The sequence below is a fragment of the Lissotriton vulgaris genome, chromosome 2_1 (assembly GCF_964263255.1).
Source record: "Lissotriton vulgaris chromosome 2_1, aLisVul1.2, whole genome shotgun sequence".
NCBI classification, from domain to species: domain Eukaryota; kingdom Metazoa; phylum Chordata; class Amphibia; order Caudata; family Salamandridae; genus Lissotriton; species Lissotriton vulgaris.
In genome coordinates, this window is record NC_141687.1 from 1,135,286,781 (window position 1) to 1,135,358,869 (window position 72,089).

The 72,089-nt window shown below is 42.8% G+C and overlaps 1 protein-coding gene across 1 annotated transcript; it reads left to right on the top strand.

Annotated features, from left to right (window-relative positions):
- Positions 1-7,557: 7,557 nt before the first annotated feature.
- LOC147731703 (uncharacterized) lies at positions 7,558-46,223 on the top strand. The gene is made up of 4 exons (XM_086958792.1): positions 7,558-7,699; positions 35,796-35,912; positions 42,215-42,331; positions 44,292-46,223. The coding sequence occupies exons 1-4, from the start codon at positions 7,690-7,692 to the stop codon at positions 44,525-44,527; spliced, it is 480 nt and encodes a 159-aa protein (XP_086814918.1). The 5' UTR covers positions 7,558-7,689; the 3' UTR covers positions 44,528-46,223.
- Positions 46,224-72,089: the final 25,866 nt, after the last annotated feature.

The following is a 72,089-nucleotide window of genomic DNA, read 5'->3' on the forward strand; positions in this document are numbered from 1 at the left end:
ATATCTCAAGTTCTACTAACTGGATTTTTGTTATGTTGGTCTTGTTTCATTTATTAAACATTTCTCTATTTGTAAAAATCCTTTGTGGCCTCCTTTTGTGGTGTGTTGTCACTGTTTTACTCTTTGATGTGAGTCACAAATACTTTACACGTTGCCTCTAAGTTAAGCCTGAGTGCTCTGTTACAAGCTACCAAGGAGGTGAGCACAGGTTAAGCTAGTGTTTGCTTGTGCCTTACCTTGACAAGGATTGTAATTGCTGCTAGATTAGGGTTAACACCCCAATTTCTTACAAGTGCCCAGAAGCCTCACAATAAATAGAGTTTTTGTAAAAACCAAGGCAATACGAAACAAGAATTGCGAAAGCCAAAATAACTGTTGCCAGTGCCAGACCTACTGGCTTTGCCAATGCTTGTTGTCTTTCTGTCTTTCAAATGCATGAGAGCACGCGCACACACACCAACTTACTCTCTCTCACACACACAGACATAGGCGCACACACACACATTACATCTCTCTCCATCATCTTTATTGTTTCAGCAATTTTTCCATACAGTTAAAAACACAAACAATACATTTGCAATGTTCGATTAAAATCCCACAATAAAAGATATTTGAATGCCAAGACAAGACTCACATTATTCATGCTATATGTAATAGACCGTAAATTTGTAGCAAAGGAGGTAAAGCACCTGCCGGTGCTAGTCCACAAGTGCAATCACAATAAAGTACTGATGCTTGTGCAAAACGACAAGATGTGAAATGTGTCATCGTTTAAGACATTAGGCAAGTACTTGCCAGTATTAATATGAGAATGAGGTTTTATTTGTAGTGCAAAGTAGCAAAATCTATCAATTTCATGATGTCCAAGGCGGTTTTAATTGGATTACAGCAGCCCGGCAAGATTATAAAATGGCGTTGTCTCATCATGTTTTATTAGGATAGATAAAATATGGCAGCAATAGATCCTACTTGCTGTACCTAACAGTACATTCCCGTACAGCATACACATAAAATCAAGAATTGCTGACAACATTTGCGCAAATAAAGCAGTAAAGAGCAATTACTTAATCAGATTCAAAAAGCATAATAAGGTTATATCCAGGAAGGATTTCAATAAACTGTAGAAACTATTAATCTATGATCTAACAGTTTATTATGCACTATAATGATTATTCCTAGCCTCCTGTATATCCCTGACTCGTTGTAATACCGCCCTCTCAAATCACACACATACGTTTCACTGGCAGTCTCTCTGTCATTCTCTGTCTCCTTTTCTTTATCTCTCTCTCTTCTCGTACTCACACACATCTCTGTGTCTCTCTTATGTCTTCGTCTGTGTATCTCTCACACACACAAGCCCACAGAGATACACACACTTTCTCTACCTGCAACCCGCATACACATCTCCCTTTGACTATCTCCACCTCACACACAGACCCTCGCACGCAGTCTCTCCCTCTCTCCCTTCTCGCATTCTCCCCTTCATTCTTTCTTTCTCTCCTCTCTATGCCCTGGTTTGTGGTGCATTAAACCTCAGTCCTGGCTAGCTCCTTCTTGTTTCTAGGCAGCTGTCATTAATCAGAGTGAGAATGACTTGCCCTAAAAAGTGTAAGTCCCAGTGTAAACCTCTCTGGATGCAGAATCATTCAGGTAAGTTAAACATTTACTTAGCCCGGCCTCTGTTCTTTGTTTTTCTTTCGGTATTTGCTTCTCTGCAAATGTTTCGACCAATATCTGAAAATACGCCAGGTCGTTATGCACAGATGACTTTGTAACTCAATGAAAAGGCTATTAACCCCTCAACATTGTGCCCGTTCTACACCACTCTGCTAATATGTCTGTCACAACGTTACTTATTGCCACAAGCGAACAACAACATTTGAAAGTGTTAGATTTAATCAAAGGAAAATTATATTATATATATATATATATATATATATATATATATATATATATATATATATATCACCTACTGGCGGTCGCCAGTAGGTAGTTATAGTTAGGATAATTTTCAATGTTAAATCTCAACATTCTATTTTGAATAACTTTGGCGCCGGTTGACGAATCTGCCTGAAATTTTCAGGAAAATGGTCTCATGGCGGTCCGGTCCTTCCCTGAAAGTTTGGGGGGGATTCGTCAAGCGGGGGCCGAGATAAAAGGGGGGTCCCAAAACGCGTTTTCCCCATGTTAATTTCCATAGGGCGGTCGATTTCACTTTTAGCCCGAACGGCTGAATGGATTTCCACCAAACTTGGCAAAATTGTAGGGACTGGTAGCCCGATGTGCCTTTGCTATGTCTCAAGATATGTGCTCCAGTGGATTTTGAGTAATTTAGGTTCAAAAAAATATATATATCTATAGCCGCGCTCCCGTGCGCGCACGGGAGTGCGCTCCAGGCGCGACACGCGACTTGCGCGCAGGAAGCTGATTGGATCTCAGTTGTCTGTAAACATTCTAAACAGTGTGGAGCGGCCGCCATCTTGTGTCTCGGTAAAATCGAGACACAAGGAGTTTGAAAAAAAAAGGGGCAAATGACCATAAGGGGGAAGAGTAGACCCCCTCTGACCCCCTAGGTTTGATGTAGGGACTAAAATAGGGTCCTGCAGGGCATTAAAATTTTTTTTTCGTTTTGCGCGGGGATAGCCGCGCTCCCGTGCGCGCACGGGAGTGCGCTCCAGGCGCGACACGCGACTTGCGCGCAGGAAGCTGATTGGATCATAAGGGGGAAGAGTAGACCCCCTCTGACCCCCTAAATCCAGGACTATATTTATGAAGGCCTTGCGCTGTTAGTTTTGCGCTTCCTGTGCGTCAATTTTTGTGACGCACCAGCGGTGTAAAAAAATGCGCATTGTTATGCAATATTTAAAAAGTGACGCATCTATCTAGATGCGTCACTTTTTAAATATAGTGCAACGAGGTACATTTTATTACACTGCTGGTGTTATGCGTCACTTTTCTGTGCGCACTCCTTATGACGTTCCAGATGTGTCATATTTAATGTATGACGAATCATGTTGCAGATACAATATGGCGCAGAGTTTTAAAAAGTGACCCATGTACCTAGATGCGTCACTTTTTAAAAATAGCGTCAGGTATAATGTATGCAGAGGGGGTGTTCTCTCGCAAAAAGCTTTGTAATAGCGACGCAGTGAAATCTTTGAGATTTCACTGCGTCAGTTTTAGGATGCTGTTGCGTCAAAATCTTGTGTCTGCTTTACAGCAGGTGTTAGACTGAGGCAAGACCTTTCATATGCTGCTTTCCCCATTTGAAAGGACACATTACTGGAGTTGCGTCACTTTTGTGACGCACTCCAGCAATGCGTTACTTGGAATGTCATAAGGAGTGCGCACAGAAAAGTGACGCATTGCACCAGTAGTGTAAAAAATGTGTTGCGTTGCGTTATATTTAAAAAGTGAGGTATCTAGGTAGATGGGTCACTTTTTAAAATCAAGCGCCACATTATATCTGCGTGAGGTATAATGCATGCAGAGGGGGTGTTCCCCCACAAAAAGCTTTGTAATAGCGACGCAGTGAAATGTTTGAGATTTCACTGCGTCACTTTTAGGATGCTGTTGCATCCTTTAAATATAGTGCAACGAGGCACATTTTATTACACTGCTGGTGTGATGCGTCACTTTTCTGTACACAGTCCTTATGACATTCCAGATGTGTCATATTTAATGTATGACGAATCATATTGCAAGGAGTTACAGATACGTCAGTATTTCTGACATATGAGTAAACATAAAAGTGATGCGAGGCCGGCGCAAAATTTTGACGCAATAGCATCCTAAAAGTGACGCAGGGAAATCTCATAGATTTCAGTACGTTGTTATTACCAAGCTTTTTGCGAGGGATTGCCCCCTCTGCATACATTATACCTGATGCAGATACAATATGGCGCAGAGTTTTAAAAAGTGACCCATGTACCTACATGCGTCACTTTTTAAAAAATAGTGTCAGGTATAATGCATGCAGAGGGGGTGTTCCTTGCAAAAAGCTTGGTAATAATGACGCAGTGCGTCACTTTTAGGATGCAGTTGCGCCAAAATCTTGCGCCTGCTTCACAGCAAACCTTTCACATGGTGCTTTTTCCATGTGAAAGGACACATTACTGGAGTTGCGTCACTTTTGTGACGCACTCCTGCAATGCGTTACTTTTGTGTTTAGAGATATGTCAGAAATACTGACATATCTGTAACTCCTTGCGAATTGATTAGTCATATATTAAATATGACATATGTGGAATGTCATAAGGAGTGCGTCCAGATAAGTGACGCATCGCTATTTTCACGTAGCGATGCGTCACTTTTCAGAAATGAGGCCTCCAGTTTATTCACTGTGTCATAAATTTCTTTTCTAACACTCACCTTCTTTCAGTCCTCCTACTTCACTTCCTTTCACCTCTCATACCTTTCTGTTCTTTCTTACTCATTCTCCTTTCAATTATCAATGCACTATATTTCACTTACTCTTCATTTTTTAAGATTATAGCTCTTTGATGAGAATTGGAGGTAGTTCTGAAAAGAACTTTTGGTTTTCTTCTTTTAACTGAAGAGGAACAAAAACAGGGAATAGAAACTGCTCAACAGGAGCAAAAAGAAAAGAAAAAAATTAGGGGTGGGAAGGGCAGTGATGGTTCTCTAATGCCCGAACCATGAGCAGGACACTTTGCTCCCCATAGGTGAGGAGTTGATTGCAGTATCTGCATCTGACGACCCCATGGTTGAATGCAGGTTGGATGTTTGCTACCTGCCCCTGAGATTGATCTCTTCCGGAAGAAGTTGCTCCTCCTGTAGATGTAGAGGCCCCATCTCTAGGAACCTCCTGTGCCAGAGCCCTGACACTTTCCCGGGCAAAATTCTGGGGGTGCCTGGTCTCCACATGTCGGATCATCGTAAAGTTCCCAAAAGAGTACTTTTTTTGGGGGTTACCCCGTGACAGGACCTTTTTGCAGATCCTGCACTCTACTTTTGGTGCATTCACCTTCTTCTGGTCTGCTGGGAATTTAAAGAATTTCCAAATGAAATGTCCCTTCACCTTTGGGGTAGGTGGCTCTTCATCAATGAAGTCATCTTCACTGCTGGATGATCTGGCAGCCATGATGAATCCAGGAATATGGAGCAGCAAAAAATGCAGGTCTTTCAGTCACAAAAGTGAAAGAAGAAGTGAAGGAAATGGGTGGGGATTTCATTCATTGTAACAAAAAACTGTTAGCAACCAATGAAAAGTGTTATTTTAGGGTCACATGACCTGACGCGCTTACGATGCGCGCTCGGGTGCACTTCCGGGTGCGTTTACGCAGCGCGATCGTAGGCGCTTCCGGGGCGCACACGTGGCGCGATCGTAGGCGCTTTTGCGTGCGTTTAGGCGCCGCGCACGTATGCGCTTCCGAGGGCACGTACGTTGCGCGCCGAAGTGACGTCATCAATCTTTAATAGAAATGCATAATCATTTTCCATATTAAAAAAAACAAATTTTATTTGTATGGTACGAAATGTTTTGCATTATTATTAACTTTTCATTCATATTTTTTTTTCACGAACGACAGTTGCGCTCTGGGTGCGCTTTCAGATGAGCGCACGGAGAAGCTTACAGGAGAGCTTAGCTGAAAGCTTCCCCGTGCGCGCACCCAGAGCGCAAAAAAAAAAAATTATAAAAAAAATGAATACTTAAAAAAAACAGCAAATTGTAAAAAAAAAAAAGGTTAGAAACTCGATATACAAAGGAATTAGCATTTAAAAAACCTATGAAATACACTGAAAAAACCATAGGTTTCACACCAGTTATAGTTAGGAATTAGCATTTAAAAAACCTTTGAAATTCACTGAAAAAACCATAGGTTTCACACCAGTTATAGTTAGGAATTAGCATTTAAAAAACCTATTAAATTCACTGAAAAAACCATAGGTTTCACACCAGTTATAGTTAGCTGGAAATTTTACTGATATAAAACCATTGAAATTCCCACGTTATAGTTAGTCGGACTCACTATAACTTGCGCGTGCAATGCACTGCTGATGACGTCACATATTACATCACTCATGACATGGTCAGTGACATCACTCATGACATCACTGATGACACCATCCTTGTGACATAGTGACAGACCTCCTCTCAGTGTAAAGTAACCCTTGAGACACATATTCAAAAATAGAAACTGAAATTTTTAAAAAATGGACATACCTATATCAGTTACAACAAGCAATTCTGTACTTCCACTATCTATATACTCATCCACTCATTCACCAACAGTTCTATATAGTCACTCATACATATACTCACTCATCATATGAAGAGATACACCTATACATTCTGTTACACACCGACATTCATCCAAAAGTTACTCACACACATATTCACACGTGCAAATAAACTATTGAACAACCATTTATTTGAAAATAGAGTTATACACACACTTCCACCTTACTTCTATTGAAAATTACACATATTTATTCTCTTAAACAATCACTTATAGAAACACATACTTATTTAAACAGGAAATCTTACAATCTCTTACTCTCACATATACTCAGTTATATACATCAATATTCATATATACTAGATTAAAACATATGTAGTTACTGATAAAGACACTAGTGAGACAGTCATTCACTCACTAACAAACACATATAGACACTCATCCACCCATACAGTCCTGTACATATGCTGTCTTCAAAACACATACAAACAAAGAGTCAGTCACTCATGCATCTATGTGCTAAGTAATACCTCCACCAAACCATATAGACACTCATACTAATACTAATAAAAATATCAAATAACCCATATACATACGCATGTAGCTACTTATCAACACATGTAGCCACTTATACACAAAGTGAAACACTAATATATGTATTTAAATATTTAAACATAACTCACTAATATTTATTTTTCAGAAAGACACATATTCACTGGATGGTGTCATCAGTGATGTCATGAGTGATGTCACTGACCATGTCATGAGTGATGTAATATGTGACGTCATCAGCAGTGCATTGCACGCGCAAGTTATAGTGAGTCCGACTAACTATAACGTGGGAATTTCAATGGTTTTATATCAGTAAAATTTCCAGCTAACTATAACTGGTGTGAAACCTATGGTTTTTTCAGTGAATTTAATAGGTTTTTTAAATGCTAATTCCTAACTATAACTGGTGTGAAACCTATGGTTTTTTCAGTGAATATATATATATATATATATATATATATATATATATATATATATATATATATATATACGTGAAACTCCACAAACGCCACCTCCAATCCCCAATCGGACCGGCGAATATATATATATATATTTTTTTATTTCGCAATCAAGCTCCCCAATTATATGCACCTTCCTTGGTCGTAAAGGGAATCGCACCACGCAACAAGCAAAAGAGTTAGAAAGCCCTGAACAACTGCTGGCTGATTTGAGAATGACAGAAATCATTAACTCATTTGAGCAACTAATGCCCAGTGTACTTTCCCCAAAGTGGTCAACGTAACATGCGCCAAACAGACCAGCGTCAGTCTTATAAACCCTCTAGAGGAGTACTGCAGTGGCCATAACCTAACCATTCAAATGAATATGCCTGATTGTGTGGACAGCAAGAAGGGCCACGGAGGAGACTTCACGAGCGCAAGAATCTATACCCCAAAATTAGGAGCGGGGGCTTCTGGAAAGAACACAGACTTAAATGAGCATTGGTAAATGCATTAAGCTTCGCCTATGTGATTACAAATAATAAGCTCTTTTTTGTTGTAAGTGTAGTTTGCTGAGTAGTTTTACAATATAAGTTAAAGAAAGTCTGTTTAAGTGTTATTAGTGGTATATTGCAGGTATGTAATAGCAACATTTCAAAAAATAAAAGAGCAAAATAATAGAAATATTTGATGTAATAGCAATGTTACGTGTTTAGAGGAGTTCTGACAACTTTTCAGCCTGGTGCCAGTGCACCTGCTGCACCATTTAAATCATGAGCCCACTGTCTGTAAGGTAACTGCACTTGTGGCTGCTTGTTTAGTAGTAAAGAAAAATGCAATATTTGGTGATTACAGGGGTTCCGAGAGCTTTTAGACCCGGTGTCACTGCACCTGCTGCACCATTGAATTCATGATCCTAGTACCTGCAAAGTAACTACACTTGTGACTGCCTGTTTAGTAGTTAAATATAGCAATAGTTGGTGTTTAGAGGACGTCTGATAACATTTGACCCGGTGCCACTGAACCTGCAGCACCATTCCAATCATGGCCCTCGTGCCTGTCTCTTAGATAACTGTACTTGGGACTGCCTGTTTAGTAGTAAAGTTTAGCAATATTTTGTGTTTTGTGAGATCCCTAGAGCGTTGGCCCTGTTACCACTTAACCTGCTGCACCACTCAATTCAAGCCCCTTTAAACTGCAAGATAACTCCAATTGTGACTGTCTGTTTAGTAGTAAAATATAGCAATATTATGTATTTAGAGGAGATCTGACAAATGTTGGGCTCAGTGCCACTGCACCTGATGCACAATTCAAATTATAACCTTGTTGTCTGCAAGGTAACTGTACTTGTGGTTGCTTGTTTAGTAGTAAAATACAGCATAGCTCTTGTACATTATCTTAATTTTTAACGTGCAATGCTTATGGCAACATTTAGAATATGATCATGATGACCAAATAGATTCAATTGAAAAAATCTGTATGATAATGCGTACAACGTGCACAGAAAGCTATTGAGGCATGAATAGGAAATGCCACAAACATTCTAAGTCTAAAGCATCTTCTTTGCATAAATAAGTAATTAAAAGTAAGCATTCCTGCATACTGCCTTTGCCGTGGGAAGAGATCTTATTTTGAGAGTGAATGGGGCTTAAACAGTGTGCACTGCTTTAGCAGACGTATTGTAAATGCATGCACCCAGGGGAAGTAAACAAAAAATGTTCCACACAAAAGCGAATAAATACAGTAATTCAACTATGGGAACTGAAAAGAGCCCCCTTTCAAGATAGATTTAATACAATAGATTTCACAAGCACAGCACAAGTGCTGTGCAGGTGAAACCTAAACATGGATCCTACCTGGTTGACTTCCAGTTATTTTTGGGTAGGACAAGTTGAAGTATCGCTATAATTAATCCACCACTGTAAAGCTCTTTCTGGCCTGTGGTGACCACAAAACAGTGAGTACAACAATATAGCATTTTTAGGCACATTTGCCAATGGTAGTCACAAAGCTGAGACTGCATGCAACTTTGCCCCAAAAAAGATGAAGGAATGTGCTTGCATCTGGGAAAGAACAGAGAAGTTTTCTACTGCATCAATCCTGATCATTTAGTCTGCAACACTCTGATTCTGATGCAATCCTTCAACATAAAGCACTCTTATCTGAGTAATGTCAAACAGCAGCTACTTACTAGGTAAATAAGCGCTTGGATGTCTTTTGTATCCGTGCCATCTAAACGTAACTTGCATAAAATGTCACTTGGTGAAAGGTAAGTTCACTGAACATCACATGCCACAGCACCAAGACTTCCAAAGCATACACCTTGACCAGGCCCAGTCCAGGTTGGCGCGACCAGTGCTTCCTCACCAAGTGCTGACTTTGGGAGCCATAGTGGTTACAAATAAGTAACACAAGTTTAAAAGCCCAGGCTGCAGAGTTCTTTGTGCTTCACAGATGTTGAAAAACAGGACCTGTTTGCAGTGTCCCCCCACATTTGAGACCACTAGATGCTCTGTTTCTTACTCTCAGGCACAGGCACAGGACCAGTGATGCGTTGAACACACAGTCAAAACTCTTACATGAGGGAATACTATATATTAGGGTACACTCATAATTGGCATGACCTACCCTATAAACCCCTAATACATAATACGGCAGGGGGATTAAAACTACCTTTAAGTCCCCAATATATAAAAGGGCATTTTAATTAAGAGGCTAGCAGCCCTTTCTATACTTGCATGTGCGCACTACTGACAACCTGAGGTCATTTTCAAAGCAGCCCTGTGTTGCAGCACTGCCTGAAAAATGTAAATTGTTCCCTAACTCGACTTTGGTCGGAGGAGCAATTTACAAAGTGACAAACTGCAATATGTTGGTATATTACGTACCCCAAAGGTCTCCCCCAGGTGTCCCAAGAATGGGGGGGTCCGTTCATTATAAGGAGTTTTATTTGCCCTGGGGATAGAGAATTTGCACATTTCACTTTCCCCATTGTAGTAAATTGCTTCTCAAAATCGATTTTTGCACTGGAGCAGTGTGGAGTGTGAATCTACACTATGTTAGCATATTCAGGACACCCTAACCTGCTATGTGCTCCAGGGGTGGAGGGTCATGTAGCTATAAGCAGATTCTTATAAAATATGTTTTATATGCCCTTGTGTTGGAGAAATTACACATTTCATTTTCCCCATTGTAGTTCCCCAGCCACATGGGATAACTTTGCAATAGTTTAGGAATGCATAACTATTAGTAGCAATCAAATAAAATATAAATCAAGGACTTAGGAGAAAGGTGTTGATAAATACAACAATATTATATTGTTAAATGTATCCTAAAGTATACAGATAAGAAATTATAAGCCTTTCTTGTCTGTAACCCATAATTCAGCCTTCCTATGGTCTTCTGGATTGGTTAGAATTAAAAGGATAAGTGTCTCACCCAGTGAGAGGCTATCTCTTGGATAGAGCTCTGATACTCAGGAATGCCAGAGCAGGGTGGAGGAGTCGTAAACCATGGAGGACCGAGCCAGATGGAAGGCTTAAGGCAAGAATTTGCAGATGGTAGGGGGAGGTGAGCAATAGAAATTAGCCATATTGGAATATGGTTTAACAAGTTCTTGCTCATCTGCTGCAAGTTCAGCCATACAGAATTTGGGAAAAATAGTTATTTCTAAGAGAAGGTTATGCCACACGGAGGAAGTGGTCAGCCTCTAGGGTATTGCACGGCACCATATTGGACCAGAGTGCTCTACTGCTTGACCCCAGAGAACACTGGATAAATATGTGAGAGGTGCAGAGCCTCTCAGATCTGCTGCTTGAAACTTCAAGAAGAAGGCTTGCCAAGCTGGAAACTTGATTTCACAGCCGAACCCTGCATTCTGACTGACTGTGCCTGCTACCTTATCTGGAACTACAGTCCTTTGGATGTACCTTGCTTCAAGAGAAATAGAGTGAACTCCCTGCAAGCTAAAGGTTAACAGAGTTCACCTGGACTGTTACCAGTAAGAATCCCCAGCTTGGAGTGAGTCCAGCTGATTTGTAAGGGTTTTGTCCAAGTGCATTGTAGGAACTGAAGTCCCAAACTTTCTAGGAACATCTTGGAGATTCCAGACCCTTGGATTATGTTTTGGACACTTTGGACCCCCAAGGGTAAAATCAGGAACAAGTTCCAGAAGTTTGGAGCAACTTTGGAAAACATCTACATTAAGGGACCGACTCAAGCTCGAGAGCCAAGCTGGTGACCTTCAACCGTGAGACGGCCTGCCCTGCTGGGTCATCCCACTGAATAACTCCGTAAGTCTGAATTCTAGAGTTTGACCGGAATCTCCCTAGGAAGTAATCTGCCAACCCTCACTGAACCCAGACTGGTGAAGAGCATGGAGGGACCCCAGTAGAAAAAGCTCCAGCAAAGTTTCTAAATCCGAAAGTAAAATCTTGACCGAGGTTTACTATGAATTGAATCCAAGCACGGCTCCATTGCGTTCAGCCTGAAACTTTGACTTTGTCCAGGTTAAGCCCAACCAGGTGTCCCTATGTGGCACTATAGGTTTCTAACTGCTATACAGTGCTAGATCTTTAGAAACATTATAACTCGAGTTCACAAAATTGGATTATTGTTGCCTTGGTGTCATTTTAAAGATACCAACATTTCCTATTTTTATGAATTATTGTTGTATTTCTATTTGCATCTTTATTATTTACTGAATTGGTCTTTTTAAATGCTTTACATACCTGTCTCGTAAGTTAAGCCTGCCTGCTGGCAGGGGCGGCTCTAGGCTAATGGTGACCCTGTGCAGGGAACGTAGGTAGGGGTCCCCGGAAGAGGGGTTCCGGGCGGGGCGGAGCACGGAGGCCATTGAAGAGGGGGGTCAGGGTGTTTGGAAGAGGATCAGAGCCAGAGGCCACCAAATCCCTGTCAGGGGCCGCCACACAAATATGTATCAATCTTCAGAGGATTATTATATTAGGGATATATATTGGCGTGGTGGCCCCTGGGATTTGGTGGCCCTGTGCAGGTGCACAGCTTGCACATGCCTAAGGCCACCCCTGCTGCTGGCAGCCAAGCTACCAAGGGTTGAGCATGGGAATAATGTATTGAGACATGTACTGAGACCTAGACTGTGTTAGTTGCCTTATTGCCAGTGGTAGATGTATATTTACCACAACTAATAACCCACTTTCTAACAACAGCTGTTTTCAGACACAATAAAAATGTCAAGATAACTCGAGTGACTAAAGAACCCCCTTGAAAGGGATCAGAGTTGTATCTAGTTGCAGTTTCCACTCATGTTCAAGTAGTGGTTAGAGGTTAATGTGCTTGAACATGTGCCATGCAAATTGCTGAACTTTATTTTAGGAGGTTAGCTCAGTATATTACTGCTTTTGCCACAGTGCTCTTTTTACTATTAGCAGTTCATAAGTTACAACCATGATGTAGTACAGTGAGCTATGAAATGTCATCAAAGATCTCCATGGTATAGGTTACCACACTGCCAAAGACTTCAATACTTTTCCCCTTTCTTTAATTATCCTGATGTTGCTAAAAGTGTTCATTTGGATAGAAGTTCATTCTTATTAGTATAGGCCACCACTGTGGTACATTTTAATTCCCGAGCTTGTGCTTTTGTCAGACAAAACACTTTTAAAATATACTGCCTACTAGTATCGGTGATATGTGAATCCTACACCTTGAAATCCTCATTTTATTATGTAACATTTTCTATGGACTGATTTACACACTTATGAATCATTGGCTTTGTATAATGTGTGTGACGTATAGTGCTCTGACACCCTACCGTGGCATGAGTAGCACTATAAACAAATGTCATGCATGGAGAAAAGGAGCTACGGAGAGAAGAGGGGCACTGGTGGCATATTGTAATGAGGGAATTTGTGGAGAAGGAGGTTTTGGAGTGTTATTCTAGCACTTGGTGCCACCAGCTCTAAAGCTGGCCTTGCATGTATCATCACCTGGTTCATACAACATCTCTTGGTTGGTGAAGAGTTGTGCTTAAACAAGTTGTGCTTAAACCTAGATATAATATTTCCAAGCTGTGGCATAATCCTCAAACTAATTGTTATTTTAGTCATGTATGTATGTATTTATCCAGGAGATAAGTAAGTGAATCTTGCTGATTGATATCCATTGACCACATGGGCTCCATTTATGTATACTGCAATATCTAAAATGTCTTATATGCCAATGTGGCTATGTACTTTATAAACTGCCTGGCTTAGTTTGAAGTGCTAACTACTTGATTATACCAGCCCTTATGGCGCAAAATTGGAAGGCATGACAATACTCACGGGTAAGCCTGAGCAGAGTTCATGGAGTGCCACGTAGCAGGACTCAGCGAAGTGCCAAAGAAAAGTCCACTGTGCTATGCTGAGTTACACTACCAACAGAGTACGTTAGGGTCATGCTGTTCACGCAGATTTTGAACACCAGTATTTTTGCCACACTGTAAAATCATTGTGAATGGCACCTTGTGCAGCGCATGAGGGTGCAGCTTCCTTTCTGCTACTCGAGTAGATATTCTACTCAAGCGACAGCATTCTCCATGCAAAAGGAAGGTTTCTCAATGTAAGTGGTCGAAACCTGCAGTGACCACTCGCATTGAGAAATCCGACCACCCGCGTTGGGAAATCTTGCCAGGAGGTTGATTTTGCTCATTCGTGCTTGGCAAGCGCGAGCAAGGAAAAATCTTGCTGGAAGGTGGATTTTCGTAGCTCGCGCTCACCAACTTGATGTTGATGAGCACGAACGAGGAATATTACTCCGGTCCGCAGAGCAGAGTTTTTGGGTAAAACTACACAAACTCAGTGAACAGAACAGAATTCAGCACCCAGGGTTACTCACATGTTATGTTATGTTATGTTATGTTAAACTTAATTTGTAGAGCGCATGTACACCGGAATGGTTTCTTGGCACTACTCTGAAGGAATTATACTAAGGTGTTACTAGTATGCCTGTTTGAATAGACATGTTTTCAGGAGTTTGTGGAAGCTCATGAGATCAGTGCAGGATCTGATCTCCAATAGTAGGGAGTTCCAATATTTGGAGCCTACGGTAGCGAATCTTGACCCCCCTGCCCATTTTAGTCTGAAAGGAGGTGTGGTCAGGAGATGCATGTGGACAGATCGCAGGTTGCGGGCGGGGGAGTAGCTATTGCTCAAGCTGTTGATGAATTTGGGGTTTTTGCTATTCAGGGATTTGAAGATGATGCATCCCACCTTGAAGGCGCAAATCTGGGTTATTGGGAGCCAGTGTAACTTTTTCAGCAGAGGGTGATATGTTGGTGCCTGTTGCCCTGAAGGATCAGCCTGGCAGCCTGGTTTTGAACCATTTGAAGGCGGTTGGTGAGGTAGGCCGGAATGGCAAAGTAAAGGGAGTTGGCATATGTGGGATATTACCATAGCGAGGACTGCCTGTATCTTTGCTTCCTGGTTAGGGAACCTGCTGATTTTCCTTATTTTTCCTAGCTGGAAACAGCATGTTGAGATCACAGATCCAATTTGATTTTTCATGGTCAGGTCATTGTTGATTATGACCCCCAAGGTTTTTGTTGATGTAGAGGGGATGGGGGATTGTCCCAGTTCTTTAGGCCAGAAGTGGGAGTTCCAGGGATTTAATGGGCCACCTGTGAGGATGACTTCCGTTTTATCCGGATTCAATTTGAAGTGGTTGCTGTTCATCCAGTCACGGATGAACAGCATTGTCGACTGGAATTTGCGAATAGTGGTAGGGGAGTTATTGATCGGAAATATTAATTGAAAATCGTCTGCGTAATTGAAGGTTTTGACTTTTCTTTCTTTTAGTGCATGGATCAGTGGGAGGAGGTATAGATTGAATAAGTGAGGGGAGAGTGAGGAGCCCTGGGGGACACCGCAAGTGTTTTTAATCTTGGGGGTTGTGAAGTTTCCAAGGCAGACTGCTTGATAGAGGTTTGTTAAGAAGGAGCTTATCCATTTGAGGGCTGGTCCTTGTATTCCTGCATCCATGACACGGTCGATCAGGGTGTTGTGGTCGACCATGTCGAAAGCAGCAGACAGATCCAGTAGCACAAGTGCTTGGGGGATCCTCCGTCTGCCTTCTCTCGCAGGGAATCCAGGACTGACAGTATCACTGATTCTGTGGAGTGGGTTGGTCGGAACCCTGCTTAATGAGAGTCCAGGTAGTCTGACTGCTCCAGAAAGGCAGATAAGCTTTTAGCTAGGTGGGTTTTGAGTAGTTTGGCCAGATATGGAAGCAGTGAGATGGGTCCGTAATTGGTGAGAGTTCTGGGGTCAGCTCCTGTTTTTTTCAAGAGAGGGATGACAGATGCCTCTTTGAAGGTATCAGGTACATGGCCCTGGGATAGTGAATTGTTTAAGAGGGCCATGGCTGGCCTCCTTTAGGATCCATGGGGGCAGCAGTCTCTAGGGGAGCCAGATTTTACTTTGGTCATAAGGTCAGTGAAAACTTCTTGGCTTATCATAGGGAACGGTCCTAACCTTTGTGTGTTTTTTGGTTTAGTTTGGCAAGTGGGCTTTGTGCATATGCGGATGCTTGCTTTGATAATTTTGATAATGTTCAAGTAATGGTTAATGTACTGTGCTGTGATATAGGTTATCCAGGTTTGATTCCCCAACCATACATGAGCCAGAAATGTTAAGATTCATAAATTCAGTGATTGCTCAGCAGCTTTGGCATTAATGGCAGTGGAGACCTCTCTTTGAGCTGCAGAGTGGCCGGAGTCTTCCAGTGTGGGACTTGATGCAGAGGATACTCTGGTGGTAGGGAACAAATAATGCACATGCTTCGTTCAAAGGACTTAACTGTCTCGACAGAGAAGACAGTCACAGTCAATGCACGTATTGACATCAGAGAATTACCTGTCCCGTCATAAATTAGTGACAAAGATTTGATGTCCTGTGTTGAGGATGAGGTGCATGCTGTAAATGGTAGTGCCAATAATGTTGAGGCAAATTTGTTATTTGAGAAAATGGTGAATTGCACTACTCCCTTGATTCTCGAGCTGGGGTAGGATCAACCTTGCTAAATGTAGTTGACCTCATGTTTCCCCACTCTTTGGAGTTTATATTGCCCATCGATTTCGCTCCGAGCCGTCTAAGTGCGGCAACTATGTGCAGTCCAACAGGGGATGGGAATGCCAGCGCCTTGAGACCCTCCGGGTAAGTAGTGCGCTATATAAATGCCTGTGATTGATTGATTGATTAATTGAAAGCACTGTAGGAGCTGGCAGAGGGAACAAAGAGGGGGCCCTGGAGGATGGAGCTAAGCATACCCTAATTTCTGTTGTTATAGAGAGCAGCTCCCACCCTATGCAATCCAGGCAGTATTCAGTGCTTCATGGGACTTTGTTCTGCCCTAGGACCTTGCTGTATACTACATGACAATGGTGAGACATTTTTTCACTGAGTGACTACTCGAATGAGGATTCTTTGGTGTCAGGGCCAGGCAGGAACAGAGGAGGACTTGGGGAAGGGGGAATTATTTCAAAGAAGTTCAGGAAACAAATGTCTAAAATGGGTCAGGCCTCCCGGGTCTCTAACGACTGAGCAGAGAGCGAAAGTGCTGAAGATGAACTAAGGGGAAAATTGCACTGGGATTTCTCAGCTAATGATTTGGTTGAGGATACCATCCTGCAGCATCACCCAGGGTCTTGAGTGGAATCATTGACTGAAGAAGGGGAGAGCCAAACCCAGGAGCAGTTTCAACACACTCTTCCAAACTTAACCTTGATTTACAAATCTCTGAGTGCTTATAGGGATTAGTATAGGAAAGACTTTAAAGTTGTTGCTCGAATATTAATTTTCCTTGACAAAAAAAAAGTCAAGAGGTGTTTTGCAAAACAGGAACAGTTGGTATAATCCAACACTGTGGCCGGGAGTGCAGCATACTGAAACAGGTCTGACAACTGACTCAATGTACAATTGTTTTGAATGGCTTTTTATATATTTATTGAAGCTTCATAAAACATTTCATAGATCAGGTTTCGGGAGTGGAATGGCAATACATTACTCAAACATGATGACAAATGCAGATGGGTTTCAACCTTGTGTGTACACAACGAGGGCCTGTGAGTAACATGTCCAGATGTCTGGCATGGGGTACATGTGTAGTGTGTGCTGTGTCCTGATTGGCTGAGTGTTACTAACTTCATTTGGCATCTGCCATTATGGTGTTTTGGGAATCCACACCCTTGTGGTCATGTGCATTTTATTGGGTCCGATCTCCCAGTACCATTGTGGTATTGCTGCCTATCTGTAAAACGAATATGGTTTTTTCCTGTTTGCGCGTTTGTCCTGCTTGTTACGTATCACCCCACCTATGATCTGCAAATCAGTTGCCTCAGGCCTAGGGTGCAGGGTCTGCCTGACCATGTATTTCTAACTTGGAGTTGATGGAGAGGTCATTTGCAGGGATTACAACAATAGTGATTTGATTTGATTTTTGCACATACACGTATCATTGCGTACATTGACATCAATATTAACACAGTCCTTAAGACATTGCGTTTGAAGGTGCAAGTCACATTACATAGATTGTCTAAACCGCTGAACTCAATGCGTACCACAGAGAGTGACTGAAGCTGAACAAAGGGTTTCTAAGCTTGTGGATAAAGTGAATGCAGTGACGCAACAATTCCATGATCAAGAAGTAGCTATGAAAGAGCTTTCATGCAAGGTGGAAGATTGGAGAATAGAATGCACCGGAGTACCTTGTGGGTGCTTGGAATTCCGTAAAGTGTAGAGGATGATGACCAGAGTAGTTTTAGGGTACAGCTGATTCTACAGGCTTTTGTTTTTTTGGCTGACTGGAACATTGATTTTCAGGTTCAAAGGGTCCATCATTTTCCCTTCTTCAGTCCTAAGCAGGCCGAAGTAGGCTCTAAGCCTGGGTAACTCTTTTCTATATTGTCAATTTCATTTTTCATCACCTTCTCTATCATACATATTATCTGAACAGTTCAGGTGTGGTGGGGAGTAAACATCATTTTCTTTGTTAGGTCCAATTTGTGTCACACTACTCCAAATCAGCATTGGCAGCTTCCATATTTGACTCCACAGTTTCAGGCCTTGGGTGCACAAGTATTTCTGCAAGAGCCTCATAAGCTCAAGGTTATTTACAAGGAGCATTTTTTCCAAAATCACTCAATCACTGAATCCCAGGCCACAGATTGGGAATGATTATCTAAGCCTTCTCATATTAATAAAGAAAAGGACAAAGATTGAGGACTGAGTTAGAGGTCATGGTTGTGCTAAGGTTGACAGGATCAGGCATGAGTTATGATTGATTAATTCAGCGCTAGTTTGTTTGCAGGAAACCAATCCATCAAGGACAGAGTCGAGTTGTTTGGAGGACTTAGGTGTTATGGTGATGAGGGGATCGGGCCTATTAAAGGGGGTGTCTTGATAAAATAAATATGAAAAAGACTACTTTTCAAAATAGTTAGGGCATGGGTCATATTACCATTACAGATTAGTGAAAGGGTTAATAAGAATGTCACCCATTCCATTAGAGATACTAAAAATAAGCTCCAGAAGGCTCCCATTAAATTGATGCATGTTTTCCAGGAATATTATGATGTGTCATATGACTAAACAATTGTAGCCCCTCAAGGGTCTATTAATCACTATATAGCTGCTGCTTTACCTGTGTGAGTATCAGGTAACTATAAATTCTTCAGTCTCTGGAATGAAAGTTCTTAGGGTCATTCAAACACTCACAATAGGGAAGAAGGATGTGCCTGATGCGATACCCTCAGACATTTATAAAGATATCTCAAGTACTCTTCTGAATTACTTTCACAACTTATAAAATATATAGAGGAAGTGGGTAAAGTGCCCCAGTCTTGTTTTGAAACTGTTATCACTTGCAGGAAATTGCCTATTTTTTGCATGGTTAGACCCCATTTTATTCTGATGCAAGATGTAATTTTGAACTGTAAGTGCACTGGGTCCCTGCTAACCAGGTACCCAGTTATAGTACCCTTTCCCAAACACTGTACAATGATTGACACCTCTTCAACTGCCCCTGTAAGTCCCTAGAAAATAGTACACATGTTACCTAGGGCATGGGTACTGAAGAGCGTCCTCTGGGGCTGCAGCACTTGTTATGCCACCCCAGGAAGCAGTCACCATGGCTCTTCACTCTACCATTTCAGGCTGCGTCTTAATGCAGAGAAATACAAAGAGTCGATATTGCACACAGCCCTGTGTGCCATCCCACCATACACTGCAAAAAATATAGGTAATTCCCCCTTACTACAGATCTTTAGCCATAATGCAGGGTGCACTAAATCCTATGTGACTACATAGCAATGTGAGCAGATATGCCCTGAAATTTCCAGTCTATTCTGAGATTTTGTAAATGCACAGGATGTCTTACCCAGTACATGGGCATGATACTTGTCAGAACGAGTTTCCTAGCTCCATGATGGTTTCACTGATTTGTAAGATGTTTAGTATGGTGAACAGACATAATATTGAGTTGCAAATGTACACTTGCACAAATATCGAGTGCAAAATATCGTAGTACAAAAATATTGACTGTCAGAATATTGTTGTCAAGAATATCGAGTTGAAGGTAATTAATATCGTTTTTCAAAATATACAAGTAATTAATATTGTTTGCAAAAATATTGTTGTTAAAAATATTGTTGTTTTATTTAGTGTTATGTATTTTAGTGTGTATTTTAAATGCATGTGTTCTATTTTTTGTGTAAGTATTGCATTTGTTTTTTAATATATGTTCTTACATTTTTAGAAGTTATGAATTTTATTTTAAGTACATTTTGCGTTTTAGTTCCGTAGCGGGTTGTGGGTTTATAGGGGAATAGGGTGGGAAGAAATTTAATTATAATACATTTCATAATAATTTTTAGAAGTTATTATGTTTTTTTAATTACATTTTGCGTTTTAGTTCCGTAGCAGGGTGTGGGTTTATAGAGGTATAGGCTGGGAAGTAATTTAATTATATTTGATTCATTAATATTTTTAAAATATTTAATATTTTTGTATTTAATTTTTATTTTGTTAATTGTGGTAATTAATGTATTATAATTAGTTATTAATTTGTGGTTAATTAATATTAATTATTTGGTAAATATCTGAATTGGGTTATCTTCTTAGGAGTGGGTTGTGTGTTTATAAGGGAATAGGGTGGGAAGTAATTTAATTATAATTAAATAATTATTATTTTTATTAATTAATATTTAAGTATTTAAGATTGAGATTGTATGTTGTTAATTGTGGTTATTAATTTATTATTAATTAGATGTTAATTGTTTGTTAATTATTAATAATTAATTGGTAAATATGTTATTTTTTTCATTTTTTTAGGAGTGGGTTGTGGGTTTATAGGGGAGCAGGGTGTAAATGTGATAATAATTAATTATTTATAATGTTTATTATTTAATATTTATGTATTTAACATTTTATATTGTTAGTTGTGGTAAATAATGTATTGTTAATGATTTATTATTTGGCCATTAATAATTATTAATTAATTATTTTATTTGTGTTATTGTTTTAAGAGCGGGTTGTGGGTTGATAGGGGAGTAGGCTGGTAAGTAATTTAATTTTAATATATTTCATAAAATCTTTATTACAACATTTATTTTAAGTTGTTGTATAGTGTTAACATTGGTCGTGGTATTTATAGGGGAATATATGGTGGGAGGTAAATTATTTTAATAAAAAAATTATTTTTTAATAATTAATTGTTTTTTAATGAATGTTAATTATTTTGCTGGAGTGGGAATAGTAAAGTATTCCCCTCTACTATATTCAACACTTTCCCTACTGTTGCACTTGCTAGAGTAGAAATAGTAATTTTATCTCCTCCGCTATCCAAAACTTTCCCCTACTGTTGCACTCCCTGGAGTGGGAATAGTAAATTATTCTCGTACGCTATACAAAACTTTCCCTACTCTTGCACTTCCTGGAGTGGGAATAGTATATTATTCCCCTGCGCTATCCAAAACGTTCCCTACTGTTGCACTCCCTAGAGTCGGAATGGTAAATTATTCCCCTACGCTATCCAAAACTTTCCCTACTGTGTCACTCCGTGGAGTGGGAATAATAATTTTATCCCCTCTGCTATTCAACATTTTCCCTACTGTTGCAATTAATGTAGTGTCAAATGTAATTGTAAATATTTTGATTTATTATATATATATTTTATTTGTATTTGTATTTTTACCGGTTTATGTGTACATATATGTATTTGTAATGTTTAATATGTTTCTAACTATTATAATTTAATAAAATAAATATTTATTAATACTATTGAGTACATTTATATATTATATTTTATATATGTATGTTTAATTTATTTTTACATTATATTTATTAGTTATAATTTTAAAATATTTCTAATAATTCTATCTTTTTTTAATTATATGTATTATTTACTTTATTTTACATTATTTTTTAAACATTTAAACTATATTTTTAACAACGATATTGTTGTACTTATCATTATGAAGCTAGGACTTCGACATTTTTAAAAACAATATTTTTGTCACAATATTTTTGTATGTCGACATTTTTGTTGTAGATATTCTGTCAGTGAGCCGTTTGGTACCAAACATTTTTTCTTAATAAATCCTCACTGTTGCCAGCAGTGGATTTATTATTAAATTCACACAGGAGACCGAAATCAAATCAAAATCACTTTATTCGGTTTTCATTTTAGAATAAAAAAAACATAAAAGCATGATTCACAGATATACAATACACAGGAGACCCTTTTAGAGGGTCTCCTAAAACCTATCAAGCACTGGTATGGCCTCTGATTTTTTTTCCCCAGTCTGCCACCACCAGTCATGCTTTTGACCTCATGGGGTGAGAGCCAGCGCTGTCAGAGGACAAAGACAAAGCCTGCTCTGGGCACCTCCTTCATGACAGGATGGCCTGGGTAGGAAGCTTGAAATGCGATGCTGCCTTTAAAATCCAACCCAGGAACCTCCAGCTAGTGAGATAAGCCCCCACACCTGCTCCACTTTTGACAGGATGAAAGGCAGGAAAATAATATGTTAAATTAGTAGGAGGGTCCTCAGTTAGCCTGCACCGTCCCTAGGGCACAGCCGTCAATATGAACTCCTCTCCTGGAACTCCACCATCTTGTAATGGTGGAAAGATAACCTATCAGGGCTAGAGCAATTCCCCTTCCAACAGGAAGTGGTCACTACACAGTCTAGACACTCTAAAGGTAGGTGGCCCATTTGCTACTACCTGTCTCCACTTATAACACCCCTAAATTTAGTGTTTAGGTGGTACCCCAAGATCTGACCATCAAAATCGATGAACAAGAGAAGACCAGGACAAATCATATCCACTGTATGAGAACTGAAGCCTTGCTGCAAAAGAAAAAGACACCAAACCCTGCCTGCTCCCTCAAGCACTCAACAGTCGATGCTTGCTGTGTTGTCCTGAACCTGAAAGGACTCCAAGCACCCTGGAGCCACCAATTTTCAAGAAATTGCCAAGAAGCTTACTTGGGGTGCAGGTATCACTCCACTGCACACCACAGGCATGGATCCCATAAAGTCTGGTTTGTCAACTTGCTGATCACCAATGACCTCAATGTAGTACAAAAACAAGAAGAGATTCAGCAGCTCTGGATTGTCAGATCTGTCTCTTCACTGATTTTGGAGACACCATGACCTATTGGAGCCACAGCGTACCAATACCTGAGGTACCGGATCCCAGATGGAAAACACCAAGAAGAATAGTCTACATCAGACTCCCAAAACACCACAAGCAAGCACCCCTCGAGGGATGTAGAGACACCTGAGACCCTCTTCCTGAATGGCCCAGCTGTCCCGTGATCGCTTCTCCAATTTGCCTGCTCCGACTGCACAATGCCCAGCTGACCAGCTTGCTCTGCAGCCGGCCCCACCAGCTCCGGAACGACAAACCAGCTGTGCTCCCATGGTCCCCAAGCCCTAACAACCTCCTCCTATGAAGGAGCCACATCACACTTACCTGTAAATCTTCCTGTGCAGGGTTCTTTCAAGTGGCCCCTTTCGTCTTTTACACCAGCTTCCAAGACCCTCAGCATTCTGCTCTCGGCCGATCAGGGACTCTACCAATCTTCTCCTGCTGGAACTTTGGACCTGGTCTAGTCATCAACCTAAAACGAGAAGGTAACTTCATGAAATCATTGATTGATTTAATATGCATTTCTTTTTTTTCCCCATTGTTTCCAATGGTGTGTAATTGTGCACAAAAGTGATATGTTTTCCAAAATTTGGAAAATCGTAACACAAAAGCACTTACCGTAGAAGTCTATTGTTGCTCTTAAAAATGGCATAAAAATCAATATTATTTTTATAAATTGGTCTCGGATTTATTCTGAGTGTGTGTCTCATTTATTCTTTCTCTGAGTAGAACACATGTTTAGCACTACCCTCTGATAAGCCTAATTGCTCACCCACAAAACCACAGAAAGATCATTAGATTTATCTGTTTTTACCTCTGTTTACCACTTGGGGATTCATGGGGACTCTGCAGAGTGTACTTCATTTAGTACACTATAGAGAGCCATCTTCTTACATCACTGTATTGCTTAAAAAGGGAGAATCTCCCCAGAATTGTTCTTCATGTCACTAGATGTCTTTAAAAAATTGTGACACTAAGATCTATGGAAACATTTTGGCAAATCAGATTGCCCCTAGAATCGTTGGTTGAGTAGACAGTATAATGACAGTTACGGGTTGTGAAACCTAAATGTTGTCTAGAATTCAGGCATTTTATTCCAATCAATCAGCTCGTATAACGAGAAAGTTGCTGGGTTCCATAACTGAGAAAGTTGCTCTAAAAAGAGGAATTTACAAGTGTGTCCTCTCTCTCCATTACTATTTGCACATTTTCTGGAGCCATTTGCATGTCCTAACATCAATGCAGCTAACTGATTGTCTAGACTTTTTTGTGAATGATGTAGGAGTAATTTCATTTGATCCATCAATGCCTATCCTCACAATTAAAAAGGAAGCTACATCATTTGCAGCTTTGTCTAGTTATAAGCTTTATGCCTCAAAAATACAACATTTTTATAATCATGCTAAACCTGAGGAAGATAAGCGCAATGCAGACTCTGCCTTATATTTGGAAGTTCAGCTTTTTCCATTCATTAAAGACATTGTATCATTGAATTATGATCTATTGATTGATAAATCTAAGCATGTCTTCGAACAATGGAATAGACTTTTCTTTGGTCTTATTGGGTATTGGAAGCTATTCATAATGTGTAATGATGGATCTCTTCACACAAACTTTTAACAGGGATACTCCACCGATTTCTTCGACGGAAGCAAACATTATTGTTTTTCTCAAAAAAAATAAACCAGTTCTGAGGAAAAAGCTCTGATGTGACCGGCTTCCCTGACAATTAGTGCTCACTTTGATACACTTTCCAAAACCATTAGTAACCGTATGGCGCTCAAACGAGACCCAAAAGTAATAGTTTCCTTAATTCAAAACAATTTCCAGCACTGTTTAAACTCTGGTCTCAAGCCCAGAATGGTACTTTTTCCTTCTCATTACAGGGGTGTTTTTACAGAAAATTACGCATTTGTTCACTTTGAAGCAAGAATATTAGACTCACTCGCAGTCTAAAGTGTGTGGTATGGAAATATCACCACATGGAAAGTAGGTGGTGATTTGTCGGGGTGGGCTGCAAATTCCATTCCGTTCTGGGAACGTGCAAAATTTTGGCATTTTCGCGTTCTGTGTGGAACGTGAAAATGTCAAAACTTCCGCGATCCGCAGCGGAACAGAATATTATTGCACAAACGGTGGCATCTTGGTGGATAAATATGCAGGGCAAGATTCTTTCTGGCACAGTGCTCCTGTCATAAAAATTGCACCTCAACAGGAAGCACTTACAGATATAAATAAAGCAGGTGCCCGAGTTTAAGCTCAAATTCAGTAACTCATTAATCAGCCCAAAAAAATTGTGAGCTTTGTCGAGGCTGGGCAGGTGTGCTTTCTCCCCATATCAACCCTCGAAAATTAGCTGTGATGCTTGATGGAGGCATTTGTATCCTTGACTTTCACGAGCGCAATCCTTGTGCAATTCTTGTGACCAGGAGCTTTTTTCTCCTCATCTGCTGCTCTGATTGGTCTCTGACCTTGTATAAACACAAGAGGCATGTGAACTCGCATAGAAGCCCCGCCTGTTTGGTCCCGCCACACACACTAGCAGTGTGCACCGTGTTCCCGCCCTTTACCCACTATGATGGACAGCTCACTCAAGGGACCCTGACGACCTTCGGTGCGATGGCAAAGTTACACACACATGGTCACTGGAGACAACTCTTCTGGCCCTTTATGCAGCTGTAGTGTATAAAAGCACTATACATATACCCAACGAGGTAGCACTTACTGATTAGCCAGTAGAAAGTACTCCAGTTGAGTAGAGGTATCGCACAAAACGGTAGCGTCTTTTTGGATAAATGCAGGGCAGGATTTATTCTGGCACGATGCTCCTGTCACAAAAACATAAACCTGAACAGGAAGCACTTACAGATATAAATAAAGTTTAAGCTCAAATTCAGTAACTCATTATTAATCAGCCCCAAAAAAATATGAGCTTTTTCGAGGCTGGGCAGGTGTGCTTTCTCCCCATATCTACCCTCAAAAATTAACTGTGATGCTTGATGGAGGCCTTTGCATCCTTGACTTTCACGAGCGCAATCCCCGTGCAGTTCTTGTGACCATGAGCTAGTTCTTTCTCCTCATCTGCTGCTCTGATCAGTCTCTGACCTTTTATAAACACAAGCGAGGCATGTGAACTTGCAAAGAATCCCTGCCCCCGAAATCTCTGCGAGCATGCGAAATTCTGCGTGTTCGCATAGATTTTTTGCCATTTTGCGATATTTTGCGATATTTTGCAAAAGGCAATTTCGCAAATTACGCCCAGCCCTAGTGATTTGATACATTAGGCTATTTTGGGAATATATTTGATCAAGAGGATCAATTTTTACAGGCTCTTAATTGTACTATTTTGTTTACTTCTGCATAGGTTGCTACCAATGACATTGAAGGTACACCCCCTTTAGAAAAAATATCACAATGGTGATTCATGTAGTTGGCAAGATGGGTGAGATAGTAGTCACCCCTTTTGGTCTTTGACGATTTTATTTATGTACTGATGACAATGAGAGAAGGGTTTGACTTACACGGCTCAGGTGTTTCTTTATGGTTTCGATTTTGTGCCTTTATGGCTTGGTTTAAATGCCCTTATACAGTTTTGGGCTTTGGGAGCATTTTAATGATTAGGTTTTTCTCCATCACCTTGATTTAGAGTTTTTAATATGAAATATTCTTGCACAATAAGTTTGTTTTATCTTCACAAATCGATGCTCACGAAGTCACTATCATTGACTATAGGTCCACCATGTGCATGTCTTTGCACTTGCACATGATGTCACATTTATATCTGAATTGATCTTGTGCACAACAGTTTTATGTATGGTGTCACAATGGCCATTGTTTATTTTTTGTTTACTCAGCCTTGAGAAAGTCGTGGGATGATTTCGAAGTTTGTGCGACAAAATACATGTTGGCTGATCAGAAAGAAAAGAAAAAAGAAAGAGAAGATTTCTGAAACTGTTTATTATTTGTGTATACTTGCATTGGTATTTAATAATACTCTACAAATGTGTGCTGAGGATTTTGTGAATTTCTATGTTGGCTTTGGCCACAACTTTGGGTAAGGTTGATGGTTCTCCTCTCCTTACAGCACCGTAACTCAATACTATCCTGAAATCATATACGTGCGATTGTTTGTAAGGTGCCATATAACCTATAACTAACCCACTTTCTATTAAACAAAAGAGCTCAGTTTTGCCCCCTCGTGGGCTGTTATTGAATGAGAGCTCTACAGACAATATTAATGAAGCGGAAAGGAAGGTGCCTGAAAAACGAAGAATCCCTATATTTGGAAACTCGTTTAAATGAAAGAAAACAACCATTTGATGAAACCTGTGGAGAGTGGGCTATCTGTTGTAATTTCTCCTTTATCTGATGATGCACGTAAAGAATGTAAGTGCATCATCAGAACTCTCTTGGAGATGTTCCAAGAAGTTCCTGTTAAGAAGTCACGGTTGTCACTACCTCCACTTGTGGGTGCTAATAAATTGATGTTAAAGTTATCTTCTGGACGTTTTCCTTACTTACAATACTGGCGACGAGTAAAGAAAAGTACCCACCTATATACCCTGCGTGCCAAAGCAGCTTATTTTATCATCGTGTTTCAAGGTCAGTGCCAGCACAGTCTTTGTGTAATAACTTTTTTTTAAAACTGAATTTCTTGTTATACTATTCAACTTTAAGTCAAATAACCTAAGGATTTAAGGCAAATGTTGCTTCTACCAAAATTTAATAGTACCTCTTTAGGATGTTTCTGCCATTACGAGTATCGGCATCGTTTGAATATACGTCGCCTGTGCTGCCCAGGAGTGAGTCGCGTGGAACCATGATTGTTGTGGCTGCAGTTCTTGGAAGCGTGAGGAGAACGTCAATGATCTTGCCACGTTGGCATCCTCTTACAATTCACGGCCTTACGTGACCCATCACATGACCCACCTCAGTTCGTGTTGACATTGGGTATCCTGACAATAATCTGTGCACATCGCTGGAAATGAGGCGGAACATCTCACCAGCAACATCCTTTCTTTTTACTGAACCGAAAAGATTTCTTCACCATTCACAGATATTATTTATTTCTTGATGATTTACAAGCGCTACTATTTGAAACAAAAAGCAAGGAAAAAATGAAGAATAAGGAAAAGATACTTTTTTTATTGTTGAAATTCAATTTTCATGAGAGACTTTCGTCATCCATTCCTTATTCTACATTTTATGGATTTTACTCAAGCCTATATAAGAAACCAACTCAAGCTTGAGGAATCAGGAACAGATTACCATTTAAAGATATATTGTTTTAGTGTTAACTCGTTATTTTAACTCATTGTGTCAGGTTATTACCTTAGATTGTTTTCTTAATTTCTTTTGTTAGTTTTTTACTTTACCTTGCTTTTCTGCATGTCTATAGCCAGCGGAGAGCCACCGCACTGTTGTTCTGCCACGAACTGAGAGGACCAGAGCGAACTGTGGAGGGAATCCAGGTCCCAGGGGGCATCGGGACACGCCACACCTGCCGCATATCGCTCACAGTAGCTACTTAACATCTTGCCGCTCCCACTTCGCAGGAGCCACCGCGCTGTTGTTATGCAACGAACTGAGAGGACCTGAGCGAACTGTGGAGGGACTCCAGGCCCAAGGGGGCAACAGGATACGCCACACCTGCCGCATATCGCCCACAGCAGCTACTTAACATCTTGCCGCTCCCGATTCGCGGGAGCCGCCGGGCTGTTGTTTTGCCACGAACTGAGAGGACTAGAGCGAACTTTGGAGGGACTCCCGGTCCCAGGGGGAACAGGACACGCCACACCTGCCGCATATCGCCCACAGCAGCTACTTAACATCTTGCACTCCACCTTCGTGGGAGCCGCCGTGCTATTGTTTTGCCACAAACTGAGAGGACCAGAGTGAACTGTGGAGGAACTCCAGGTCCAAAGGGGCAACAGGACACGCCACACCTGCCGCATATCGCCCACAGCAGCTACTTAACATCTTGCCGCTCCCGCTTCGTGGGAGCCGCCGCGCTGTTGTTTTGCCACGAACTGAGAGGACCAGAGCGAACTGTGGAGGGACTCCAGGTCCCAGGGGGCAACAGGACATGCTACACCTGCTGCATATCGCCTGTTGGCTACTAAAGAACATCTTCACTTACGCTGCGTGAAACGCATGCGGGCGCACGCCGGGGGAAACCCGGGACAAAGGCGGGGCTGTCTGCGGCCATCCGAGGCCGGAGGAGGCTGGGCTGGGCCACCCCTCGAATGTTCAAGGAACTGTAAGCATATATATAATCTGGACTTAGTTTCACAAAATTGGCTCAAAATGTATACATTGGTTTGCGAATATAATAGTAAAAAATGACAGCACGTTTTGGAAAAAGGAGAAAGGCGGGGGTGGGAGGGAGTGTTACGGGAACATTGGACAACATTTTAACCAGAGCCACTACTGTTTTAGAGCATGAAATAGCCCTAACAGAGCAACGTCTCCCATTAGAACCACTTTATCTTAGACGATCATCACTGGGGGGAATAACGAAAGAAGTCACACCAGAGCAAACAAGAAAAAATGCCAGTGATAACACCGTGAGACACAGCAATGGCTACCAGCTATTAGAAAAGATTAACTTACCCACGACAAATGACTGCAGTCCCGTTGAGGTGATGAATGATTCTAGTGAGTTAAGCTCAGTAAACATATCTACTGAAACCATACCACATTCTCTGACGAGATCCAAGTCTAGAAATATTGCCAATCCCCAAAATATAAATGTAAAACAGTTGTTAGTTGCGGGTTCAAATGCAAAAGGGAAACAGGGAGGGAAGTTACAGAAGGTAAAGAGTGTGAAACTGAATATTGAGCAAAAAATAATTAAAAGCACTGCAACACAGACCTCAACTTTATTAGAATCTATACCTTCAATGATTCGTAATCCTTCACCAAAAATAGTGTCTGTGAATTTGGTAGAACCCTCCGGGCCCCCCCCCCCCACACAATTTGCAGAGGAGTTTATGGGAAAGATGGAGCATCTGCTCAAATCACTAATGTTGCCCCTCCTCGAGAGAATGAAAATGATAGGTGACAGGTTAGCAAACCTTGAACAAACAACTCTAGCTAACAATGAGATAGTGAGGAAATATGCTGAGTCCATTCCTACACAAGGTCTGGGGAACTTAATTGAGGATTCAGTAAAAAACCCAGCCCCATTGCCCAACCCAATTGCGGTAAACACACCACCGCAACTAATGAATGGAACCAGCCAGGATTCCATAGTTTTAGAAAACAGGACTCCAAGCACGCAAGGAGGGGAGATACAAGGGAAAGGGGATTGGGAGCTTGCAAAGGTATCTTTTTTGGACAGCCCAAAAAGATGAAGGTGTAGTTCAGGGAACACGAGATACTGCAAAACATAAGAACATGCTCCCACGTATCGATTTACCACCTGGGTCCCTGAGTTAGATGAGGGTAAATCAGAAAATTATCCTGAATTGAAGAATAAAGTAACCTTCTGGTTGAATAAGTTTAGACCCATCCCGACCTACATGCATGGCGAAATTCTGCATGTTCGAAGAATAAGCTGGGTGGGTCACAGACCGAAGGGCCAACAAGGGGATTGTGTCATTGTCAGTTTCAGGGATAGACGGGTGGTTAGACATATTTGTGAATGGAGTCAGCAAAGAGCAGGGAGTGGGATTAAAACTATAGATTTAAGATATTTCTATACTCCGTCTCCATTTGTTCTATTAAATTCTTATCCCTTGGGGATGCAAGGAGGGGGCAGTAGGGAAGCACATAATATTCAATTTAATATTACCACTTTTAACCATTTTGATATTCTTTATGGCCGCAAGGGACTCAAGGGAGTGGATTGACTGTGTTCGGGGTACTCTAGCCCCATCAATTTGGAACTTAAATCATCGAGAATAACATCAACGATTGAAATTACCTCTAGTAGAGAAACTTGTTCACAAATACCTGTTATCATAAGAGTTGGGGCTACTGATTTTGAAAGACTGGTTGTACTGGAGGACAGTGGTACAGATATGAATATTCAGAGTGAAGAGCCTACTAATGTTAGTCGTAACCGGAGTAGTATTAAACAGGCTGACAGCAGTTCAAAAAAGGGCAGGTGGTCAATAATCTTTTGGAATATTGCGGGTATGAAAACCAAGTTGTTTGATCAAAATTGGTTGAATCTTGTCAATGAATTTGATATAGTTAGCCTGCAAGAAACTTGGGCTAAGGAGGCGCACCATTTGTGTGGTTTTAAAACTTTTTTTCCACCGGCAATAGGCTCAGTTTCTGGTAGAGCAAAAGGGGGGCTATGCACTTTTGTATCGACCTTCTTAAATGTGTCAAAATAGAGTTTCTCGTTAATAACGGATATTATCATATGGTTAAGATACATATTAATAAAGTGCAGTGCCTGCTTATTGTAAATTTTTAGAACAATGCTTCGGTGGAGATGTTGAATGATGTGTTAAAAGGACTGAGTGCAGATTTTAAACACATGTCAGGAGGGAAAACCAAGGAAGTCTTTGCTGTCTTGGTAGGGAATTTCAACTGCTCACTATGTAAAAGAGGGGAACAAGGAGTATGCGGTACATTGTTGAACAAAGAGACTAGTTTATCTCACTTCGATCATTTTGTATGTGGGGATCTGTTAAACGAGATTATGTTTTCATGTGACATGGGTTTGCAAACAAAGCTTGCCAACCCGAGGTCCTTTTTTGCCCCACATTTAATGGGAGAGGTGTATTTTCAACAATTGATTATATTTTAACCTCAGCTAGGTATAGTGATCAGGTTATACATTTTAACAAGTTAGATACCCCACTAAGTGATCACTTTCCCCTAAGCATGGAAATTTCAAATTCCGATTATGAATCTGACAAAGACAGCTTAATTAGACAGGTTGTAGATGATATTGCTCTGAACCGACAAAATGGATATGCCTTGAAATGGACTAAAGTGGTCCCCGAAGATTTCCTACAGAATTTAATTAGGAAATGTGAACCCAGTTTTGACGTGTGTCTGGATGGAAACGCTTCTAACTCAGCAGTTATTAAAAATGTCCTAAATATAACCTCACACATCAAAACTAGCTTATGGGTTGGTAAGAAAAACCCTAAAAATGATCTAGCTAGCTGGTTTGACACAACCTGTACTAAGGCTTATACTAACCTTAAACATGCCTTAAATGATTCTGTAAGGTACCAGAATCTAGTCAGGGAACGGCGAAAGGTTTATAAAAATGTGCTGAAACAGAGAAAGGATACCCTGAAAAAGGAGGCATGGAAATCTTTGTGTGAGGCATCATTGGGTAGAGACTCTGCTGCCTTCTGGAAAGCAGTTAACGCACCCTTCTTTTGATGAAAAAGTTAAGGCCGGAATAGAGATAGCCATCACTGACAACGCATGGCTAGAGCATTACACAAATTTATACAGTGTGGCGATGCCCTTGGATCAGATTCCACCGGTAAATGTGGTGGATGAGGCGACCTTAAATAGTAATACAATGAATCTGTGTATTACTTTGAATGAAGTCATCTCAGGAATAAAAACTAGCCTTGAAGGGAAGGCCCCTGGCCCCGATGGAGTGCCAGTTGATCTGTATAAAAATAACATGGCCTTATGGGGTCCAATCCTTATGAAACCTTTTAATGCATCTTGTTCGAGAGGATTGCTACCCTCTTGGTTTGAGTCTATCATTGTACCTATATTTAAAAAGGGAGATAGGGCAAGTTGTACCTATTATCGCCCAAAATCACTGTTAGACTCAACCATTAAGATCTTTGGGCGCGTAATTTTAAACAAATTACAATTATCGGCTGAAGAACACTCAATAATAAGTGATCTTCAATGTGGTTTCAGGAAACGCCTTGGTACAATTGAACAGGGGCTTAACCTGCAAATTTTTTTAGAAAAATATACCACAGTAAGGAGAAATCGCATATTTTTAACTTTTGTCGACCTAACGTCAGCATTTGAATGGGTCACCCATAGTAAGCTTTGGCTTATCTTAGAAAAATTGGGTGTGGAGGAAAATATAATTATTTTTCTCAGGGAACATTACATGGGAGCACGGGCCATAGTTAGATTTGGTAGGAATGGTGAATGTACTAAGGCTATTAACATTGCAAGAAGAGTACGGCAAGGGTGCATACTCGCTCCCTTCCTATTCAGAATCTACATTAATGATTTGGAAAACACATTACTCCGGAAGTGCAGGGACATGCCTATGGTAGCTAAAAGATCGGTCCCTGCACTACTATACGCGGATGACGCGGTTTTAAACATGCAAAGGATGATTACATCCTTTTCAAATTTCATGACCAATTTAGATTTAAGGATTAATTGTACGAAAACGTTTTGTATGAATTGTGGTCCCTGGGCACAAAACAAGAAGAAAACAATGTACATTAATTCTAAACCATTGGAATTTACTCCCACTTTCTCTTACCTAGGTATATTGTTTGACCAAACTGGCCTATGGAACACAACAATAAAGACACAGAGGTTGTTGTTTTGCAAATCCATAATGGCCCTTACGAATTTTAGCAGAAAACTGGGCAAAAAAACGATTGGGGAACTTTTAACTGTGTATAGAGCAACTTGTGTCTCAATTGTACATATGGTGCAGGAATATGGGGGTACGCAAATGTGAAATCATTACAGACGGCGGAGAATTGTTTTTTGAAATACCTCCTAACAGTTCCAGATAGTGTGTCTACATACATTTGCCACTCAGAACTGGGCCAACCTTATATAGAGGACGTTATCAAAGTCCAACCAGTACTATTGTGACATAGGGTTTGGACTACGGAGGAGTGTGTTTTTAATCAACTGATATTGAGAGATGCGATGAATCTCGATAACACCAGTAAAATAAGATGGTTGGCCTATGTAAAGACGTTTCTCATTGAAATGGGCCATCGAGATTATTAAGATGACCCCCTACTTTTGACTCACGTGTCCAGGAGAGAATTAAAAAAACTATGGTACACCCGGAGGAGCAAAGAACTTGTATTGAGATGACGAAAAGTACTGTGGTCGCGCATCAACTTATAATGATCACTAGCGATACTCAGCCATATGTTAAATTACACATGAAAGATTTCGAAAAGTTTTTATTTACTCGTTTTAGATTAAACATTTTATTTAGATTTCTTAGTTTCCTCAAAATGAACGATTGGACAAAGCAGCCTAGTAAATGTCCATGCGATGAATTGTCTAATCAATCGGATATGCACTTATTGCTATTTTGTAAGTTCTATGTTGTGCAGAGGAAAAGATGGATTGTGCCGTTTTTGAAGATAGTGGGTCTTAACCAGTGTTGCCATGCTTTTTTAGCTATCCAGAAATTAGATAATATTTTAACTATTGCTTCTGTCTCTGCCTTTTTTTAAAAAGTTTTTAGATTACGAAAATCAATTCACGCCCCACCGCTGGAGTCAAGCTATCCCGCAATATTTATTGCTTTTATAATGCGTAATGATGATTGTGTATACAAATTTGTCTTTTTCCTTGTTTTTTTTTATTCTGTACTTTTTAACAAATGTACTTTTATGGTTGTTATTCTCATTCAATAACCGAATAAAGTTAATAATTGAATTGAATTGAATGAGTCAACCACCACAATCTTTATCTGAACGTGGTGAACCTGTTCTTCCCTGGTAAAAATGCAAACCCCTCTTTGATTCACACCTCATAGCCATTGGAGGTGAACATTTTTCTGTGGCAAGGAAACAGGCTGTCCTTCTTCAGAATCTTGGAATTGAAGGCAGAAACATTAACGACAGTCTGGACCCTATTCCTATTGGGAGAGGTGATGGGGAACCATGTTATGTTTTTGAAATGGGTGTCCTACTTCTTCAAACACATTTTGGACCATGTCTCAATGTGGTAATGGAGAGACAGAAGTTCTTCATGAGAACACAAGCTAACGGGGAAAAGGTTGGCAATTACGTAGCAGCTCTTAAATCCTTAGCTCAAACATGCAAATTTGAACAATTGACAGACTCACTCATTCATGACCAACTTGTACATTGAGCGAATGATTCCCGTATTCAAGAGAAGCTATTGTCTAACAACCCTAATTTTAAGGAGGCTATCAGCCTTGTAGAGAGCATTGAACATACCACACATTGGGTTAAAGAAATATGCAGTTCTGCTTTACCTCTTGAAAATGTTGCTGTTGTCAAGAGCTATGACTCAAATGACATTGATATGAGGGAATTGTCATCAACTATTTATAGAATTCATCCTAAACATGATAAAATTGTACGAAAAAAATGACAAACAAAAAGGCAATAACAGTAATTTTAGTAAGGATACAAAAATAAAATGCTCTAGATGTGGTAGTCAAAACCATGGTCCTAACTATCCAAATTGTTTTGCGAGAACCAAGTTCTTTAGAAATTGTGGAAAGAAAGGTCACTATGCACGCATACGCAGAAATGCAGAAGTAAACTGCAACCTCTGTCACGTCACATGCTGCTGACTGCTGCTTACTCCAGTCCTTTGTAGAACCTATTGTAGTTTGTTAGTGAGTGAGTAATAGGCTTAACAGAACATCAGCAGCAACCAACCAACAATTTGGTGTATGCAAAAATGTATGCATGTGTCCTCCACCTATGCATTTTGAGGACTAAACTAAATGGAAATGCACACTTAGTGAACAAGTGGCCCGTCTGGAATAGGTGGACTAGGTCAGGTGATAATTAGGTTTTGGATTCTGGAACCAGAATGAAACATTGGATCAGTCTTCATAAATGATAACTAGACGGTCTGCGAATCCTGTGATACTACTAGTCGATCAGATAGGTCAATTTTATTGCAATTGTTGTTTCCCAAAATATTTATTTGAGCATTTTAAAAAATATGTTATTTGTTTCACACCAATCATCAATGTTTTTCTCTTTCTTTATTATATCTTACATGATCAGCTCCCCGAGGCAAGAAGATTAGGTCAGAGTCGGCAGGAGCAGCAGGAAAACAACAAGATGCCTCCAAATCCCAGGGCCAGGATAGCTCCTCTACCCATGGCTCTGCTGCTGGCCCCAGTGAGTCCTCCAGTTGTTAATATTAATTATATTTCCCTAACTTTTACGATACCTTATTTTTTCCGAACTATTATGTCAGTTTCCTAATTCTATTTTTTACCAAATCTTCTTCGTTCTTCACTACCAGTCCTTTTGGGTTGTCCTCTTCTAGTCTTCTTAATCTTGGGAGGCTTTTTTTTTTTTTTTTTGGAAAACCTTTCTTTAAAAATCAAAGTACACGGCTATTCAGCCTTACATCCCGAAGGCTAGGCAGCATTATAAAAAGAGGATGATCAGTGCACACAGTGCATATTATAAAATCGTACAAGGTTTAGTTTTATGTTATATGTAATGAAAACAAAAATTAAAATACCATAAAAGAGCACCAGAAACAGTGCGAAAAAGGCAAGGCAAAAGTACCTAAGTGTGACAGTACCCAGCACAGGAGAAGGCTGGGCCTTGAGCCCAAAAAGTACACATATGAACAGTGCAAAATGGACGATATCGGGAGGGGAAGAATGCAGGATATGCAATGTAATAGCATTTGGGTTGGAATTAAAGGCTAAGGGGAAAGTCGTACCTCCAATGGGGCAGTGTCGGGAGGGAGACAGATATCACCCCTGTACTCGTTCCAGGCCCCCCAGATCCTAAGCCACTTCTTGGGTTTGCCCCGGGCCAGGTACACTGTTTTCTCACGAATCATGCACCAATCCATATTGGTCTTCCACAATTCCACAGAAGGAGGCGACGTGGCGCCCCATTTCTGAGCGATGTCACGCTTTGCCACCATATTTCCCAAAGTGACCCATTGGGTTTGCGCATTATTGTAGTCCGTGGGGCCCCACACATTCAATAAGCAGCGCCGGGCCTCAGCCGGCAAGTCGACACCAGTCACCTCACACATCACCGCGTGGACACGCCTCCAGTAGGAAGCGACAGCGTGACACTCCCAGATAATGTGCATGAAGGTGGCCAGTTCACCACATCCACGCTTACAAAGACCGTCCACCGAATGGCCCATATGGATCAACCGGGGGCCGGTCATATACACTCTGTGCAATATTTTCAGTTGGACCAAACGTAGTCTGGCTGGGATTGCCACTTCCTTGGGGGATGACACCGCACACTGCCAATCCTCATCATCCAGTTCAACTCCATCACGCACCCATTGGTCTCTCAGACTCAGAAGGAGGTCCGTTCGTACATGAATCAGTTTTTTATAAACCAGCGAGATGGCACTGTCCGGCATATGACCATCCAGCACCCTATCTTCCAGCGGGGACGACTCAGGGACCTTCTCACCCACCTGCAGCACTGCCAGAAGGACGTGCCGCAATTGGGCGTACCTAAAATATTCCGTCGCTCCCAGTTGAAACTCTGTTTGTAGAGCGGCGAAAGATTTTATCCCACCCTTGGCCATCATGTCGTCGACCTTGGAGATAACAATGAGGTCCCATCGGTCAAACCCCTTAGTATGCCACCATTTACCCAGTAGGTCTGAGTCGTAAAGTGGGGTGGCCAACGTGAGCCTCCCCTTCCATCCCTGTGCCTTTGTGACCGCCCTCCATATGTGCACCACTGTCCTGGTAGGGCCCGTCATTCTTCCATCCAGAGATTTCGAGTACAACGCCCTGTAGTATTTCCCACCATCAAGGAGCCACCGGTCCATGGCGTACCCCGGACTATCGGCTGGACCGTAGAAACCATGGTTGAGGGCGGCTAGTTGGGAGGCCCAATAGTACCTCCGGATATCAGGCAAAGTGATACCTCTGTCATACCACGGGAGCGTGAGTTTGGTTGTAGCAATACGCGGTCTGCCATCCCAGAGAAGAGCCCGCTGTAAGCCCTCAACCTCTCTGAAGTACCCGAGGGGACTGGGTCCTGGGTATTCTGGAGTGCATACAAAAATCTGGGCTGGTACATCATTTTGAACAACGCCGCACGTCCAAGCAGGGAAAGCGGTAGCTTCCGCCACCCCTCTATATCACGCCGAAGGCACGCAAGAGGGGGAAGCAAGTTGTTCGCATACCGTGACTGGGCATCGGTTGAAATATAGATGCCCAGGTATTTAAACCCCTGCCTCGCGATCTGTATGGTACAACCCCTGGGGAGCCGTGGAGTCTCACCACTCAAAACGTATAAGTGTGACTTTGACCAGTTGATGACCAGGCCCGAATACCTACCAAAGGTATGCAGCACGTCGCATACCACGATGAGGGACTTACAGGGAGAGGTGAGGTAGAGCAAGATGTCGTCCGCATATAAAGACACGCGATCTCCAAAGCCAGAAGACCACCGTATCCCGTTAATATCCGGGTGAACCCGCAACCAGGCAGCCAGAGGTTCTTGCGCCAACGCAAACAGCAAAGGCGACAAGGGGCAACCCTGCCTGGTGCCCCTGCGGAGAGCAAAGGATGCGGACACTCGGCCATTGACCGTTACATTGGCAAGTGAACTAGCATACAGAAGTTTGACCCATCTGATGACTTCAGGGCCAAACCCGAACTTCGTCAACACCGCCCACAGGTAGTTCCACTCAAGGGAGTCAAAGGCCATCGTGGCATCCAAAGACGCCAAAACGGCCGGCTCCCGGAGCGTACTCCCATAACCGCATGGAGTCTCCTAAGGTTAAGGGCGGTGTTGCGGTGGGGAATAAAGCCCGACTGATCCGGGTGAACCAATTCGCCAATCGTGCCCACCAGTCGATTGGCCAGTAATTTAGCCAGGATCTTAGGCTCGGCATTCAACAAAGAAATAGGGCGATACGATCGGCACAGGTCTCTGGGCTTCCCTTCCTTATGTATGACCACAATGGTGGCCAACCTCTGGTCCGGGGGGAGCGCGCCCATCTCTTGCGCCTCCGGGAACATGTCCCATAGGGGTGGGGCAATGGTGTCAGCCTTTATTTTATAAAGCTCCACCGGGAGGCCGTTAGGGCCGGGTGCCTTGCCGGACCTCAGAGAGTGTATCGCTAGTGCGACCTCGTCTGCAGTTATACCTCTATCCATGTCGTCGCGTTCAGTGTCCGACAGACACGGAAGGTCCACCTCTCTCAAAAGGGCGTCAGAGTCCGCCTCAGACATCTCAGAAACCGAGGTGTAAACGGACTCAAAGTAATCGGCGACTATAGCGCAGGGATCGGTAACAGCCAAGCCGTCCTCTCCCAGCACCTCGGGGACCACCCGGGAGGCCATCTCCTTTTTGTCAAGCCACGCAATAAGCTTGCCTGCCTTGTCCCAAACATCGTAGATCCTCCCCTGCTGTTCTCTGCCCATAGCCTTGGCAGTGTCAGTAACAGTGGCCCGGTACTCAGACTGCTTAAGTGAGAGAAGGTGGAGCAGGGCAGGCGTCGGGGCAGTCTCCAATTGGGAGTCAAGTTCCTTGATCTCTGATTCCAATCGCACCACATCCTCGTCTCTACGTCTGCGTGCCTCGGCTATAAAGGAGAAGGCTTCGCCTCTCAAGACAGTCTTGAAGGCCTCCCATAGGGATACCGCTGACGTAACTGAGCCCGCATTTTCAGAAAAGTAGAGCTCAATGGCTTTAGCCAGGAGTTCACGGGTCTTAGGGCTACGGAAGTACCACGGGTTAACCGGCGCCACCCTCTTAGCCACCACGATGTCAAAGTCAAAAGACACCCAGACCGTAGAATGGTCCGAGATACCCCTGGCCATCAGACGGGCCTCAGAGACAGCCGACGCATGGGCCGCCAATGCCAGAATGTAATCAATCCTGGAGAGGCTACCATGTGCTCCAGAGTGAAAGGAGTACTGACGCTGGGTGGGATGAAGAAGCCTCCAGCAGTCAATAAGCCCCATAGTTTCCAAGAAGTGGGGAAGCCAGGACTGCGCACTCCGAAGATCCCTGGATGGATGTCTATCTAAGGTCCCAGAGCCAACCGCGTTGAAGTCACCACCCACTATAAGCAAACCTTCGGGCAGACCCAAAATGGTGCCCCCAAGATCCTGGAACGTAGTCGTTTGAAACCAGGGGGGACGTAAACAGAAACCAAGACTAGGGTACGCCCCTCCCACCTACCCGTGATGGCGACGTAGCGTCCTCTCTCATCAATCACGCTGAATTCTATCTCAAACGGGAGTGACATGCGCACCATAATCCCCGCCCCACGGGACCCCGAAGAGAACCCCGAATGTGCCACCATCTTGAAACCTTTTCTATTGAGCGCGTGGCATGTATTCCCTATCAAATGAGTTTCTTGCAGCAAAATGACATCAGGCATGCATCTCTTAAACATTTGTAGCACCACACCTCTCTTAATACGATCCCCCAGCCCGTTAACATTCCAACTCAGAACATTTAACTTCTTACCCCCCCATCGTCAATGTAGAGGCCCCTACCAGCCCTGCAGGGTGGCATCGCTACATCACAAGTAGCAGCATCACAGTTACCTTGCCATGAAGTACAAAAAGGAAAAAAGGAAACACATAAAAAACAAACGGCCCATCCACCCCCCACCCTGCACCCCTGCATTAGACTAAAGAGCCCCCCCAACTAGCAGTGTGCCTGTCGCCCCCAAAAAACTACTCTACGAAAAGCCCCTAGAGGAGAAAGGAGTCTGTCCTATCACCCCCGTTACCCCCGTTCATAAGCAAGGATAGTAAAAAGAAATACAGTACTGCGTAAACAACTGCTTGGGCAGTCTCATTGTCCGACCAAAGTCATAAGGATCATTCTATTCCTGAGGATCAGGGCCACCAGCCGCCCCCTCCGACTGTTCCTCGGGTTCCTCCCAGCGCTGAGTCAAAGTGTCCAGCCAGTCCCCGACGACTTCAGGCATGTCGAAGAACAATGCACCGCCATCATGTTCGATACGTAGCTTCGCGGGAAACAGCATGGAGTACTTCATCCCCAGCTCACGTAGTCTGCGTTTCACGCCTGTGAAACTCTGCCTCCGCTTCTGCACCGCTTGGGTGAAGTCTGGGAAAAAGTTAATATCAGCATTTTGAAATTTCAGCGGTCCACCTCTCCTCGATACCTGCAGGATAGCGTCCCGATCCCTAAAGTTGAACACTCGGGCGATGATAGGACGCGGAAGGGCCCCCAGCTTCGGACGGCCTCCGGGCAGTCTATGAGCTCGCTCAACCGAGAAAAAATTGCTGACGCCCCCTGGGGCCAGGTGGTTCTGGACCAAGTTCTCGACAAAGAGGTCGGTGGCATCCTCCTCGCCCCCCTCCGGAACACCTACAATTCGAACGTTCTGGCGCCTGGCACGTCCTTCAAAGTCATCAAGCCTACAGGCAAACAGCGAGTTAGCAGCTTTCAGGTCACGGACCTCTGATTGCAGATCGGATACATCCGAGGTCAGTCTCGATGTTTTTATATCAAGTGACTTGACCCGATCATTGGTCTTGCCCAGGTCGGCCCTGATCAAGTTGATCTCAATGGCCAGCGTGTCGACCTTATGCGTCAATACCTCATGTTGCTTGTGCATCTCGGCTTTTATGCCCGCAATGGCACCCATGACGTCTCGGAGGGTTGGGGCCGAGTCATCCGGCGACACATCTCGATGCATGTCCTTAGGCCTCGCAGCGGTACCGGGTGAGCCCTTTGGGTGGGCATAACGTTCTATGTTGGTGGATTGAGAGAAAGTTGACTTTCTACTGGCCCAGGGCTTCCCTCTGTTGGGTTCACCTTTGCCAGCCATGATAGACGAGAGGCCACCACGATCGGGAAACCCCCCAGGCCCTCGCCGGATCACCAACACGACGAGCAGTAGCAGCCGTATGCACCGTTTGTTCAGCACCAACAAACTCCGGAACTCCGCAAGCTTCACTTCGAGGCGGGACAGTCACTCTCTTTCCATTCGACCGCCGTACGGCTGTGTCGCAGTCGCCGATTCAGGCACGGGCGCTGATGACGTCGTGGTCCCCAAACTTTCAGACGGTGTAACTCCACCTAGGGACCTCGGATTTTCAATCGGACAACGAGTCCCGTGTCAGCAGCAGTTCACCGACATTTTCCCACTTCCGTGGGGCAGGATAGACAACAGGATTAATTCGGAGGATCGGAGGGTCTTCGGAGCTCCAAGCTCACGCGGCCATCTTGGTTGCCCGCGAAGCTCCTCCTCCCTTGGGAGGCTTTTTGACAATTCCATCCAATAATGCCCAACCAGATATTTTACTAGTTTTGATAGGATAGGACACACTCTTACTAGTGTCTACTTTACTCTAGTATCCGATTTGTACTAGTGATTTATGTGGTATATACATATGTTTTGGCTTTTTTTTCAATCTTGCTAGTGAAAAAGAATAAATAGAGGAAAGTGAATATGGCATCTAAAAAATGTATAATGTTTTTTCTAGGCATACCGACCACCAGTGCCGGGGCCAGCGGCAGGGCAGGCAACGCCAACCAGGAGAGAGCAGTGGATGCGGCAGCTGCCACAGGGGTGGGTGAGCTAGCAGCAGTGGTGGGCAGTGGTAAGTTATACTTATATTCCGTACTCATTGACAATAGTTACACAATCGCTGCAAAGATGTACACTGTATGTTGAGAGAGACTAAGTTGTTGTGATTAATGGTTAAAGAAGACACCCTTTACTTATCATTAGAGCAATAACATTAGTGGTAGGAGTAGTAGTTGATTAACTAATGGCCTTTTCTATATGACTTCAACTCAGCTGGGAAAGTTTTATGGAGAAGACTATGGGGCCCATTAGGATGGCGGGCAGGCAAAGTCCCTGTCGGTGAAAGGGACTGCAAGCCATAAGGGCGGGCAGCATTAGGATGTGCCTGCCACAGTGGCGGGCGCATCCTGCATTCCTACCATTGTGGCGGGCGGTGCACTCAGCACCGCCCGCCACAATGGCAGGAAGGTATGCTGTGCACTTCCATGCACAGCATGGCAGGCACCGCGCAGTGCCTGCCATGCTGTGCATGGAACTGCTGGGGGGTACCATAGGTACCCCCCATGTGTACCCCCCCGGAGTCCCTGGGGGGCCGCAACGGGCCCCTGCAGGGAGTCTCTGCATACCTTTCCGTGGCGGCATTGCTGCCATGGAAAGGCATTGTTTGAAGCCCATGCTAATATGGCTGGCGGTGTCTGATAGACACCGCCACCATATAAACCCTTTTCCGCTCCGGTCGCAAAGCGACCAGGGTGGAAAAGCGGCGGACAGTCTTTCCATCCGCCGCGGACACCCCAGCCATACTAATATGGCGGGGGGTCATTCAAGAGTGGATGGTGAGCGGATTGCCCCACCAGGCTGGCGGTGACCAGTGTTGGCCTGGCAGGGGCAATCCGCCAGCCATCCTAATGGAACCCCAAGAGTCAGATGACCTTGATGGATGGGTTGAACGAAAAGGGAAAGAAGGATGAAAGGGCGAGATGTAAAATATATGACTGGCAGAGGAGGATACTTGCCATGTGGGATGCATGCATAGGTGGCTGATAGGAATCATGCATGGGTGGTTGAAAGATGGGTGAAAGGTGAAAGAAAAGAAGCCTGCCTGGGTGGATGAAACTGTATGGGTGATAGTAAGAATCCTCCAGGGTTTTTCATGGGTCAAACTCGAAGGCAAGCAAGGAAGGAAGGAAGGACGCATGGATGGTGATTTAAAAAAATCTTTGTTGTTGTTGAAACAAGCTAAGATTTGTTGGGAGGTTAAGAAGAACGAGAGACATGTTCAATTTGAATGGATGGATGCCTGGATGGTATTCATCATAGCATAGGTTTAGACTGTCACTGGATGAAGAGTCTTTGAAGAGAATGTAAAAGGAAAAACACCACGCCAGAGTAGCAAAGCCAAGGAGAATAGAAGTTGTATTTTCAGAATACTCCCTTGACTCACAGTAGTTTGCAAGCACAGCATATATATTGTGCATGTTTGTTATCAAGCACGTTTGACTGTGTCAGCCTGCCATGGATGGCCTATTGGCTGCATGGTTCAATCAAAATAAAGTACCTCTTGTCGTCCCATATATATAAGCAATGATCATTTGGATCAGATATCATCTGCCTTGTTGTAGTAGTCAAGGCAGGGTGAAAGTGACATTGAGCAGTTGCCCTTGATGTAACAGAGTTTGGCCAGTGCCACCCATAATAGAAAAAATAAGATGAGTGTGTAGTCAGCTTCCCCACCTGCAGACAGAAGTAAATAAAAATAATGTGAGTCTGTGTCACAAGTATGTTGTCTTGGGTGCAAGCTGACTGAGCTGGCATGCCCGCTACACCAAGGTTACTTAATTTAGCTAAACAAGTGAGAAGAAGAAAACAGGTGTACTCGACTCCATAGATACCACAAATGTTATGTACTGTGCTTGCTAGTGCTAGGGTGCCAGTATATGTAGAATTAATTTTGTGTTGCTGTTTTGCTAACAGTATTGGTTACATTAGTCTTTTTTCCTTTTTTGATATATCTACTCCTCCCCAACCAAAAGGAAAAGCAAAACCAGACAGGAAGGAGTTGGCAGCCATGGCCTGGCACCGGAAGTTGGAGGTCATCCGCAATGAATATCGGCGGCTATTGGCTCTGGCGGAGAAGAAGGAGGAGGCGGAAGCAGCTGCAGCCTCCTCCAGTGCCCTGGGTCCCAGCCAAGCCCCTCACAGTCACCCTCCACACTTCTTCATACAGCACTGCTGTCCTCCTCTATGGATGCAATTGTCGAGCATTTAATCGCTGCATGCTCCTCCGAATGGCAAGCCTAGAGGTGCAGGTAAAGTAGGTCCTGGCGATTAACCGGAGACTGCGAGTCCGCCAATAGATATCCCATTGGATTGCCCCTTTTTTTATTCCTTTTTTTGGCGGGTGGGCATTGAACTTAATTGGGGAAAAGTTGTGGTTTATATATTTATGGACAATTTTATTTTTGAATTTTATTTAACAGACATTGGTTGGACTCTATCATTTTGGACATTGGTTGGGGTTAGGGAGAGGGGTGGGTCAGGTGTTGTGGGATGTTTTACATTAGTTTATTTTGTTAGGGGACTAAATTATATTTGTACTTAAACTTTACAAACAATGTAAATGTTTTGTGGTGGGGTTACTCTTTTACGTCACACGGTTTCCTTACTTTGCTTATGCAGGGCCGCAACCAGTTTTTGATTTAAATAGTCTGCCGATTTTGTAATACACGAACAGATAAATGCGGTACCCTCACTGAGTGACTTGTCCTACTAGTACTGGCAGTCTCTCCTCCTAGTCTACGCAGTCTGCAACTGGACTCAAGGGTGTGGGTGTGTGAATTAATGAATTTAACAAAGATTATGGCGATATGTCACACAGACCGCTTTTGAAGGCTTTTGAAGCTATGATCCCCCCACAAGTGCTTTATGGAGCTGAGGTGCTTTTTCTGAGTGGTAAAAATGGGTGGGATCGGGAAGAAGGAAAAATTGTGAAGATGTTGTTGTCCTTACCAAATAGCTCCATGATTTAAGCAATTAGAATGGAGGTGGGTTTAACATCATGGGAGGTAAAGTCCCAATTGTCTCTAATAAGATTTTGGAACCGACTGGACTCTGGTGGCGATGAGAAGGTTTCAATCTGGTGTAGAGAGGAAATTCGAGTAAGCAGCTTACGCTGGGCGCGAGATGTGAAGAAAACCCTCCAGACGGTAGCTGCGAACTTGAAATTGAGCCTTTCCCAACCACTGTTAAATATAGCGTGTACGAAAAAGATGCTTAGAGACCAAGGGCTTGATTACTCTAGATCAAAAGATATGGACTATCTAAGGCTAAAAAAATCAGTGAATTGGGTAAAAAATGAGTGGGAAAAGAAGGTTCGGTACCCATACCTGGATTTATTGCCTAGTAGATGGCTAAGATATGAAATTTTGAAGATTCGGGTGGGACTAAATCCATGGAAGATTGAAAGAAAAATAAGTGTGGCCCTGAGCCATCCGGATGGAATTTGCAAATGTGGTCTAGGTTTAAGGAATAATATTTTACATATATTGTGTGATTGTACATGTATTTTAGCAATTCGGAAAAAAAATTTACGTCCAATTTTTTTAAAAAATGAGGTGTCCTCACGGGCTGAGGCTATTGGCCTCCTTACAGAAATGTCTTCTTTGGATACTACAATTGCGTTGGGGAAATTTCTGAAAGCAATACGAGAATATGTAATGGAGACAACAAAGGAGAATGGGAGAGTTTGAAATTATAGAGTATCCCAATTTGATGTATATGGCCCTCATAAGTGTTGTAATTGTATAAAATGAACTGTGGTTTTAAATATTGTATGCGTATGGTTTTACAAGTGCTGTAATTTGTAAAATGAATTGTGGTTTTAAATGTCTTATCACGATAGGCGATCCATTGTTCTATGTATGGTTTATAGACTATGGTCTAAATAAACTTATGTGTTAACAGAATTAATGAATTAATTTCCATGATTAATTATGCCTCCCCAAACTTCTTCTCTTACCTGTGATTGATGTTTAAACTTAGGCTCAGTGATGGTTGCATGGTGATGATGGTTTGGTTTCCCAAGATGCCATGGTTGTGGTGGTAGTACACAGTAGACACTGACAGTAGCATTTGCAAAAAAAGAAAATGAGACAGTCAGTCGCCTGAGAAAGACTATGGAAGGAGTAGTAGAACAGTACAGTACACAAGAAAACTGCCAAACAAGAAACTATAATAATGATGATTATCAATGCTAAAGTAAAATAAAACATAATGGTGATGGGATAGCCTAGTACAACAAGTTACAACTCACTGTAGTTGATGCGAGTCACTGACTCGACACAAGTATAACCTTTAGTGCTATAACCTTGGAGGGGGATGATGAATCCAAATTATGTTGGCAATTAATTATGATGGATTATGTTTCTTTGGAAACAAAATTGACTTGCAAATACACTGAGCATGGGTGGGCCTTGGGAAGCAGAATAAGATCCTTGCCCTGCCTTGATTGAAATTGAATTAGTGTTGCTTTCACCAGATCCGTCCCAGCAAGTGTGCGATCAATTATTGGTGTAAATTTAATTTAGTCACACATCAATATATAAATCACACAGCCCGAGGAAGAGGGTTAGGGTTTAATGAATGGTTGAGAAGGGGTATTTGAGGGAAAGGTTTGACAAAGACAAACTCTACACATAGACAACAAAAACTGAACACAAACAACCTTGGCAGACAACCATCATATATCTGTTGAGGGAGAAAAAGGAAATGCATGCATGATGATGACTTCATGGTTAATGATGATAAGTAGTACTTACTAACTGGACTAGTAGACAGTACAAGGCAGCAGTATATATTAATAATTATTATTATGCTATTTGCATTGCCTGCCTGCCCTCAGACAGACCCAAATTACATACATTTTATTTAAGTTCTGTTGTACCCGGCTTCCTTTTAAAGCTAGCAAAGAAAATTAAAAAATATCTGTAGGGATCAATCATAAGCAAAGAGCAAATATAATAACCACAACAACAAACATACAGCCATAATGATTGGAGAGAAAAAATAAATCAAATTATTTAAAGGATGATGAATGATACTAAAGTTACTGTATGCTATCCTGGTCAAATTGGGAATTGCATCTCGGCATTACTCTGGGTCCTCCCTTTCACAGACGCTGTGTCCATCAATCTTGGGTTCCACTGCCTGCCTGGTGGATGCGGATTGGTAAAGTAAATGTGAATTATTTTTCCTAGTATAGCCCAGGCTAAAGGCTGGCCTGTAAGTGTAGATGGAAAAAGAAAAGGGATATTGAAAAATCAAGGAGAAACTAAATGCATAAATTTGCAGAGGAGTGCAAGAAGAACACTTTCAGAGGCGGCATAGCTAAATCATGTCTACTCTGTTTCCAGCATTAACCTGCAACAAGACAGAGCAGGCCCAAGGTGCCGACCCAACCTCCACTTAGCTTAGATTTTAACTGAGCCAGTCACAGAGCACACATATACAGCAGCATAGCATTTTCTAAAGTAAGTAACTAAATCAATGCCAGGCTGTCAGTCATACCACTACTACACTTGTGACTGACTACTATACTGACTCCACCACTACTACACAGACAAGTAGGTCAGCCGTGTAGTGGTTGTTGTTGACTTGTTTACCTTTTATGCCACGTCGTGATTTGAAACGCCCTAAGTTATACCATCTCCGATCCAACTGACTGACTGTGAAGATACTATGTGGTCATCATCATGGTGTTGTCCAAAACAGTCTGTAGTGTACTGCCTGAGTCCAGATTCCATATTCAAAAATGCAATGGATCAGCCTGCAGTAGAAGTACAATTTTGTTATAAAACAACAAGAAGGGGAACATTACCGTGAGTCACTTTTAGTGTGTATATTAAATAGTGGTACACTTTGACTTCACTTCACTCACAACAAACAACAACAACAACAACACAAACACCAATCACTCAGAGTCAGCATCCAATGCATGCCATCATGACCTGTTCCTTCTCTTCTTAAGTTAAGGGGCAGTCCCTCTCGGCTCGGAAATGAGGATAGCTATAGTCATCATGTGTGTTCCACTTCTTTTGGAGGGATTCAACAAGGCAACAATATTTCTTGTACTATTCTCCTTTCAATGTCTGGCTTGAGGGAAATAGATTTAGGATGAGTCAGGACTGGAGGGTGGTGCAGGACTCGGAGGAGTGGACTTTAATGCACACAGCTGCAACTCCAATATGGCAATAAAAAGAGAAGACGGTGGTGATGTATTTGTTGTGATTTGAACCAGAAAGACAGAGACATACACAAATAATAACGGTAAATAAGCAAGAAAGAAAGTAACAAGTTGAAATCCCAGTTGTCAGGGAAGAAGAGCTTGTCCTCCAACTCTGCTGGTTCAGCCAGAAGTAGGTCATCTAACACACTACTTCCATCACCTAAGTCGCTGTTCTCATCTTCCTGCTGTGATTCATGAATTTTGTGATCCAGTGGTATAAAGTGCTAATTCATTTTGATAATGTTTAACCTCTCTACATTTTTGTGTGAGAGACTGGTCCTTTTTACTATTACAATGGCACCAACAGCACTGAAAACGTGCTCAGAAGAGACACTTGCGACAGGGCAAGCCAGATAGTTTATCGCTAGCATGCTGAGGACTGGCCATTGGCGCCTTTTCCCATACCAATACACAAATGGGTTTTTATCAATATAGACCTCTGTTGGGTCATCCAGATAGGCCTGGACCATCCGCTCAATGCTCAGGGATGCTCTGCTTTGCTGGGCCTCTTTTTGACTTTGCATAAGCCCTAGAACTAACAAGCCCTTAATGTAGATACCAAACCTGTGCCGATTTTACCGGGGCTGATGATCATGTTCTTGCTGTTGTTGTTGATAGTGTTGCTGACTGCTGTAAGCCAAACACACCGCTCTCAGGCTCTGAGGTTAAACTTGAAGCCAGATGCCTTGCAGTACTTTTGTGGGCAGGAGAAATGGGCCTTTAATTAACAGCAGTTTTTTTCAAAGTCACTTGTTTCCTCAGCTATCCAAGTTTTGTACTTGGTAACATCCATTTCTGAAAAAGGAATTAATATCTTAGTGTTCAGTCCTGATTTGTACCATGGAACTAGAATTGTGGGTGAAATGTACTATTTTTCTGACATGATCTTTGTTTGCACCATTATATTTTCAGCTAAGTGAAGGGCTAATCTCTGCACCAACTCATATGCTTAAGTTTTTTTCTTCCACACCTGCGTACATGTCAGATACCACCTTCAGCTGTTGATCTAGCATGTGCATCAATGGGATAGCTTGGACCATTGTACAGTCCTCCTTGCTGACTTCACATGTGAAGAGCTTGAAAGGAAGTAGCATCTCTGCCAGGCATTTTATTAGGCCTCATTGGTCCATTTTTATTTTATTTTATTTGCGTGCTTATATAGCGCTATGAATAGACCCCCGAAGGAGTATCTCCGCGCTTTTGACACCTGGGATAAGGGAAAAAGAAGCCACATGGAAGATGATTTATAATTGGGCCTCATATGAACCAGCAGATAATTGTTTAGCATGAGCTGAACAGAAAAGTTTTCAGGCATTTTCTGAACTGAAGGTGATTCCTGCACTGTTTTAAGGAAAACGGGAGGGAGTTCCATAAACTGGGGCCTACCACAGACAACGCCCTACCTCCTTGCCTGGATTTGGTAATTCTGGGAATTTTTAGCATAAGTTGTTCGCCAGACCTAAGGGTGCGAGTAGGAGCGTATGGAGCAAATTTTGTAGCTAGATACTCTGGTCCCAATTCATTAAGGCCTTTGTGAATAATACAGCAGGTTTTAAACTTTACTCGTTGCTGTATGGGCAACCAGTGTAGTTTATGCAATAAAGGTCTGGAGGGAGACCTCGGAGGTGCATTAAGCACCAACCTCGCTGCTGTATTTTGTACCACCTGTAGGCGGTTAAGAACCTCTTCATTAGCTCCTGCCAGGAGACCATTGCAGTAATCAACGGTTATGCCTTTCACAGTAGCATACCCTAGCCTGAGTGTAGTTGAAGAGGTATGAATGTATGAGAGTCTATTGTAATGCCTTTTTGTTGTTTCTTTACCTGGGGGTTGTATGATGTTGATGCATGAATATGATATTGTAAAGTTATGTGTATATGCTTATAATATATATATGATATGTTCAAATGATAAAAAATGACATTAAACTAATGTTGGTAAAAGAAAGAAAATAAATAAACAAAGTTAAGAATTATAAATATGTATATGTTTTTGGATTTTGTTATGGTCTAATTTTATGAATGGCCCATGCCGAATTCATATTTGAATCATAGAAAAGAAATATAGGTCATGAGGGAGTGCATTCCCTAGTCTTTTGCAATTATATAGTCATTGTTTGGTCTGTACCGCTCAAACAGATGTTCAAGCAAGTAATACGTTGAGTTCCAATGTGTTGGTACCTCCTGGATGAGTGCTTTGACTGGCACTCCATGCTCATGTTGAAAGATCCTCAGCCACTTCCGGGCTTTAAAAGAATGGCTGAAATGTGTGCATATTCTTCTGCCGGTGGTCAGTAAGTTGCTGATTCAGTATTCTTTTTTTGAAAAGTCTTGAACAATTATGTAAATGCAGTGCACCAAACACAGGACCCTGAAATAGCAACAATCGCCCATGCCCCCAACTATATTACTGCCATTGTCAGTGGCAACAAAACCAATGTTAAGCCCTCTTGGGCGCAAGCATTCAAAGACCTTGCTGTTAATCTCTTCCAAAATGTTTGCAGCAGTATCAGATTTCTCCATGAAAAACATGTCTACAGTTGCATGTTTCCAAGTGGCATTCAAAATCTCAGCAGTGTCAACAACTGCAGATATCTTTTATCTAAACCCCGCAAAAGAGATCCAGTGTGCAGTCATGCACATGTAATCAGTGGCTTGGCAACTGGTCCACATGTCTGTTGTCACGTGGATATTGTGAACAGCACTCTGCTGCAAAGCTTGTCCAAGCAATTCCAGCACGTCATGATGTAGTGCTGGAACAGCAACTCTGGGTAAATAGGACCGGCTGGGAAACTTCAATTTTTGGCAGGTGGCTGTCACATATTCCAGAATACACACCCCTTCCACAAAAAAAGGGAGAAGGTTCAGCGCTTACATTTTAGCCAGATTAGCATTGTACAAACGTGCCATTGGGTGGGTGCGTTTGTACTACCACTCTGACCCAAACATGCTGGGAATAGTAGGCTGGATTTTTTTACCTTTCTCGTGCCGCAGATGCAGGAGACTTCTTTAACCCAGGTGTTGTTAGGCTCAATGACGCACTATTTTTCATTGCGTTACTCTGTTGACTTAGTGTCTTAGCCTGACTCTTACTACGGTGCCACTGAGATGTCGTTGAGGATGATGACGATGTGGGCAGTAGTGGTACCACTGCAATGCTGGGAACAGGGCTACTTTCTGTACCAGTGAAAATGTCTCCATCTTGTTCACCTTCCACCGCGATTGTATCTTCTTCTACTTCTTCCTCCCCACCAACAGCAATGGTGCAGTTTTTGGCTGCTAAGGTGCACCTCCCACTGGATCAAATGGTGTTTTTTCAGGTGGAATGTTTGGCCTCAGGTGCCATAGTTTGTACCAAGCTTACCCAGACTAACACCTACTCGACAAATTGAGCTTATAGCAACTTTCTCCTCCTTACTGCTAACCGAAAGAAGTCCCAAACTGGGGAAGTGTACTTTCTTGCGCTGCTGGAGCTGCCACTTGCAATGCCAGATGAACTGGAGGGTGGGTGTGGAATTTGCTCTGTGCAGTACAACTACTTACTGATGTGGTGGTTGTGCTGGATGTAGGTCCCTGCAGGGCGTTTGCCAATGCAAATATGGAAGCTGGAGGTCGTGTTGGTGTTACCTGTGTTGGTGGTATCCGTGCTATATCCCTCACAGCAATTTGGGATGGGGTAAAGTCGGTCTCCATCTCCACTGGGGCGGGAGTGATGTTCATGATGACTGGCTCGTCATCATCCTCCTTTTCTACATTTACCTCCATAACTGTAAGGCTTTATGGAACCTACTTTTTCGTTATCCTTGTCTTGTGACGTGTCTCACTCTCAGACTGAGCTGGTAGCTTCCAAGTGGCATCTAGATCATCAGAAGGGGGACTTGAAGAAGAAGTTGATGGACTAATCCTCCTTTTCCCTGCTGGGGATCTTCAAGACAATGGATCTTCTGAATGAGTGGCTTGCTCTTCTTCTCAATTTCCTGAACTTTGCCTACTTCGGGAGGAACAACTACTATTGCGGGAAGTGGTTGCCGCTGTTGTTGTGGCTGTTGTTGCCTACTTATCTGCTGAGATTCCTCCTGCATTGATTGGGTACTACTTTGAAATAGCAATAAATCAATTTCAACATCATTGTTCCTTGGCATTTGCGTGATTAGACTGGCTGCCTATTCAACGCTCATAGGCTTGGGTCTAGGTTGGTGTGGTGGGTCCACTGATGCAGAGGTGCTACTCCCAGCTTGCTCCTCCGACACAGCTGCTGCAAGCTTCATTTTTTGTTTCCCCAAAAAAATCCTGGGGGCACACCAGTCTTGGTAAGTAAAACTTCTTTCTTCTTCTGTTCCGTCTTCTCACTAGCAACTTTCTTAGTACTGGAGGAACTGGTACCTTTCTTTGGGGCCATCTTCTTCGGATGTCATCAGGACGCAGTTGCACGAGTTGCAGAGATGTCTGTGCTCACACATCTTGTGACGTTGTGCGCAGCAGCACTTCTGTCTGGCAGTACAATGGGTGATGATTACACCTCAGCCTCAAAAAGAAGAATTGATGGACAGAATGCAGAACAATGTCATACATTCACCCCAGTACAGAGATCTGGGCCTAAAGCTATTGTTTTTTGCTCACTCAGCCATTCCAGTTTGAACCGAGCCATATGCAAATCAGTCTTAACCATGTGCCCAATGGGAACAGTCCAGCCTGAACTGCTAGGCCAGATCCTCCCTAGACTGGAAACATGCAAAAACAACAGTTGATGGACAGAATGCAGAACAATGTCATACATTCACCCCAGTACAGATATCTGGGCCTAAATCCATCGTTTTTTTGCACTCCACACCACCCCAGTTCAGACATGTCCAATGCAAATCAGCCTTGACCCTGTGCCTCATGGGAACAGTCCAGCCTGAACTGCCAAGCCATGTGTTTCCTGGACCGTAATCAAGCATCCAAGGACCGGTTTCTGGCTATCAGCCATCTTCAGCCTGGATAGCTTGACTCCAGTGGTTAGGAGAGCATGGGACTCACGTCTGAGCATACCCAGACCACTCGGGGTGACAAATGCAAAAACAACAGTTGATGGACAGAATGCAGAACAATGTCATACATTCACGCCAGTACAGAGATCTGGGCCTAAATCCATCTTTTTTTGCACTCTACACCACCCCAGTTCAGACATGGCCATATGCAAATAAGCCTTGACCCTGTGCCTCATGGGAACAGTCCAGCCCGAACTGCCAAGCCATGTCTTTCCTGGACCGGAATCACGCATCCAAGGACCGGTTTCTGGCTATCAGCCGTCGTCAGCCTGGATAGCTTGACTCCAGTGGTGTGAAGAACATGGGACTCACGTCTGAGCATACCCATCCCACTCGGGAAACCGGTCCTCGGAAGCTTGTTTGTGGTCCAGGGAAGGTATGGCTTGGCTGTTCGGGCTGGACTGTTCCCAAGAGGCACAGGGTCAGACTGATCTGCATACGGCCATGTATGAACTGGGGTGATGTTTAGTGCAAAAAAACTATGGATTTTGTCCCAGATCTCTGTACTGGGGTGAATGTATGACATTGTTCTGCATTCTGTCCATCAACTGTGGTTTTTGCATTAGAGTGGAAACAAGTATCCTAGGACCTTTTTTCGGGGTTTCACCCCTCATCACCCCCCATAAGGGAAACACAATCCTCAGGATCTGTGCAAGTGTCTGCCTGGCATTAAGACTGTGACATAGACACTGACCTGAAGTGCAGGTTGTCTGCAGGAGGGATGAACTGTCCCTTCTCCTCCTAGAACACCTCCCAGCACTACTGAACTCACCACAGGAATTACGGCAGGTGTCCCAAAAGGGAGGGGAATGGGACGAGAAAAAGAGAGAGAACACTGCTACTCCACATAGCCTGGTCCAGCCCGGCTCCCTCGATTGTATCTGTTTGCAGAGTAGGGTTGCCTTTTTGAGTTCTTGCATTTCTCAATAATATAGGAAATGCAACAGATGAGTAGAGACACACCCATATCCCACCAAGGCACACTCAACACAGAACGTTCAAAATAAGCAAGTTATGTTAGTCACCTGGTTGTCAAGAGGAGCTGAGATACTCTCTTAGCCTTTGTCTGTAGATTTCAGGAGAACACAATCCAAATAATAGTTCTCTAAGAGCAATGCTGCCAAAAAGGAGTCACTGACTATGATTATGTGTCATCTATAGCCAGGTAAACGAATGACACTTAGACACTTCGTTTCGTTTGCACAAAACACACATAAACAAATATCCACATCCAGGAACAGGTCCAAAGGGCTACATAAGCCAGTGTCCATACAATATGTTGATCAGAGGGGTAACCGGAGGCTTCCATGCGCAAGGCGCGGTATCAAGTTCACAACATTTGTCATAATATCAAAGTGGTATGCAAAAAGAGTAGAAACAACACTTTCAGAAATTGGAAATGATTTGAAACACAAAATGACCCCAATCACTAAGCTGGATTAAAAATATGACACGAGTTCAAACATAAGACGACTCCAAGCGCTAAGCATAATACAAATATGAAATGATTTCAAAGATAAAATCACCCCAAGCGCTAAGCATGTAACAAATATGTAACTGCCCAAGTCATCATGAATCAAAAGTCGCTTGTGCCTTATACCAGATGGCCAATTCACATGGCAAATATGCAAGGATGAGCCTTTTCGATACCAACAGAAAATGTCAAAGTCACACAGCCTTTCACTTCACATTCTTTTTTTTATAAATGTGTTTATTTTGTCTTGTCAACAATGTAAGCCATACACACTGGACAGTTGTTTGTTACAAGGTATACCACATGACATCTGTGAACATACTACTTACAGCGATAAATTGCTTTCGTTTCCTGCATTCTAGGCTGACAACAAATTGTACATCTCCACATAGTTCGGCAATAAACTCTCATCATCTCAGGTTTACAATTCTTCGTTTGACATTAAAAAATTACATTACTTTATACATGAGATTGCCACACAAAGCCTTATATCATCTCCTTAACTGCAAAAGGAAGTAGAGGTTATAACAGAGCCTCACCTATATTTGTACATTTCCACCAATTTACATTTATTCGTTATCCTCATGTACAGTCAAGAGGATTTGTTTCAGTGGTTCCCAGAAGTCTTGGGGTCTCGACGAGAGTAGTATTTCCTCCGCATATGTCTCCATAGTTTCCCTGCAATATGACATGTCTGTGAGCCAATCCTTTACTGCCCCATTTAATGGCAACCCGATGTTTCGCCACCAGCAGCGCCAGGAACTTTCGCCTTCTTGTCGGAGTAAATTTATATATTCCAATAAGCAATAAGCATACAATTGGCGTATTCGGCACCTGCTCGGCCAGCATTGCGGTTATCGCCCCTACAATTTCCTGCCAGTCTTCATGTATTTTTGGGCATGCCCACGCCAAGTGTAGAAAATCAGCGTTCATGGCATGACACCTATGACATCTGTCGTGAGGTCTTAGGCCATATTTGTGGAGTTGGGTCGGGGTGTAATAAAATTGATGAAGAAATTTAAAATGTATAATCCGTAGATTACAGTTCGATGTCAGTAAGTGTAGTTGTGTGCAGCTATATTCCCAGTCCTGCTACTCTATCTTATCTTCTAACAGCTTTTCCCATTTAGCTAATGATCTATTGATCACTGCATTTTGTTCTGATTGTGACGCGCTATATAATCGGGTGACTAACTTCTGTTACGTTGTCTCTACTAGTAGGGCCTGCAATGCCTGTAACGTTGGTGGCTCTTCCTGGTAGGTATTGTATAGATCTTTAGCCACTGCTTGTAGCCGCATATGTGTAAATATCTTCATTGGTGTGTTGTGTGTACTAAGCAACAGGTCATTTCTTTGTAGGAATCTACCGTTAGGGAAGGCGTCCCCCATAGTATAGACTTTCATATCTCCTATTAATAGTAACATTTTCTTCTCTTGTGTTACTGATAATTTTGGGTGATTGGCAAGAGGAAGCGGCGGTGCATAGAAGGCAGCTTGTTTGCCCTATGTGCCAGTGCGTGCCAATCATTCGATGTTCAGTGCACAGGTTGAATCATGTCCTTATATGTATAAGGCCTCGGGTTTGATATGAAAGTTATCAATGGAGTGGGTTGTACACTATCCTTTTCCACTGCCACGTGCAAAATGTATCCATGCTGTGTAGTCCAGTAGTGAGCATGTTGAGCTTGCACACAGTGCAAATAAAGCTGCAGGTCCGGTGCCCCAAAACCTCCCACATGGTATTGTTTTGTTAAAATAGTACAGCTGACCCTGGCCTGTTTACCCGCCCATGTCAGTTTCTGCATTGCTGACCTCAGTTTTACAAAAAAAAAAGCTTGTGTGAGCCAGATAGGGATGTTAATTAATAAGTATAGAAACCTGGGTAATACTACCATCTTCTGCAGTGCAATCCGATCTGCTAGTGAGAGAGAAATCTGTATCCATCTAGCTATTTGCTCATCTAATCATTGCCCTGCCATAGTTTTCCCTTATCACTAGTTCTGGGTCCCTATGTATCCATATCGCCAGATATTTCACTGGGTCAGTTTGCCATCTCAGGGGATAGTCCAATGGGTTGGGTTGTAGCCGGTGTTAGGGGTATAACCACCGATTTATCCCAGTCAAATTTTTTACTCTGCATACTGCTCAAAACGGATGAACTCTCTGATGAGGCTATTTTAGATGTGTATCAGGGTGACATGTAAATAATACCATGTTGTCGTCGTATAATGATATACTGAGGGGTCGTACGCTAAACTGTAAAGCGGCCTCCCAGTGGCAGTGACAAATCCTACAGGCAAGGGGTTCTAGAATCAAGGTGAATAGTATCGTAGATAGGGGGCAGCCCTGCCTTGGTCCCCTTTTTACCTCTATAGGATCTGAAATTTGTCCATTTAGCCTAATTCTAGCCCTATGGGCGTGATATAGAAGTTCTATCTATTTATAAATTGCTCGGGGAATCCCATTCTACACAACACCACAAACATGAACGGCCATTCCACTGAATCGAAAGCTGTCGCATCTTCTAGCAAGGCCGCTGCAGCTGGCAAGTCCGGATCCAAATGGTGGTATAGAGCAAAAATGGTACGTGTGTTTAGGGTCGTTGATCTAGTCGGTACTAAACCTGCTTGAGCGGGTAATACTAACTTCTCCTGCAGTAGTTGTATCCTAGTGGCAATTACTTTTGCTAAAATCTTTGTGTCTATGTTTATCAACAGCAGGGGGTGGTACGAGTCACATCGTGACAAGTTCTTTGTCTGGTTTAGGGAGTCTCTCAAGGAGCGCTTCCCTCAGCGAGTCAGGGAGCCTACCGTCTTCATACGCTTCCTCATACATTTCAGCTAAACGAGGTATCAATAGATCTTTTTATATTTTGTAGAATTCCCCAGGTAGCTCATCCAGCCTAGGGGCCTTGTTGTTTGGTAAGGAGTTATTGCGTCTGTTAGTTCATCTTTGGTGATGTTGTGGCTCAAAAATTTACGTTAAGTGTCTGAGAGCCATGCTAGGGCTACGTCTTGGAGTTAGTGGTTTATGTCTTCTGCTGTGGTGTTAATTTGTGTGTCATAAAGCTGTGTGTAATATTTCTGGAAGCATTTAGATATGGACTCAGTGTCGTACTGCATTTGATCCGCTTCATCCCGTATCTGCGTTATGTATTGTGTCGTATAAGAAGGTTTAATCTTGCTCGACAGGGCGCCCCCAGCCTACCATCCATCCCGTAGTCCCTTGCTATGTATCATTTTGATTTGTATTTTACCTCATCTGTGGAATATTTCTGGTACTCCTCCATCTTTTCCCTTAATCTTGCTAATATAATTGGATTTTGTGTCTGTGTGTGTTCTGCTTCAAGTATACTAATGTCCCTTTCTATTATGATTAGTTGCTGTTGGATATCCTTCAGGATCCCAGTTTGTTAATACAGTGTCCACGAACAGTTACTTGAACGCTTCCCATAATATCCCCGTACTTTCTACAGATCCGGTATTCAACTCAAAGTAATCTTCAATCGCCGGTCAGAGCTCCCTCCTGAATACTTGATCTAACAGGGTGCTACCTTGCAATCTCCATGTGAAATGTCTTGGTATGTGGGTGGGGAAGTCTAACGTGAGGCTAACTGGGGAGTGGTCTGACAGTGTCTTGGGTAGAAGTTTGACCACTCTTGTCCATGTACAGACTTCTGCCATCATCAGCCAATAGTCTATCCTGGACAATGTGTTGTGCGTTGTAGATGTGCATGTGCCTTCCCTCCGGCCCTCGTGTCTCAGTCTCCATATGTCGGTCATTCCCCATGTTGCCATACCATCTTTAAGGGCTTTAGCTGCCCGTCTGCCCTACCTCTAGATACCTGTTGATCTGTCAAGTAGTGGGTCCAGACAGGTGTTAAAGTCTCCCCCCCATAGTATTGATGCGCTCCGGAATTCTCTAAGTTTGTCCCATATCAAAGCATAGAACCCAAGATCATCTGTATTTGGGCCATATGATGTAATGATGGTCAGTACTGTACCTCCAAAATTACCTTGCACCATAACGTAACGGCCTTGATCATCACACAGTGTATAAAACAATTGGAATGAGCTACTCCTTCTGACTAGCAATAGAACCCCTGTGGCGTACGTAGAGTATGAGGATGCCATGCTGTATGATGCCCATCTGGTGCCCACCCGCATTTCAGTTGTGGGAGTTAGATGTGTTTCTTGTATGCACGCCACATCAATACCGTGTCTAGCAAAATATGCAAGTCCTCTAAATATTTATTGGAGATTTTGAAGTCCACGAACATTCCATGTCAGAAACGTCAATTTTCTAGCATTCATTCCACTGTCAGCCATGTGTATATATCACAGCTTGGTGTTGTCTTGTTTCTTGTATGGTGTATGTGTGAAGTAGCAGTTGCGTCAGTAGCTTAATTTCATCGACCAGACATTTTGTACTATCCTATCCCCTCTCGCCCCCCACTCCGCCCTAGCCCCAGTGGAGGAGCAAATTCCAACTTGGTTAAACATGAAAAAAACAACATGAAAAGAAAAAAAGCCCTTACGATAAGCTGATGTGGTGTACACAAGAGGGCGAGGGCTGCCAGCCCGTTTCCTGTGGGTTCCCCACATGGGCGAACGCCCTGCAATATCGTATACATAAAAATTAGACATAACATGTTATGTTAATTAAAGGTGCACCTGATCCACTCCCGGTGTCAGTATCCATTATGCAGCCGTTTCTTTCCTCCCAGGCCTTTCCGGATTGTTCAAGCTTGTAGCAGCGTCCTCCAACCTTTGCAGTGACTTGTTATTCCACACCTGAAGTTGTATGCTAGTCTTTCTAGTCTCCCCGTGGGGATCTCCATCTTGGTTTTGGGTGCTCTTACTGTTGCAGGAATGTTAGCACATCTTTAGGTTCGTTATAGATTTTCACCTTCCCGTCATCCGTGACCCTTAGTCTTGCCGGATACAGCATTGCGTAGGGAATATTAAGGTCTCTGAGTTTTTGTTTCACTTGGCTGAACTTCTTTCTCACCTCCTGCACAGATACTGTGAAGTCAGGGTAAATTGATATGTCAATGCCCTCATGCGTCAGCTTACCCAACTCTCTTGCCTTCCGGAGCGCCACATCCCGTCTCTATAGTTCAGTATCCGCGCTATAATCGGCCTTGGTGCTGAGCCAGTCAGCGGTTTTGGGGCCAGGGATCTGTGCGCTCGCTCGACAATGAATATCTCGGAGAATGTGTCCAGGTCCAGCATTGCAATTAGCAATTGCTCCACATACCTTTACATAGGGACCGTCTTTGTCATCTCAGATATTCCCGTCAGGCAATTGTTGTTCCTGCAGGACCTTGCTTCCAAATCTTCCACCTTTACCGAGGTAGCCGCCAGTTGTTTGTCCATGCTTGTCTGTTTCGCATCCATCTGCACCAGAGTATCTTCGGCATCAGATACTCTGTGCTCGGCTATGTCCATTCGTTCCGTGTGCTTCACCAGGTGTTCATAAGTACGTTGTAGGTGATATGTTATCACTGACCCTTCCTGCACTGCGGGTGCAAACCGTTAAGGTTGACTACTTTTTATAAATTTTTTGTGTTAATCCTTGCAAATAATGCACCTAAAAGTCAATGTTTGGCAAAATCATGATTCTTTTCTTCATTTATTTGCATTACACTCATATCTCAACATAATAATGCTTTTCACATACGAAGAAAAAAAGTTTTACATCTCCTTTAACATTCGACATGAAAAAAGTTTACATATTCGCAAATCAATTTGTTTTATACTGTTGTGAATCCCAATGCATTTCGAGATCATGTGATCTCTTCATCAGGGGAACTGCGATATGAAAGAAATGATTGTACATGTCATAAATCTTCAAACAAATAGGATCGATACTAGTTTTTAAGCAAATAGTGCCGATCAGCAATATCATGACAATTATTGTTACTTAAAATACCAGCGGTTAACAATAGCTAGTTCATGAAATTAATTCGATCTTAGAGATACAGATATCTGCACAACAAAGTACCACTCAAATGAAGACCTCAAATACTAGAATTAACTATTCGGTATGGTGGACACACAGTTAATGTCGATTTGATGAACAATTGCTTACCAACAGGGTAAAAACAGTTATGTTTTCAACGCTAGATAGGGCGATAATAGCCCCTTCGAAGTAGTTCTACGGAGCTGAAAACAAGAGATATGATAATCACCACTATAGAAAATCCCAAAGACATATGACATAGGTTGCTAAAAGCAACCTTCTGCAATTTAAATATCTTGGCTAGATCCGGAACAAAGCATACCTGTAGCTATGCAATGAATGGTATTACTAGAAGTCTGACAAATTCAAAGGAATTCCTAAAACAATAATGGGAAACTGCTGTACTGATTTTGAAATATATTGTGCTCTAGATAAGAATGTATACCAACTGGATGCAAATTATACCTGAAATGCTGGTCGCTACTTTCAGAAGACGATAATCACAGATACTAGAACGTCATGCCCTGTAATCAACCGGAAGACGCTGTGGTTAGAAAAATCTCCCTACATCATCGAGAATCATTAGCTATGAGCAACTCAAGATTGAGTTATTTACCTGCTCGGTTCGTTACAAAGCACGCTCGCCAACTCTGCAGCACTCGGGATGTTGGTGCTTGTACACCGCGTGTGCTTATGAATATAACAATAGAAAGATCTGAATAAACAACAACTCCGAGTTCTTCAGAAAGGGACAAGTTTGGTTCCCATATTTTCGAGCAACTACTTCAACACTGAAGTAATTGTATTTAGATTCATGCGATTACTACGATTGAGACATTTCTTTAATAACGTGATACCTACATTTCCAGAACCTTCTCCATACATCACCAGTGAATACAAGGAATTCAAACAACCTAGCACATTCATGCCTCCAGCTTCACATAAATTGCTAGACACTTTTGAATTTTTAGTAAAACAAGATTTACAACGTATCAATTGGAATAAAACAACAAGGAGAAACATGAACAAACATGAGGAAAAAATCATTCAAAAATTAGCCCAGGATGTTAGTATCACTATCCAACTAGCAGACAAAGGAGGAGCCCTGGTCGTGATGGACACTTCGTTTTATGAAACAAAAGTATTCGAACATCTTGAAGATGAAGCCACATATTTGAAACTGTCAGAGAACCCAATAAATGACATCAGAAACACATTGGAAATCATTCTGGAGAAAGCAACTGATATGGGTTGGAATAACAATAACACCAGAAAATTTCTCACAACCACTTCACCTAGATGCCCAAGAATCTATATGTTGCCAAAGATTCACAAGAACTTGCAAAATCCCCCTTTCAGACCCATCGTAAGTGGATGTGGATCTGTATTTGAACCTTTGGGACACTATATTGACGAATTTCTTCAACCAAAATTGGCAAACGTATCTTAAAGATACTACCACTTTTTGCAACTGCTCCAAAACATCTCAGCAGACTGGAAGGACATAACTCTATGTACCATCGACGTAACTTTCCTTTACACCTCAATACCTATTCAGGAAGGGATTGAGGCCTGTGAATGGGCCTTGCTGCAAATTTCTGATTTACCAACCAACAAAGTCTTTTTACTCGAACTGTTGGAATTCTGTCTACGTCATTCATATTTTTCATGAAAATCAGACTACTATCTCCAAACCAGTGGAACCTCCATGGGTTTTTCAGGAGCCCCAGTTTTTGCCAATATTTTTATGGCTACATTTGAGAACAACTTAATCTTGACAGAAACAGCGTGGAAGAAACATTTGATCTTCTTCAGAAGATTAATCGATGACATCTTTTTATTATGGGATGGCCCGCTAACTATGCTCAAAGAACAGATCAATGAACTCAACACCATGAACAGTAGGATAAAATTTACATTTACTATAGATGCGGTACAGATTCCATTTTTAGATGTCATGATACACAAAAAAACACGACAACTAGAAACTACAGTGTTCCACAAACCAATACGTTGTTATTTACCAGCTTTCACCCTAAAGCCCTGCTACGCAAGCTACCTTTCTCACAATTCATGAGAGCTAAACGCATTTCATCTACTGAGCAAGCTTGTCTCCAAGAAATTCAACTACAAAAATCAAGATTCCTGCAACGAGGATACCCAAAACCTATCATACAACAAGCAGAAGCAAGAGTTGCAGCTATTTCGAGGAGTAATCTGTACAAACTAAAGACAAACCCAAACAAGAACGCATGGTATTTGTGTCTAAATTCTCAACCCAATCATCACAAATCAAAAACATTATCAATAAACGCTGGGAACTACTTGAGATTGAGGAAGATTTCAAATGAATTTTTAAAGACAAACCATTATTTGACTATAAACGAAGTAAGAATCTTAAGGAGATGGTAACTAAATCTATTAGTGTTGAATTGAACCCTACACAAGCTGGAATAAAAAAATGCGCCAATTGCATCCACTGTAACAACGTGATAGTGGGTAATACGATCCAACATCCACAAACGGGAAAATACATTAAGATACGAAACAGAGCTGACTGCAATTCCACTCATGTAGTGTATAGCATAAAATGCCCATGTGGTAAATTATATATAGGGAAAACTGACAGAAAAATTAAAACTCGGATATCGGAACACAAAAGTCGAATCCGGAACTTATCTACCACTTCAAGCTTGGCGACACACTGGAATGAAATAAAACACACAATACCACAACTAAGATTCCAAGTTATAGAAGTTATAGATCAAAAAACTGATCGAGACATTACCAAATGGCTATCGCAAAGAGAGATTTGGTGGATCAAACATATGGAAACCATGATTCCGAAGGGCCTCAACGACAAAATCGATATGGTGTGTTACTTATAAAGAGTCATAATCTGACAGATATCAATACAAAACCCAGCTAAAGATACGCAACCATGATGACCGTACACAGTGATCCAGCCTGAAACAACAGAGTTATATAACGCCTTACCACAAGAGCACATAGAGACACATAATTCATAAACCAACTGCATTCACCAAGACAAGATACCCAATACAACAGATAGTCGAGTTTTATGTGATAGCTATGTGGGATATGAAATATTCTAGTTATTGCCTGATTTAGAATTGATGATTTGCTTTATATTGAATGAAAATGCAAATTTTTTGATGCATGTATATACTGTAACATAATTCTGGAAAAGACTGAGTAATTGTATTGTCCAGTACACAACTGTAAAAAGTATATTTCTAACAATGTCAATTTAACATATATCAACTAGTTTCCTAACATCGCATATTGGGTCTGTACAACAATAATTTAGGTTTTCATCTGCCCATTATCATTTGTTAAACCATTGCTATATGTTAGACAGCTCAGAAGTCTCGTTTCATAACACAGAATGCGTTCGCATTACCTAATTTTTAAATTCCACATACGAAATCTGCATAGCTTCGTATGAAACCGAACTATGATTCCGTTCACATTCTTTGAACAGAGAAGCTAGCATTCATAATTTCTCTGGCATTTGCCATCAGCTAAGGTTTTGACTAGACTATCATGGCTTCTTTCATCACATTTTCGTGTAGGACACTCCAACTGTTTGAATATGGCCGACACTCTATCGCGCCTTAGTCGTAGTCCTCTTTCTATTGTTATATTCATAAACACACTCGTGTATGAGCACCGACGTCCCGAGTGCTGCAGACTTGGCAAGCGTGCTTTGTAATGAACCGAGCAGGTAAATAACTCAATCTTGAGTTGCTCATAGCTAATGATTCTCGATGATGTAGGGAGATCTTTCTAACCACAGTGTCTTCCGGTTGATCACAGGGCACGACGTTGTAGTATCCGTGATTATCGTCTTCTGAAACTAGCGGCCAGCATTTCAGGTATTATTTGCATCCAGTTGGTATACATTCTTATCTAGAGCACATTATATTTCAAAATCAGTACAGCAGTTTCCCATTATTGTTTTAGGAATTCCTTTGAATTTGGCAGACTTCTAGTCATACCATTCATCGCATAGCTACAGGTATACTTTATTCCGGATCTAGTTAAGATATTTAAATTGCAGAAGGTTGCTTTTAGCAACCTATGTCATATGTCTTTGGGATTTTCTATAGTGGTGATTATCATATCTCTTGTTTTCAGCTCCGTAGAACTACTTCGAAGGGGCTAGTATCGCCCCATCTAGCGTTGAAGACATAACTGTTTTTACCCTGTTGGTAAGCAATTGTTCATCAAATCGACATTAACTGTGTGTCCACCATACCGAATAGTTAATTCTAGTATTTGAGGTCTTCATTTGAGTGGTACTTTGTTGTACAGATATCTGTATCTCTAAGATCGAATTAATTTCATGAACTAGCTATTGTTAACCGCTGGCATTTTAATTAACAATAATTGTCATGATATTGCTGATCGGCACTATTTGCTTAAAAACTAGTATCGATCCTATTTGTTTGAAGATTTATGACATGTACAATAATTTCTTTCATATCGCAGTTCCCCTGAAGAAGAGATCACATGATCTCGAAATGCATTGGGATTCACAACAGTATAAAACAAATTGATTTGCGAATATGTAAACTTTTTTCATGTCGAATGTTAAAGGAGATGTAAAACGTCACTTGTGTAGTGATGGCACGTCTATTTTTCCCTGTTATGAGTGGGTGGCGTGGGGCGCTGCGTTAGTAACCTGGTGCACACTTGTATATTGCTGGTTATAGCATCTATCTTATCTTGTGGCTCACTGCTAACATGCAAGTAGGTCCATCCAGCATGTTGTCCCCACTGGCCTCTGAGTAGTTCTGCTTTTGTCCAAATTCTGACAGTCCGGGAATTGCCGGGCAAACAGATGATATTGGTTGCCTGTCTACACTGTGTTAGGTGGGTGATAAGCCTGGTCTCCGGCCACATGTGTCCTGGCAGCAAGACTGGGCTGTTAATGCCCACCTCTGGGGCGGGTTGAACAGTTTGTGCTGTTTGGACTGTGTATTTGAGGCGGACCTGCCCGGTGTAGTTAGTAGGTGTCCCCCACAGGTTTTATCAGGCCTAGTGAAGCATTTAACTTTGGCCCCAAGTCAAGGCCTGGATCTACCATCCGTGTGAGAAGCTCAGGATCTCAGTTAGGTGGCGCTTTTCATTCATGTGCCACTTATTCACAGCACTTAGATCTCAATGTCGGGAGCTAGGTTTCTTTATTTGAAGTACTGGTCTTCCCAAGGGTGCAGCGCTCACCTCCCTTTCTCGCCGGGTATTGTCCAGCCTTCACAGCGCCTTGCGCGAGCACTCCTCACTGTGCGGGTCTGATTTAAGCTACTCTCCTGCCCGCTCGCATCTCCGGCAGTTCCCAGTCTATGACAGTCGTGCTTCTTTGACTACCACTACGAGCGGGCAGGACACGACTCTCCACCGCAGTTGAATCTGGCTGTTTCCGACTCTCGTCCCCCACGATGCAGCGCTCACCCCGTTGTGTCTTCAGCTGCTGCCAGTAGTCAACCGCCGGGCCTTCCGACACCACTGGGCTAAGGCTGCTTTTATGGCCGCCGTACGTGCACTGCGACCCCGGCTCTTTATGCTGCTACAGGCTGCCGCTGTTAGTTTCGGTTTTACTGAACCAGGCCCTGGGATCTCGTTCTGCGTTTTCTTGTGCCAGGGGGTCTGGATCTACTGCATTCCTGCACCGGTAGGCACTCAGCTGTCCGTGGCGCCCAGGCAAACCTCTGTGAAATCAGAAAGTTTTGATGTGCAGGATTTATTAAGGATGTTTGCGGGCATCAGCAAGGAGCTCGCATAGAACGTGGCCATCTCGCTGCGCGGCATGCTCCACCCCCCCACATACAGGCTTAAAGCACACTGCATTTAGATGTCCGATGCTTGCTGCAGTCCCGAACCGGCACGTGCTTCTGTCCAATAGTGAAGGATGAAATCCTCAAGCGGTGGCAGAAGCAGTCTCCAGCTGAAGCAGGAACCAGGAGATTAAGCCAATAATTGACAGGTGTGCGGCTTGGGCTTATATAGCCAGTTTAGTGGCAGTTACCCACACATGGCTAGCCACGCCCATAAGCTTGACAGGTGTCTTAGCCACACCCTTAAGCATGGAAGGTGCACATGTCCAATAATGTGACACTGTTGCTAGTCCCCAAAAACAACAAGCATTGACAAAACAAGCACTGGCACCAACAAATACAGTAGAAAGTAACAAACAATGGCAGTGGCAAGAAAAGGAAAAAAACAAACAGCTTAGTGGACAGAAACGTGAGCAAGCAAGGACCCATGAGGGTGCCAACATACCAGACAGGGCGGGGAGCTCCTGACACTGGCACCGGTCTACAGCCTCAAGTCCACCTGACAGAGCATGAAGACCCCCAATCCAGAAGTGGCCTCACAAGGGTCAGTACTGGGGTGCTCTGACCTCAGAACTGGCAACCCCTCACCCCCTGGTCCTTCCACAGGGGACTGCATTCCCCCCTCACCCCTCTCTCTCGGTTTGTGCACCCTCTCAACTGGAGAGTTGTTGCCAGACACCAGAACTGATGTGACACTTGTTACTGCTACCACCACCAGCTCACCTGACACCCTTGGATCCCCTTAAGGAAATGGTCTCTTGTTACAGACCAGCCCCCCCACCCCCTGGTGTTCCCTCATGGAACCAACCAAGCCTTGAGACTGGGTTTCGGGCACCTGGGGACACAGCCACTCTCACTCCTTCTCTTCTGACACAGGACATGGGACACTAAACCAGTCCTACTACTCTGGGACATATCTGGGCTACCACAACCCTCCCCTACCTCACTTGCTTGGAGAAAACCTGATCCACCTCCTTCAGGATCATCCCCAGATGTTTCTTCATACCTTCTGGAATCCACCAAAAGGTCTGCCTCCGGTGTGAGCCCCCTGGTGTCAGAGTACTCACATCCACTAGGTGTTGTCATAACACTGGACAACTGAAATTTAAAATATGCTCTCCAAAAATTGAATCACACATTCCCACATAGGTAGTAACCAAGCAACTTTTTGCCTGACCATCAACCTCCTTGCACAAGTACCCCACATCACTCCCCTGAGACTGGCAAGACAATGTCTGACTGTCTATGTCACTCAACCCATACTCTTCTGGGGGGAGTCCACACTCACGTACCAGGATTTCCACCATGGGAGAACCCCTCTCCCTTTCACCTCTCATCTAGAGTCAGTCTACTAGGAATATGATCCCCTGTGCCAGTTCCCCAATCCACCTAAGGGACACTGCATACCACTTCAGCTACCTCATAAACCTGAACCCTCTGGTGCATTTTAACCCACTCTTTCAAATCAGGCGCCACATCTGTGGGTGTCTGTACTTCTCCCTCAGCACCAGATAACACCTTTTTGCTGCCACTATCTGAGCTGGACTCCACCCCCAAGCCCAGCCCAGCCCAGCCAAGCTTACTTCCTGAGCTACATACATTTCATTTTCAGCTAAGGCTCGATCTATCTCCTCTCACTCCTGGTCTAGCTGCCTCAGCCTCGGATCATGAACGCAAATCTGATTCCTCTCATCAAGAGCCAATCTGTCCCATAATATTTACTCATCAGTGCCATTGCTATCTTGGTATACTGACTGGAGATCCTCCCCCTCAGATTCCTCCTCAGAGTCATCTGATAGAATTACCTCCAGGTGTAGCACCTCATAGCTATGCAGGGCTTCCTCAAGATCCTGCTTTGTGGATCTCTTTTTCACAGGTATAACCCTCTTCTTGCAAACAAAAACAGTTCCATCACCTTGTAGATGTGCAGGTGCCAAAGGTTAATTTACATTTTGACTAGGCCCCACAGGTGCAACAACTAACCAGAGTTCTAACAACCAAAGTCCAAAGGAAAATAGGGAAAAATAGTATGTGGCTGCGTAATGGTTGGCACTATACTAGTAGTGTACACCAATCACTGTATGTTAGGCACAAATCTAAATCCAGGTCCTCACCGCTGACCACCCATGTTAGAAATGGGGGTCTCTAGTTGGCAGTGGTCTTCCTAGTCAGGGTAATGGTATACACTTCTAAAATTACCCATTCTCACCCCCTTGGTGGCTTGGCACTAGCAGACAGGCTTATCTCAGATGCCGTGTAAAGCAGTTTTGCCCACCTACAGTGATAAAGTGAAAACACTACAAATGGATGCCACACTAGTTTGGAAAAATACGTAAACTTTATCTGAAATCAACAAGACCAAAATGACAAAAATCCACAATTCAGTAATCAAAATAAAATCCTTAGAAGTTAAAAACTGTTCTATCCATAGCAAACTATAGACACAACACTTTCAACACAAAGTACCTTGTAGGCATCACAATCATAAACAAAAACAGTCACAGGGAAGGTGATGTGTCAGTTCCTTAAGACCATGGAAGGTGATGCCTTTATTTCCTTACTCTAGGGGACATGATGCCTCAGTTCCTTGCTGCCACGCAAGGGAGTTGAAGTGTCAGTTCCTTACTGTGCGCAGAAGTGATACGTCGGTTTCTTACTGCTGTCCCGGTGTTCTTTTAGACTTGGTGCCCGGGTGTGATGTGTGAGGATCAGGGATACATCAGTTCGCAGTGCAGTGGGAACCGCACTGTGTTTCCACTATGCATTGGTTCTTTCAGCAGCACAGCAGGGCCGGTCTCAGAATTGGTGTGGTGATCGGTTATGTTATGTTATGTTATAACCTATTTGTAAAGCGCACTTCGACCAAGGTTTCATGGCGCTATTTCGAGCTGTTCTGAGTTGACTGTTCTGGGTTGACTGCAGTGGGGTCGGTTTACTCATGTGCCTGTATGAACAGCCATGTCTTGAGCTGCTTTCTAAATTGAAGCAGATCGGGACAGGAACGGATCTCCCATGGGAGTGAGTTCCAGAGTTGTGGCGCCAGATATCCGAAGCGACACCCGCCATGCCGCTTACGTTTAAACTTTGCGCTCACCAACAATTTTTTTTGTTTAGAACGGAGGTCACGGGTTGGAATATATCTCAAGATCAAATTGTTAATAAAAATAGGACTATAACAATTTAGGGACTTGAATGTAAGACAGGCAGTTTTGAAGGTGGCCCGTTGGAGCAGTGGGAGCCAGTGAAGCTTTTTTATCAGGGATCTGGCAGATTGCCACTTAGGCTGCTGATAAATCAGTTGTGCCACCTGGTTCTGTATAAGCTGGAGCCTCTTGATCTGGTAAGAGGGAAGGCCTAGATAGATTGAATTTGCATAATCTAGATAGGACAAGACTAGGCCATTCACAACTTGTATCAGTGCTGCCTGGGTGAGCAAGTGATGTATCTTCTGGATCTTTCGCAGTTGGAAGAAACATTTTGAAACTACTGTGCCCACTTGGGCGTTTAGGGACAGATCTCTGTCAATAGTCACCCCCAGACTTTTTACGGAAGAGGAGGGTTTGGGGAAAGGCCCTAGTTCTGCCAGCCAATAATGAGGGCCCCAGGAGATACGACTATCTCCTATCAGCAGTACCTCTGTCTTTCCGGGGTTCAGCTTCAGATGGTTATAATCCATCCAATGGCGGATGAACACCATAGTATCCTGAAAGTTGGTGATAGATTCAATGGAATTATCTATGGTGAAGGAAAGCTGCAGATCGTCTGCATAGTTGAAAGTTGTTACTTTCCTCTGTTTTAAAGCTTTTATCAGGGGGAGTAGATAGATGTTGAACAGATGTGGGGATAGGGAAGAACCCTGGGGAACCCCACATGTGGTGTTCAGCCCCGACGCTGTAAAGTTAGCCAGGCGAACGGCCTGTATACGGTCTTCCAGAAAGGAGGTGGCCCATCTCAAAGCTTTGCCCTGAAAGCCTGCACGTCCGACACGGACCATGAAGATCTTATGGTCCACCATGTCGTACGCGGCTGACAGATCTAAAAGAACCAAGGCTTGAGGGGTTCCAATGTCAGCCTCCCTACGGAGCTCGTCCAGAACTGCAAAGATGACCATCTCAGTCGAATTACCTGGACGAAAGCCGGCTTGGTGGGAATCCAAATGTCCGGACTGTTCTATAAAGGCGGACATGGATTTTGCGACATGTGCCTCCAAGACCTTGGCTAAGTATGGAAGCAAGGAGATGGGGCGGTAATTAGATGGTTCTAATATGTCGGCGCCAACCTTTTTTATCAGAGGGACCACTGTGGCGTCCTTAAATGATTTTGGGACACAACCTTGAGTAAGTGATGAGTTCAGTAAAGATACAGCACGTTGAGGAATAATGGAAAATACTTCCCTCATTATGTGTGGGGGGCAGCAGTCCTGGGGAGATCCAGATTTAACTTTGGACATCAAGGAGATAAACGATTAAACATCGATCATAGGAAAACTATCCATAGTACAGATATTCCTGAAGGAATCAGGCGGAATCACGACTGATGGAGAGCATACAATGCTGGCTTTAATTGCTGTAATCTTTTCTAGGAAGAATGGGTTCAATGTATCACATAATTCCTGTGTAGGAGTTGGTTTAGATGACACTCTATCAGGGTTGGATAGTTCATCCACAATCGAAAAAATCTCTCTCGATTTATTGGTGGACGTTAAGATCTTAGAGGAAAAATATTCTATCTTGGCTGCCTTAATAGCTTTATTATATTTTACCTGATCTTGTTTATAGAGGAGCTTGTCTCCAGGGTCATAGCGAGCTCTCCATTTCCTCTCCTTCTGGTGGAGTGAAAGTTTCATCTCCTTTAGTTCGGGAGAGAACCATTTATGAGCTTCCGCCTTTCGGTTTATCTTAATTTTTTTGGGAGGTGCAAAATGATCGCTTGCTGTTTTTAACCAACCAGAGATCTGAGTGTCAGAAAGATCCACATTCTGGGCCAGGCTAGGTGTTGAGCCGGCTAAAAAGTTTGTGACCTTAGGTATATCAATAGATTTCCAACATCTAACAGTGCCGCCCTCGACCAGAGGGGATTTAGCCCTAATGGCCAGAGTGAGATGGAATGTCACCAGAAAATGGTCAGACCATATGCATGGGAGTACCTTCAAGCAGAGATGATTGGATTTGTCGTCCAAACCTGGTCCAATATATGGCCCTTATTATGTGTTGGCATAGA

Bases quoted from the DNA above. Each gene is read 5' to 3' on its own strand.
- LOC147731703 (XM_086958792.1), top strand. The intron at 35,913-42,214 runs GTGAGTCCTCCA...TGTTTTTTCTAG, and splicing joins TGGCTCTGCTGCTGGCCCCA to GCATACCGACCACCAGTGCC. The intron at 42,332-44,291 runs GTAAGTTATACT...CCCAACCAAAAG, and splicing joins AGCAGCAGTGGTGGGCAGTG to GAAAAGCAAAACCAGACAGG.